The 72,089-nt window shown below is 37.8% G+C and overlaps 5 protein-coding genes and 1 long non-coding RNA gene across 8 annotated transcripts in view; 4 read left to right on the forward strand and 2 right to left on the reverse strand.

Annotated features, from left to right (window-relative positions):
* Positions 1–17,039: 17,039 nt before the first annotated feature.
* LOC107766198 (uncharacterized) lies at positions 17,040–28,767 on the forward strand. Of its 2 annotated transcripts, none has more exons than XM_075229518.1 (12): positions 17,040–18,697; positions 18,796–19,144; positions 19,799–19,883; positions 20,007–20,063; positions 20,842–20,901; positions 20,989–21,207; positions 26,254–26,528; positions 26,641–27,904; positions 27,992–28,233; positions 28,330–28,472; positions 28,586–28,648; positions 28,733–28,767. In XM_075229518.1, the coding sequence occupies exons 1-9, from the start codon at positions 17,497–17,499 to the stop codon at positions 28,028–28,030; spliced, it is 3,549 nt and encodes a 1,182-aa protein (XP_075085619.1). In that variant the 5' UTR covers positions 17,040–17,496; the 3' UTR covers positions 28,031–28,233; positions 28,330–28,472; positions 28,586–28,648; positions 28,733–28,767. The 2 variants fall into 2 exon arrangements, with proteins under 2 accessions (XP_075085619.1, XP_016440433.1); XM_016584947.2 differs by having other exon boundaries at positions 26,641–27,814.
* Positions 28,048–30,036, forward strand: LOC142168898 (protein argonaute 1B-like). Its single transcript, XM_075230070.1, has 7 exons — positions 28,048–28,233; positions 28,330–28,472; positions 28,733–28,796; positions 28,921–29,077; positions 29,169–29,230; positions 29,313–29,520; positions 29,692–30,036. Exons 1-6 carry the CDS (start codon positions 28,048–28,050, stop codon positions 29,421–29,423), a joined length of 723 nt encoding a protein of 240 aa, XP_075086171.1. The 3' UTR covers positions 29,424–29,520; positions 29,692–30,036.
* Positions 30,037–33,219: 3,183 nt separating this feature from the next.
* LOC107766200 (uncharacterized) lies at positions 33,220–37,640 on the forward strand. Its single transcript, XM_075230071.1, has 5 exons — positions 33,220–33,490; positions 33,582–33,796; positions 33,901–34,049; positions 34,857–34,974; positions 37,155–37,640. The coding sequence occupies exons 1-5, from the start codon at positions 33,220–33,222 to the stop codon at positions 37,638–37,640; spliced, it is 1,239 nt and encodes a 412-aa protein (XP_075086172.1).
* Positions 37,641–53,807: 16,167 nt separating this feature from the next.
* LOC107766202 (uncharacterized) lies at positions 53,808–56,725 on the forward strand. Its single transcript, XM_016584950.2, has one exon. The coding sequence runs from the start codon at positions 54,614–54,616 to the stop codon at positions 56,486–56,488; it is 1,875 nt and encodes a 624-aa protein (XP_016440436.1). The 5' UTR covers positions 53,808–54,613; the 3' UTR covers positions 56,489–56,725.
* A 3,224-nt stretch (positions 56,726–59,949) lies between these two features.
* The window catches only part of LOC107766197 (UPF0613 protein PB24D3.06c), a 14,823-nt gene continuing 2,683 nt past the window's right edge, over positions 59,950–72,089 (reverse strand). The window contains exons 1-9 of one of the 2 annotated variants that reach the window (XM_016584944.2): positions 66,098–66,271; positions 65,330–65,406; positions 64,462–64,567; positions 62,629–62,721; positions 62,437–62,502; positions 61,623–61,768; positions 60,852–60,960; positions 60,538–60,602; positions 59,950–60,431 (exon numbers count right to left, since the gene is read on the reverse strand). In XM_016584944.2, the coding sequence (XP_016440430.2) occupies positions 60,284–60,431; positions 60,538–60,602; positions 60,852–60,960; positions 61,623–61,768; positions 62,437–62,502; positions 62,629–62,721; positions 64,462–64,567; positions 65,330–65,406; positions 66,098–66,130 (843 nt within the window). In that variant the 5' untranslated portion in view covers positions 66,131–66,271 and the 3' untranslated portion in view covers positions 59,950–60,283. Of the gene's footprint in view, positions 60,432–60,537; positions 60,603–60,851; positions 60,961–61,622; positions 61,769–62,436; positions 62,503–62,628; positions 62,722–64,461; positions 64,568–65,329; positions 65,407–66,097; positions 66,272–72,089 lie in introns of those variants that run through there. The other variant, XM_016584943.2, reaches the window with a different exon arrangement.
* LOC142169133 (uncharacterized) lies at positions 69,574–71,200 on the reverse strand. Its single transcript, XR_012698874.1, has 2 exons — positions 70,875–71,200; positions 69,574–70,409 (listed from the first exon to the last, which is right to left on the reverse strand). It is a non-coding gene; the product is annotated as an uncharacterized LOC142169133 (long non-coding RNA).

A 72,089-nucleotide genomic window follows, 5' to 3' on the forward strand; every position in this document is an offset into this window, starting at 1 on the left:
GAGCCCTCCGTGGCAGCTACTACCAGGGGTAGAGGTCGAGGCCGAGGTCGAGCTAGAGGCCGAGGCAGAGGAGAGCTTAACCTAGAGCTCGAGCAGCAGCACCCGTAGTGGAGCCTCAGATTGATCATGAAGAGGAGGTCTCAGCTCATACCGCACTTGTCGAAGTAGCTCAGGTCTCGGAGGGATTCATAGCCACTCTAGTGTTTCAGGACACTCTAGTCCGTTTGGTGGGCCTTATGGAGAGTGTGGCCCAGACTGCTGCATTTTCGGTGACACCAGCCGTCTCTTAGGCTGAGGAAGGATCATAGACTCCCGCTACTCACACCTCGGAGAAGGCGCCTCCCCTATATCATACTCCAGCAGCCATCCAGTTGGGGTAGTTTAGCCAGTTGTTGCGGCACAGGCCGGGGTGTAACGACCCGACCGATCATTTTGAGCAATTTCACTTCGCTCGGTAGTTTGAGGGCATGAGTAGCTCAGTATGATATATTATGACTTGTGTGAATCGTTGGTTTTGGTTTTCAGGTTATTCAGAAGTGATTTGGAAAAATGAATCTCATGTTTGAAGCTTTAAGTTGGAAGAGTTGACCAAGTTTGAATTTTGGGTATTTGACACTGGAATGGAATTTTGATGGTTCCGTTAGGTCCGGATGCTGATTTTGTACTCGGGCATATGCCCATATTTGCATTTGGATATTTCTAGAAGGTTTCAACGCTAATTGGCGAAAGTTGAAAATTCAAAGGTTGGAAAGTTCACAAGTTTGATCGAGAGTTGACTTTGATGATATCGAGTTCGGATTATGGTTCTGGGAATTTAAATAGCTTCGTTATGTCATTTGGGACTTGTGTGCAAAATTTGAGACCATTCCGAGTTGATTTGATATGTTTCGATGCGAGTTTTGAAAGTTGAAAGTTCAAAGTTCATTTAAGTTTGATTTGAGGTGCGATTCGTCGTTTCAATATTGTTATGCATGATTTGAGGCCTCAAGTAGGTCCATGTTATATTATGAGACTTGTTGGAATGTTTGGACGTGGTCCCAAGGGGCTCGGGTAAGTTTCATAGTGGAATCGGGGCATTTTTCCTTCATGTTTGATTGTTGCTGGTTTCTAGTGCCTCAACTGTCCTTCGCGATCGCGAAGATTGGTATGAGATCGCGGAAAGGAAATCTGGAGCTCGGCATTTTCTTCAACGTGGTCGCGACTGGATAGCCGCGTTCGCGTAGAGTTGGGATGGTTTTCATCGCGTTCGCGCAGTATTTGGGGCTGAGCTGGGCAGAGTGTTGGTTATCTCTTCGCGTTCGCGAGGTTGCTTCCGCGAATACGTAGCTCTATCAATTTTGTGTACCGCGTTCGTGAGTCTATTGATGCGATCGCGTAGAGCACTTTTCAGGAGCAATATTTTTCTTCTTCACAATCGCGATGGTACTTTCGCGATCGCGATTCATTGATTCGCCCAGTGATTATTAATACTCTAGTTTCGGGGGTTTCGACCATTTTATCATATTTGGAGAAATGGAGCTCGGATTGAAGCGATATTTGAAGTGATTTTCACCATATGGATTGAAGAAGGTGTACTCTACTTGGTTTTGGTTATATTTCGTGAATCTATCTTCGTTTTTGGTAGTTGAAATCTGAATTTTAAAGAGAAAAATTGGGGGGTTTTGTCTAAAGTTTCATAGAGTAAATTTTTGAGTTTTGAATATCGATTCGGAGTCGGATTTGAGTGAAACTAGTATGGTTGGACTCGTAATTGAAACTAGTATGGTTGGGTTTCGAGGTGCGGGCCCGTTTGACTTTTGGTTGACTTTGAGCTTTTGATTAAAGATTAGACCTTTATCATTTGGAATTATTTTCTTGGGCTTCATTTGATACATTTGAGTTGCTTTTGGCTAGTTTCGAGTCGTCCGGAGGTCGGTACGCGCAAGATGGCATTTTTGAGCATTATTTGGCTTGCTCTGTATTGGATTTGGCTTGTTCTAGGTAAGTAACACTTCTAAACTTGGTGCTGAGGTATGAAACCCCGAATTATGTGTTATGTGATTGATGCCGAGGTGACACGCATGCTAGGTGACGGGCGTATGGGCATGTACCGTGTGAATTGTGATTTAGTCGATTCCATGGAACTATATAGCTATCTTATCTGAACATTTTTACTGAACTCTATGTGTTAGAGCACTCGAGCTGTAATTTATGCTAGAAATAATGTCTAGGCTATATGCTTATCTTGTTGGGGCTCACTGAGATCGTTTCTGTTGTTGAGTTATTTGTTTACATTGCAATTACGTACTCAGTCATATGCATTTCTTTGCATATCATATTTCAGTCTCTGTTACCATTTATTGATGCATCACATCATATCATTTTGGGCTTATTTTTCATGACATTGTGAGCCCGAGAGACTGGAGAGATTGATGACTGAGTAAGGCTGAGGCCTTGATTGTGAGGATATTTATACTATAGCACATGAGTGGTCCATGCAGCACGTGAATTGTCCGTGCGGATCCAGATATTGATACTATAGCATATGAGTTGTCCGTGCGGATCCAGATATTGATACTATAGACGTGAGTTGTCCGTGCAACACGTGAGTTGTCGTGCAGATCTAGATGTTGATATTATAGCACGTAAGTTGTCCGTGTAGCACGTGAGTTGTCCGTACGGATCCAGATATTGATACTATGGCACGTGAGTTGTCCGTGCAGCACGTGAATTATCCGTGCGGATCAGGCTTTATTAATTCATGCCAGGATTTGGCTTATTATAGTGCTTGGGCTGGATTAGCCCCTCCGTAGTCTACACATCCATAGTGGGCGCAGTTGCTAGTAGTTATTATGTTTGGGCTGGATCTGCCATGTACAGTTGTGAGTAATTGAATGTGTCGAGTGATTAAGCGTGATGAGTGGAAAGTGTGAGATAGTGAGGTTGAGTACTCTAAGAGTGTGAGTACATGAGTTCATCACTGAGATGCATTACATTTCACATGTGTACTTGAGATATATGCATAGAGATGCATTTCCTTCTGCTACCCGGTTTTGGTGACATTCATGATTTCACCTATATATTGACATGTAGGTATAGAAATGTATTTTTTCTCATGCCATCTGAGATTTAAATATTTTTCTTGTTGTTGAAAGTCTTTGGGAAAAATCACAGTTTTCTGATATACTCATATTTTGGAGATTTCGGTAAAAGATTTGGGTTTTATTGTTATACTTAAAAAGCATGCCTATTTTTCCTTAACTGTGAATGAGCTGAGCATCATATCTTTGAGTTGTTTCTTATACTTCTTTTATTATATTATTATGAACTGTTGTTGGTTATTGGAGTTGGACCCTGACCCTTATCCCTGCTCGTCACTACTTTCAACCTAAGTTTAGGTTTGTTACTTTTTGAGTATATGGGGTCGGTTGTACTCATACTATACTTCTGCACCTTGCGTGCAGATGTTGGATGTTGATGTTGTTGCGCACGGCAGGAGCTGGATCAGAAGATGTACATGCGTTCCAGTTATGGCTATCACTAGTCCTTGGTAGCATTAGATTCGAGTTCAGTTCATTTACATTTCAAACATATGTTATAATTATTTCAATTCAATTTTTGTAAAGAAATCTAAATCTTAGACACTCATGATTTGTACTACCAGTCCTTGGGAAATTTTTTGTATAATAGTTCAGTTGTATTATCAGTCTTCTCTTTATAAATATCATTTGAACTGGTTTATTGTTAGTTGTCTTACCTAACTCGCTACCCACATCTGGAAAAATTGGCCTTAGCCTTCGTAGTCGCCGCTCGAAAGCTAAGGCCTTATTTCTAATGTCACCCGATAGCCATGGTGACCACTTTTCCCGTGCGGAATATTCTTCATAAGCCCAAACTCTCAGGTAGGATGGACAAATGGGCGGTTGAAATGAGCGAATTTGACATAGAATGTAAACCTAGGACTGCAATTAAGTCACAGGTTTTGGCCGACTTTGTGGCCGATTTCAGTCCAGGACTTTTACCTCTGGCTACCAAAGAAGCAGTAATGGTGTCGGAATCGACATCAGGAGTTTGAACCTTATTCACGGACGGAGCTTCCAATGTGAAAGGGTCCGGGCTCAGCATAGTATTAACCACGCCTTCGGGAGAACCCTAAGGCAGGCCATAAGAATTGTTCCTCTGACTAACAATGAAGCAGAGTATGAAGCTTTGATTGCAGGGCTCGAATTGGATCGGGCAGTGGACTCTGAGGTCATAAAAATCAAATGTGACTCCCAGTTGGTAGTAAATTAGGTCTATGGGATCTTCGAAGCTGAGGAACGTATGCAACAATACGTAATGAAGGTTCAGGCTCTGCTCGCTCAATTCCAGGAGTGGTCAATCACATATATCCCGAGGGAAGAAAATGCAGAAGTAGATGCACTAGCTAACCTAGGCTCGTCTATGAAAATGAAAGGATCGGACTCCGGTATAGTCGTACAGCTTATGCACTCGGTACTGGATGCAAATAGCTATTATGAGGTAAACACGACTAATTTGGTCTGGGAATGGAGAAAGAAAATTATTGACTACCTCGAACATGGGAAACTGCCTGAAGATCCTAAGGCATCTCGGGCACTGTGCTCTAAAGCAACTCGATATAGCTTCAAGGGGGGTCAACTATATAGATAATCTTTCCAAGGCCCGTTGGCCCGATGTTTGGGAGCCTCCAAAGCTAATTATGTATGCGAGAAGTCCACGAAGTGATCTGCGGAAATCACTCAGGCACAGATTCCTTAGTACTAAAATTAATAAGGGCACGATACTATTGGCCCCGGATGGAACATTAAGATTTGGGCAGGATACTAAAATTAAGATTTATTTTGATTTTAATTGACTATTTTTCTAAGTGGGTTGAAGCAGGTCCTTATCAGAAGATCGGCGAACATAAAGTGGTAGATTTCTTGTGGGAGAACATTATTTGCAGATTTGGGATACCAAAAGAGATAGCATGCGACAACGGACCACAATTTATAGGCCTAAAGGTCACAAAGTTCCTCGAAGACTTGAAAATCAAGAGGATCACATCATCACCCTATCATCCGAGCGCAAACGGCCAAGCAGAATCAATGAACAAGGTGCCAGGTGTACTATAGGCATACCGAACAACAACCAAATCAAGAAAGGGGGAGAATCCTTTTTCTCTTGTGTACGGAGCAGAAGCCCTGATCCTAGTGGAAGTAGGTGAACCTACCCTGAGGTATTTTTTGGCAAACAAAGAAGCAAACAATGAAGCAATGTTATTCAATTTGGAGATGCTCGATGAACGCAGGGACTTGGCGCATATAAGGATGGCAGCTCAAAAGCAGGCGAATAGAGAGATATTACAATCGAAGGGCCAACCTCTGATATTTCAAAGTAGGAGACTTGGTTTTAACGAAAGTAACTCAGAACACCCGGGAGCTTAATACAGGGAAGCTAGTTCCAACATGGGAATGCACCTACTTACCGGGTTTCAACTGTCACTGGCAAAGGATCATACAAGTTAGAGAATCAAGATGGAGAAAATTTTCCAAGCAACTGGAACGTGGCATACCTCAAGAGATACTATTGCTGATGAACATCACATGTACTGAAAGTATGTGCTGCACTCTTTTTCCCTTCATCCAGTTTTTGTCCCAATTGGGGTTTTCTGGCAAGGTTTTTAACGACGAAGCAACGAAAAGCAAACTATGAAGGATGCTTTATCAATAAGACCTTTAAATGACAAGGCACACAAACAAAGAACCACTATGGAGCAGTTAGATAGTCTTTTGCTCGATAGCAAAGTTTCTACCGAAAAGTTAAGTGTAACGACCCGGCCGGTCATTTCGAGAGTTGTAGTACCATTCCCCCATTTACTGCTCCATTTGTGTTTTATAGCTATTATATGACTTACCAGGTTAGTTGGTTCGGGTCCGGCGAGATTTTGGAATGAATTGAGATACTTAGTCTCATAATGGAAAGCTTAAGTTGGAAAAGGTTGATCGGATGTTGACTTATATGTAAATGACCTCGAATTTGAATTTTGATGGTTCTTTTAGCTCCGTTAAGTGATTTTGGATTTAGGAGCGTGTCCGGATTGTGATTTGGAGGTCCGTAGTAAAATTAGGCTTGAAATGGCGAAAGTTGTAATTTTTGAAAGTTTGACCGGGAGTGAACTTTTTGATATCGGGGTCGGATAGGCTTTACGGAAGTAGGAGTAGGTTCGTGGTGTCAATTGTGACTTGTGTGCAAAGTTTGAGGTCAATCGAACGTGATTTGATAAGTTTCGGCGTCATTTGTAGAATTTGGAAATTTCAAAGTTCATTAGGCTTGAATTATGGTGCGATTCAGGTTTTTGATGTTGTTTGAGGTAATTTAAAGGCTCGACTAAGTTTGTATGATATTTAAAACTTGTTGGTATGTTGGTTAAGGTCTCGGGGGGGGGCTCAGGTTTATTTCGGGTGCTTAACGGACCAAGGTTTGAAGTTGAAGAATTGATGAAGATTTGCAACTACTAGTGTAATCGAACTTGGGGATTGGAAACCGCAGATGCGAGCCCGCAGAAGCGGGAAGGGAGCTGCAGAAGCGGCCAGGAAGGAATTGGCAGAGGTCGCAAGTGCGAGATCCTTTCCGCACCTGCGAGGCTGCAGATGCGACGAAGAGGACGCAGAAGCGGAGTGTGAAGGAGTTGAGGGTTGTAGGTTGCTTCCGCAGAAGCGGATCATGTGCCACAGAAGCGCCTCCATAGGTGTGAGACCTAGAGCGCATGTGCGAGCCTAGCTGAGTTAAGTGACTTCCGCAGGTGCGGATTTGCACCGCAGAAGTGGATTTTGGGACTGTAGGTGCGGTTTGACTAGGCAGAACATATAAACATAAGGGTCCACTATTTTCTTCATTTTCTAATATTTTGAGCTCGGATTTTGGAGGCTTTTAGAGGATTTTCAAAGGAATTCTTGAGGTATATTCCTTGTGTTCATTTTTCTTCAATAATTATGTTTTTCCACTGATTTTTCACCTAGATTGTGTGTTTTTGAGGTGTAATTTGAGGGTTTGAGGCTAGGGATTTGGAGAGTGAATTTTGAGGATTTGAATGACCAATTGGTGTCGGATTTTGATAAATTTGGTATGACTAAACTCGTAAGTTAATGGGCTTTCGTATTTTGTAAGTTTTAATGGATTCCGAGACGTGGGCCCGGGGGGGCGGTTTTGAACCAATTTCGGATTTTGAGTTATAACTTCGTAATTTCTTGTAGAATTGATTCCTTTAGCCTGTATTGATTGTATTGTACTGCTTGTGGCTAGGTTCGGGTCATTTGGAGGCCGACTTACGAGGCAAAGGCGTATTGGAGTAGGGATTTGTTCGGATTGAGGTAAGTAACACTTCTAAACTTGGTTCTGAAGGTTCGAAACCCCAAACTTATGTGTTATAAGATTGGTATTAAGGTGACACACATGCCAAGTGACGGGCGTACACCATGAGAATTGTGACCTGGTCGATTCCATCGCACTGTCTAGTGGTTCTATCTTGTTGATATCTGTGTTTTCATCATGTGATAAAGTAATTGAGTTATCACTCATGCTAGATATAATGTTTTGGCTTTATGCCGGTACTGTTGGGACCCATAGTGGTCGTTTCTTGTTGTTGTCTTACTGATTTCATTGATATTTCATACTCAGTCATATTCATTCATTTCATATCATATCTCAGTCTCTGTTGTTATTTATTGATACATCATATCATTGTTTTTGGGCTAGTATCATGACACTGTGAGCCCGTGAGAGAGAGACTGGAGAGGTTGATGACTGAGTGAGGTCGAGGGCCTGATTATGAGTGGCATTTATAGGATCGGGCTGCACGCCGCAATGGTTATACTGATTTATGATAGCGCTTGGGCTGAAGGAGCCCCTCCGGAGTCTGCACACACCCCCAGTGAGCACGGTTGATTATATTGAGGGATGGATCTTCCCTGGACATAGATCTTGTCCAAAGCATTATATACCTATCTTCTCCACGGGCTGGATTGGCCCTACTCAGTACTGGGTGACTGATGGTCAATGATGTATATATTCCGGGATGGATCTTCCCTGGGCCGTATGGGCCATATACAGTACTGAGTGATTGAGCATTTGAGAGTGCGAGTACATGAGGCTGTCAGCATGGTGCATCACATACAGCATGTGCATTGGCATTGTAGAAGTATAGGAGTTATATTCTTCATATCATGCAGATTTAATCCATTTTTCTGTTTGAGATATCTATCGGACTTGAAAGCATGTTTACGTTTCTGCACTGTTATTTTCTATATTGAACTGTGTCGGTTGAGTTCGTCATTACTTTCAGTCCACAATTTGGATTTGCTACTTATTGAGTTGGTTGTACTCACGCTACACCCTGCACCTTGTGTGCAGATCCAGGTGCTTCCGGTTACGACGGCTGCTGAGTGAGGAGTCGAGATCTCAGAGACTATCGAGGTAGTTGCATGGCATTTGTAGGCCTTGACCCTCCTTTATTATCTTTATTTTTATTTCAGTTCTTATTCCTCAGACATTGTAGTAGGCTGTATCCTGGTATAGATGCTCATGTACGCGGTGACACCCCGATTTTTGGGAGAGATTTGTATTGCATTGTGGTTTTATTTCAGTTTTAAAGGGTTTTTCTTAAATATTAACTGCTTCCGTTAAATTTTTAAAGTTTTTATTTGGTTGAACTGGTTGAGTAGTTGGCTTGCCTAGTGCCACGATAGGCGCTATCACGATGGTTGGTTTTGGGTCATGACATTAAGTTTGCTGTCGAACAGAGATTACCCGACTGTTCACAAGTGCAAGACACTGGGGATTGTTAGATAATCTTTGGCTCGATAGCATAAATTCCTAAGGGGAAGCAAAATTTGTTATCGAACTGAAGATTATCTAGCAATTCACTAATGGAATCCTCGAAGGTGTAAAGCTACCAGTGTTCAAATTCGCATTCTTCGCATTCGAACACTTGGGGGAATGATATGAGGATACAGAAACAACGACTGCCACTTCGACCAGAATACGAAACCTGAAAACATAGTTATATCATCGAGACCGGGGACTGCACGGCCTACCCCGTAGAAATAAGTTGTACAAGTTATCCACAAGAAATAACAATTTCTTTTTAGCATAACATATGCTTATGTACTTTTAAAAATGGAAGGAATAACGTAAAGTCCTTTTGTTTCTATCTTATTTTTTGTCTGAACGATGAATTGATTTTATCATTTGAAAGTTAAACAAGTACTTCAAATGCTAGTGCCGTAATGAACAGGAGAGGTCCTCTTCAAGAGAACGTAAACATAAGAGGTCCCTCTCTTATGAAAACCCTCATGATAAAGGGTTGATTTCGGAAGCACTTGTGCCCGAAATCCAAATGCTTTTGGGGGAAAATACACCCAAAGCCTTGCACAATTAGATGCAAAACAGTAAAACCTGCGCAAATACCTAAACAAAAAAAAGACGCAAAGAGCAAACTTGCGCAAACATTTAAACGAAAGTACGCATAAGGGGAAACTTATATGATACTTGAGCGAAAAAGTATTTTTATTTACAATAAATGTGCCAAACAGCACAAGTACAAAATTTTGAAAAAGAAAGCAAAAACTAAGCTGCTGCATCTTCGGAACCCGGAGGAAGAGAAATATCTACGCCCCAGGGGAAGCAGGTGGATCCGCTGCAGGTTCGATATTTTGGCCTCCGGCATCATCGCCTTCCGATTCCTCTTCAGTTCCTGCGAACTCAGAACCAGAACAAAAAGAATCGGTAACATCAGGCTGATCTAGAAGACCTCTTTTTGCAGCTAACTCCAGCTCACGAGCCTTAGCGATTTTGGCATCAAAGTCAATGATACCTGTTTTGACCTCTTCCAAGTTTTTTCTCCCCATGCTGTACATAACATATGTTTTTTCAACAATGAGAGAAACCATTCGGCGCTGAAGTTATCCTTTGAGCTGGCCAACCTCAGTAGAGAGGTTGTCTCACGCAAATCTCATGGATCAGAGGCTGGCATCAAAATCACGGACATTGGAGATGTAAATTTTATTATGCTCTAATATTTTCTTATGTTTCTCCTCCAATCGGGCATGCTTTTCCTTGATAGCAGCAAGTTCTTTAGCCTTGGAGTTTAAGGCTGCCTCCAAGTTATTCAATCTTTCAGCAGAGGCAGCCTCACGATCGGATGCAGCAAGGGCGACTATATGGACTTCAGCCCATTTGGCCTTAGTTTCTTCAAATTGTGCCCTTAATGGGACAACCTCTTGGCTAAGGGTCACTAATTCTTGCTCACTCCACTGCAACCGAGCCTCCAATTCAGCAGCTTCAGCAGCTCGTGCTTCCAGTTTCGAGGGGCGAGCAGCAGTTTAATTTCGCTCGACCAAAAGTTGATCCCTCTTGGAGGTAAGTTCCTCCTTATCACGAATCAACCTTTGGAGGCCTTCGAAAGCAAGAAAGTTGGCTTACAAAACAAGAATGCAAATTCAAAATTTTGCCATAATACAAATCGAAGAAATAACAGAGAAAACAAAGACTATACCGACATTGCATTGTGCATGACATTGTTCAACAAACACTCTCCCGAGAGAGTTTGTATTTTTCCCAATCTTTCTCTGAAGCTAGGGGCTTCAGGTAGTTAGTAAGTTTCACCGACCAGGATAACATATTGCATCTGGTAGAGATCGAGAGAGTAACGCTCCTCCTCCTTTGAGGATCCTCTGAGGGGACAGCATAATTTTGCCCCAGGTTCCCATGAACCGGGGACTGGGAAAGAGAGACATCCTCCTCTCGGGCAGCTGCGACTGGCAGAAATGATGTAGCAGTTGCTAATGGCGATGGCAGAATTGGAGAAAGGGGAGATGAAGACGATGGCATTGAAGGATGAGAAGTGGTTGCGGAAAGCACAATGCTGGTCATTGGTTGCTCATCAACCGAAGACATCAGGGACCCGATACTTAGCCTCACAGTACCGGGCATGGTGACTGGGATTCGGAAGCAGGAGTTGGCATTTTCCACCATCTCATACTCCCCCCAGAGTGTTGAGGCATCATTTTCGGTTAGTGTAAGTAACTCAATAGATTGAGCAATTTGTTGAGTTGAGGAAGGTCGTCGTCTTCTATGTAGAGAAGCCCCCTCCTCGCTGGCTTCTCCATCATCGTTAATCATCAAGGTGTCTATGGACGGCTCGGGCGGGGGGCTCATCACCACAACTTCCGGAGATGATTCGGGAGTGGCACTCTTTGCCTTTTTATTCTTTCCCCGGCCGCGCAAGAACGTCTTCTTTTTGGTTGCTTGTTCTCCGGCCGGGGACTTCGAGAAGAAACACTTGCACCGGAAGCAAACCCGAAGACACCTATTTGCATAAAAGCCTCCTGCAATAGCCTCGCCGCATCAGCAGGATGAGCCAAAACATCCTCCTCGGGGATAACAACTGAGTCCTGGGGTAGACCTAAATTCAGCAGGATAAGGGTTAAACAACTTCTTTATACGAAAGGTAAAAACAAGATGAGTTCGACTTACCATGATTTTTGGCCTTCTACCCATATTTAAGGGCCATCTCTTTCCACGTGCGGTTCTCGGGCGTAGTAACGTCCAAAATTTTCTAGACCCACTGGTCCAAGCCTTCAACTCTAGGTGGTAGCCACCGAGTTGCTGAAATAAGCGAAAGAAGAAGGGTCAATAACAATATGGGACAATCTTTAACATAAGGAAAGACAAATGGAGAACTTATGAGTACGGTTCCATAATTCCGGAAAGCATGAAGCCGTGGCCAGAATGATGTCACTGATGGCGACTGCAGCGAACCGTTCAATCCACCCATGGTCGTTGTCATCATCCATGCTGGATAGTAGAGCATGGTGGCCACGCTTGCTGAAATTTATCATTCCCCCGCGGAAGATATTAGGGGAATAAAGGTTCATCAATCGAGCTAGGGTTAGCTCCTCTCCCGTCTCCTGGCACAGACGCCGAAGACAGGCGACAATCCTCCACACAGAAGGACATATTTGTGCCAGGCATACCTGGTAGCGGATGCAAAACTCCACGATGATGGAGTCAAGCTCTCCACTCAAAGAGAATGGTTCCAAATTGAAGGGATACGTATAAAAATACGCAAAGCCCTTCTTGGGTAAGGTTATCCGCTCTGCTAGGTCAAGAGCGATGTCACGACCCAATTTAGGATCATGACCGGCACTTAGGAGAAAGTGCCCCCAAGTAAGCCTCGTCGTTATTTTACAGAAAATCGAACAGAGTTTCCCTTGTTTTTGGACTATCCCAAAAATTTTACTGTCTCAAATCAACAACCAAACATCCTAATATCAATTCAAATGACAATGACTTTATTAATTAACCAAAATAAATATCTACCATTAATAGTCCACCCACTAACAACTAAAAATATTACTTTATCTCCAACTTTGATAAGAATGAGCGATACTCAACATAAGTCTATAATAACAAAAGAATACTTAAGACTATAAAAAGAATGACTATGGAGCGACTCTAAGAGTTCAAAGAAAAGACCATAACAATAAATAAAATTGCCGCCCACGCGAACAAGTGCGAGACTCACCAAGAACTATCAACACGTGCGCTCTAATTAACGAAATTCTCTCCTGCGTCAACTGTTGTCTATGTAAAAAAAATTAGCGGGGAATGAGTCGCTAGCTTGGTGAGTAATAACACTTAACCACAATCATTTTTATTGGGGATAAGTCAGAAATATGCTAGTATATTAAATAGAAAATATCATAAGAATGCCATTTCAGAAACAATAAATAATTTTCAGTCTCATCATATTTTTCTTGTAGTATAATACAATTAACAATTCAGTAATAAGCTCGGTAACCACTGTATAATATCAATATTCACATTTGGGAGGTTTCAATGAACGGATCATATAATCGATAAAACTGTGGACTTCTTCGCAAGAAGTCAAATATAACGGTAGTCCCTACTCGAGGGAAATCAGTAACGGTATGCTAGTTCTATCTTCCCACTAGCAAGGGCTGTAACGATAATCTATAATTACAAGGTGCACCGGGTCTAACGAACCCGCCGTTAGCTACAAGATCCTTCAATGTCTACTCCCGTTTATACTTGTCTCTGTAATCCGTATATACTCGTAGAAAATATTTTAAAACAATATAGGGCATTTCGGTTCTTATCAAATCATATAATTTTATTTCGATAATAGTAAATTCAAGTAACGGTAAAATAGATCTAGTGACAACGAAAATATTTAAAACAACGGTAATCATCTTAAATAACCATTTCGATATCATACCGAGTAAAAGACTTGTCCCACATATAACTCAAAATAATCGATAACATATTCATATTAAAAATTATGTGTAAATCATGCAAGTTATGAAAACATAAAATACGGTAAGATTACTACTCACAGTACTCGTGCCGAAATACCAAATGCTTCACCTCGAGCAATTCGTACAAATTTTTCCAATCAATCTATAATTACATAATATCGATCTCATGTTAATTTCCATGTTTAGGCCAATTCATAGCTAATTTAGAATACCCAAATCCTCAGAGTTTCTTATTTAGCTCTTAATTCACCGAATTATAATAACTCAACAAATCCCTCCTATTCTACTTGAAATATCAAGACCCATTTCAGTATCCCAACTCACTGCTACAGTTAACTTAAACCAATTCAAAATCTATTAAAGACAACTCATTCATATAATATACCCAGTTAATTCACTGAAAAGTCTCATGAATTTCTCAAAATTTCCTTAACTTTATCTTTTAAACTCTTAGTTCGATCCCAACCTCATATCTATTCAGTCCCATAAGGAATCATATAAATAAAATAATAGTGTTTTCTAAAGAAGGAAGAATACATATAATTACCTTATCATTGAGACGCAAGAATATGAAAAAAATCCAGTTGGGTGTGAGTTTTATTTTTCGGTACCAAGACTGCACCAACTTCTTCCTCCTTCTTTTCTCTTTTCTTTCGTCCTTTCCTTGCTCGTATTTTTTTTTTCGTTTTCCTGAAGCGTTTTTGCTTCGTTCCCCTTCCCCTAATCCCTTTTCAATTTGGCAGATAGGGGTTTTCAATGTGCTTCGGCCCTTTTTGCTTCAATTCCTTATCTTTTTCTTTTCCCTTTTTTTTGTTTTGTTTTGTTTTATTGGTTTTTTTTTTGTTGCTAAATATCTAATATGTCCTTATTTAAAATATTGGGGTCTTACAAGCGATAATGTCTAAATCTTGACAATTGCAGTCTTCCTTCACAACAGAAATATTGAAAGGACGGATGAAACAAGCGTATACGGTAACGGGCCACGTACGAGGGTGAGCAGAAGGATACTCCTATTCAAAGTTTTTAGTTGTGACAAGACTCTTTGGGATGATGGAGCTCACCGAAGGAGGAGCAGCATCATCAACTTTACCTTTGTTCTTTGAAGAACTATGGTTTCTGGAAGAATAGGCCATTTTTTATCAGAAAGAAAGGAAGGTTTTTTCTCAAGAAGAAGGTTAAAGAAAGGTTGAAGAACAAAGTACGAGTTGAGTAAAGAGAGTTTGAGAAAGTTTATAGAATTATGAAGTGTAAATGAAGAAGTTTGATGCGTATAAGTAAAGGAATAGGCGGCTAAAATCGTGGCCATAATTACCTCGATAACCGGAAAAAGTGATGTTGAATCGTGGGATGACGCGTGTTCGGGGCATTAAATGCAGAGAGACGTACGCCTAATCAACCGTCAAAAATATTTTAGAGTGTGTCAGAGAATTTTCCGCCAAGAAAGGTATCTCTACCAACTTCCCGACGACACAAAGTTATGCCATCGGAAAGCAGGGGGCTATCTGTATGGGATAAAATATGTTCATATTTAATGATCGCATGAGAAAGCGGCACGTGTAACCGAAGACAGAAGATAGCCAAACCCGAAGGCAATGATTTTCCTTGTCATCAGAGAGAATGATACTCATAAAGACAAAATAAATGCCGCCATCCGGTAGCATTCAATGCACAACATTAAGTGCATGATCCGTTATAGAGAATATGGCATTCACTGCCCACCGTTACATATTCTTTAATGGCCCTCATAATTGTCATTAAAAAGGAGCTTGATCTTAGGACCTTGTTCCCTAGGTATAACTATAAATAGTGAGTTCTTTCATCATTTTATAGACACGAATTTTCTGACAAGCATATACTATACTTCATCAAAAGCTCAAATAACATTTTACTTTCTTGCTTACTTGCAATGTTCTTATTGCTCTCGGTAGTTCTATGCCCGGAACTAAGATATGTGCCGTTTATCTCAATTTTAAGGCTAAGTCTTATATTTTTGTTTAATTCATCTGTTATTTTTGGATCAAATTAATTCACTTATCTATAAACTACATATGAATTCAACTGTACCGTTTTACAGGTAAACAAATATTATATATTGTATGTAGGATATTGTATAATACTTTATTATAACTTAAAAGGCAAACTATATTAAAATTATTTTATGTATTTTTGCAAGTAATTAATATCTGTATATTGTATAATTATACATAACATATATATTGTATATTATTATGTATTATATATACTGTATATTATTATTATTCTTATATAAAATATATAGTACATATAATAGCTATATATATATATATATATATATATATATATATATATATATATATAATATTTTGTATATTGTATACTAACATATAGTATTTGTATTATTAATAGTGTGTATAGATGATGAAAGGATGAAAGAATGGAGAAATTTTCATCCGTAAATTATGCAACGTATTACTATGGCCAAATACATAGACAACCCCTTAAAGTTTGTCCCAAATTCTATTTAAACACTCCAACTAAGACTTGTACCTATTGAACACTTTAACCCAGTAGAAGTGTACCTATTTAATACCTCTCATAATGTGTGAAAGTAAAACTAGGCGAGTAAATTGTACGTACATGACATAGCAAAATTAACGAATAAAAACAAGCCACATGGTTTTTTAATCTAAAAAAAATGCCTTAGGAAAAAATAAAAAACAAAAGAAAGAGAAAAGAACCCCACTGCTATTCCGCCCCCTCCCCGTGATGTCAATGTATTCCGCCTTCCGACCAAACAATCAATAGCTTCTCTTTCAATGGAAAAATTCAGAAGCTTGAATGGTTCCAATATTAACTCTATATTCTAATTAAGCTAAACAATCAATATTTTTGTGAAAAAAGAATCACATTTTCTAATTAAAAACTCCACCTTAACTCCATTGCCAACACCTCTTCGCCACCAATACCACCATTGCTTTTTTATTTCATATAATTACCTCCATTGTTGCATCAATATTGCCTTCATCTTCTCCGGTAATTAAACCATCTGAGCAAACCATGTAACCCATTAAGATCATTTCACTACCAAGATGTATTTTTACTGTGCTTTCACCTTAAACCATCGTCTCTTTCGGCCATCATACACCACCAAATACACTGCATCTTCACCACCATCTCTTGGGAGCATCATCGACAATTACCAGACAGTCAATTCAAGACCACCGTCCCTTTAACATCACCTTCACAAAACTAGGTCATCTTCAAAATTGTTGCAGTGCTCTCTATCGACGATGTCGCCGGCCACATCTGATGTGAGTGTTAGACAGAGAAAGGAGATGACGGATAAAAAAGAAAGGAAAAAAGGAAAAAAATATTAGTATCATATTTAAGTAGTTACGCGCTCAAAGTTTAGGTAAAAGTCACTTCTTTTGCCACATCAGCTGGTGGGTTCAATAGGCACACTTCTATTAGGGTTGAAGTATGTAATAGGTACAAGTCTTAGTTGGAGTGTCTAAATAGAATTTGAAACTAACTTTAAAGGGAGGTCTATGTATTTGGCCTATTTTTATGAGATAGTGACTTTTATAGTAATAATTAATAAACTGAAGAATTTTTATGAGCTAATTATGGGATATGTTTCAAAATAGAATTCTCCTTTTTTAGGAAATCTACCTTTTTTTTGGAGTTTATGTTTTAGACATTTGTCGTAGAATAAATATGTAGAATATGTTATTCTATTACAAGTTCCAGATTATGGAATATTTTTAGAATCCATAGGTAATTATGAAGGGTGTTTCATAGAATTAGAAAAGGCATTGTTCAAGAATTATCCACTATCTTCTTCGCTACTCTCCCCCAAACCAAAATTTGACTGTAATGGCTTTGAGAATTAATTTTCTATTCTAAATTGTGGTCCAAACCTAGATCCAAGTTTCTGAAATCGAGACAGAAGAAGCAATGGTGTACCTATTTTTCCCTTATTTATCTGCTATCCGCTGTCCATATAGAAAGCTTGCGTCTCTCTCTAAGGCGCAAGGCGCGGCTGGGCGAACGCCTAATCATTTGAGAGGTACGCCTGCGCTTTCCATTTCCGCCCCGTCCTAAGACTCGCCCCAATATCGCCTGCTTTATATTTTTGGGGCCTTAAATATTTGGGGGCCTAAGGCAAGAGCCCTAGAGCCGCCCTCTTGGTGAGGAAATGATGCAAAATAGAGCTTCTTCTGGAGCTTGTCCAGAAGACGTGAAGAAAATCTCTTCTTCTGAACCTGAAAGTGGAATTTCAAATAACAAGAGGACTGTATTCAGTGGAGGGGAAGAGGGCATTGAACATCTTTCAGTTGCAAATTCAAGGAGATCCATCATAGATATGGATAATGAAGATGCTATATGTAAGCGCACTAGAGCGAGGTACTCACTTGCTAGCCGTACACTTGATGAACTTGAGACATTTCTTCAAGAAACAGATGACGAGGATGATCTTCAGAATGCAAACGACTATCAAGAGTACAGGAGGTTTCTTGCAGCTGTTTTACTCATTGGAGATGGAAATTCTGGAAATGTACAAGAGAATGAAAATGTTGATGATGAAGATGAAGACAACGATGCAGATTTTGAGCTTGAAATTGAGGAGGCATTGGAGAGTGACATTGATGAACACGTGAAGGGTGATGTTGAAGAGGAGTACGAGGCTGTTAGTCGAAGACCTAAGACTAGGCAAACTAGGCGCCAAAGAGCTTCTCTTGAGAATAAGAAGAAGGTTTTAGGGCTGTCAAATAGGCCACTACGCTCTTTGTTACCATATCTGCCCATTTCTCCTTACTCTGGACATGGTGCAAAAAGCATGACGATGCCAAGATGTTCTCTAGCTTCACTCAGTCTGTCGCCTGCGAATGATGGCTTTATCAATGGATTTACAGCCCATCAGATAGGACAATTACATTGTTTGATACAAGAGCATGTTCAACTTCTTATTCAGGTTTTTGCGGTTTGTGTTCTTGAGCCGGCCAGACGGCACATTGCTTCTGATGTTCGGGAATTGATATCACAAATGCTTCATAAACGTGATGAAGTATTAGCAAGTAGGAGTGTGCCATATCCCAGTTTTTGCTTCTTCCCATATGTTCATCCCTCAGTGTCTGATGAACCTTCGAAGATTTCGCCTGCCCAAATCACCAACAAAATGTCTTTAGCACATGTTTCGCAGGGAGACTGCTCATCTAGACTTAACATGGTGCAGCCTTCTGATGGGATTTCCCCTTCAAGAGGAAGACATGATGCTTTTAATCAAGTGGGATGCCCTGTAGGCTCCTGGGTACCTTATATTAATGGTCCAATACTATCTGTTCTTGATGTGGCTCCGATCAAATTAGTCAAGGACTTCATGAATGACGTTTCTCATGGTATATCATGTTAGAACACTAAATTTCATTTAGTTTTCTTATGGTTGCTGAGTTTAGGATACTTTATTTACTTTATCACGGGTGATACTTATTGACAGCTATGCAAGATTACCAACACCGGCAAGTAGGAGGTATGGATGATATCTTCTCCGAGAAGGAACCCTTGTTTCCTGTGCAAAATATTCATTTTACTGCTGAACCTGATGTTCAGGCTTCCTTGTATTCAAATGTTGTGCCTCCTCCTTCATCAAGTTTTCGAACATCAAAGAAGACTATGGCTGCTGTATTAGTAGAAAAAGCTAAAAAACAGGCAGCTGCTCCTGTTCCAAAGGAGATTGCTAAGTTAGCCCAGCGCTTCTTTCCTTTGTTTAATCCTGCCTTGTATCCCCATAAGCCACCCCCTGCAGCGGTAGCAAACCGGGTGCTTTTTACTGATGCAGAGGATGAGTGAGTTTTATGTCTTCTTTTACCTTTCGTGCAGTAGCAGTATCAGGGTTCATATGAAATGAGTCGCTTTACTGAGTAGGTCGTGATTGTAAAATTGAGGCAACATTGACCTTGCTTTGGGGCATTTGATGCCTTCTTGCTTTTATTAGTTGGTATTCTCATCTTCTCCACAGTTGTCATTCCTGCTATGGTGATAGGTTGTGAACTAAAACCTTGCTATAGGAAGAACAGAGAAAGTAGTGAATTTAGTTAGGGTTTAGAGTTGCAAAGTTGGAATGTTAGAATTCACATCTTACAAAAATCTAATGGATTCTGAAATTTCCCCTAAATAAACGATCTCTTTTAGTACAATTTATTTATCATCATGATACAAAATTGGGTGTTATCCTAAAGCGAAAAGAATTTTGTTACATCTATTGTACGAAAACAATTGAATGAAGCTAATTACCTATATCTGTGAGAGCCTAAGCAGTTTTAGTCATTGTGATTTGGGTAAATAGCATGTATCATTCATCCTCCACTTCCTTAGGCAATTTCATCAATTCCCTACTAGGTTCTTAAGGTTTTAATATCATGGATGATCTTCATTTTTACCCATATTCGCTTTTGCCATTACTAATAAGTTTAGTTATATTACCTTGGCATCTGGTGCAGATTATTAGCATTGGGTTTGATGGAGTATAATACAGACTGGAGGGCAATTCAGCAGCGCTATCTTCCTTGCAAATCTAAGCATCAGGTGATTCTTATGTGCACTTCCAGTTGCAGAAACAGTGTTGTCAGTCATTTATCCTCTCGATTTCATTGTCTTCTTGGTATTTAGTTGTGCTTAACGTGAGGAAGTACTTGACCCTTTCTGCAGATTTTTGTCAGGCAGAAGAATCGCTCATCATCTAAAGCACCTGAAAATCTAATAAAGGTTTGTTATTGGTGTGCATACAACATTTATAAACAATCATAGTATTAACGCTATGGCCCCATTTTAACTGCCTCTTCCGAAAAGTGCCTGCTAAACCACTTTAGCAATCTATTCATTCTATCAGTTGGGACATGCTGAATGTTTAAGCTATCTCCTATCACCCCTTCAACTGTTCAAAGATTTTTTAAACTCTAAAATGACTTTCTCGATTCACCTAATAAAAGTACAACCTACAATCGCAATTCATCCATGAATCATGACCTTTTCTTGCAGTATTTTCCAAAATATCTGGTCCTTAATTTGTTTGGGGTGCGATGGGTGATGCTGAGCATAGTGAAGGAGGCGTTGCATAGTTGGTCTCACATGAGGGGGAAGAGAAGTCCAAAGGCTTGGAGGGTTGCCCCCTTAGCAATCATGTGGGTTATTTGGAAAGAGAGAAATAAGAGGCTTTTGAAGGGGCGGAACTTGAGTTTGTAAAATTGCAAAGTTGCTTTTTATTTCTAGTTTCTTTTTGGTGCACTCATGAGGTCCCCACTTGTATAGAGAACTGGGCTTGTTGAGAACCATATATTTGTGTAGGTTCTTTCTTTTTGGCATACGACTTGTATACGGGGTTTCCTCCAATTGTTAATAAAATTATTTACCTTATCAAAATATATATATATGTTGCTAGAGATGCCATTTATTTTGTTTTGAATGATAGGTTTTTGATCACAGTGTGTTTTATGATTGTTGTGGTCATTGATTGTGGTAAATAATGTTGTAATGAATCTTGTAGGCTGTTCGGAGGATAAAAAACTCTCCGTTGACAGCAGAAGAGGTTGCACGTATTGAAGAGGTAAGTTTACACCGCAACTTAAATTTCCATAGCACCACCATCTCCATTTATCGCTGCTTCACTATTTACATAGTCATGATCACGCAGGGTCTGAAGGTGTTCAAGCTTGACTGGATGTCAGTGTGGAAGTTTATTGTTCCTTATAGAGATCCTTCCTTGTTACCCCGGCAGTGGCGCATTGCTATTGGAACTCAGAAATCGTATAAATCTGATGCTAGTAAGAAGGCAAAACGCCGGTTATATGAAGAGAGAAGAAAAGCAAAAGCTGCTGCTTTGGAAACTTGGCATGTTTCTTCCGAAAAGGAGGTAAGGCTGTGTCTTTCAGTCAAACTATTATTCTGCATCCATTTTCCACGTTAGAAAGGTGTACTTCGTCAAATAAGTACCTAACTCGCCCATGCAGTATGTTCTTTCTCTTATTACCATATTAGTAAATGTCATCTTGCTAATTGCTAGTTATTACCACGAAATTGGAGCATGAAACTGGTAAAAATAGGGAAGTAGGTTTGTTTTGAAATATAGTCATGATGCCAAATCTGCTAAGAATCGTAGTTCTGTTTAGAAATTATAAGTTGGATTGATATTTATTGTCTGAATCTTGGTTAATTACTGTTTGCAGAAGTTCTTAATAAGATGGATTTTTCTTGCTCTAGCATGAACTATTTTATACACGGTTCCATCTTATATAGTATTAAACCTGATCATATAATGTGACTAATTGCACCAAATCTTTGTTTTACAATCCCTAGTTGAGTCTAATCTCAACTTTCCCTGAAAGGGATTTAGTTTACCGTTTGTAAATCTAAATTTTCTCTTTAGTAAGCTATGATTATCAAGTAGATTAGACTTGCTTGCAGTTACTATGGATTAGGCCAGTTGCTGCAGCTGGCTTAGACTTGCATTGGATGTGATTATTGGTTGCTCGGCTGGATTAGTCATGTTGAAATTCATCATTCTTGTGGCTATGGGCTGGGAACCGGAAGAATTAGATTGGACTAAGAGTGATCTAACTTATCTAATACTATGTAGAAATAATAAAAGATGTTATTGCTAAGATATTGTTTAATGCTTGTTTGACTAAAGCTAGGATTGTAATTGAAAATCTTTTTGCAAAAGAGATTACACAAGAGAAAAGCAAATTTCTGTAAGGATGAAGGTATCCTCTAACCGAATGTCTTTACGTTGAACTAGCGGAGGAGGAGAGAACATGATGGATTTGGGGTGTGGGCCAAGCAACATGGAGCTGAGGATGCAATTGTGTGGACAGTGGCTGACAGGAGGAGAAAGAAAAATAATAAGTGGGTTCTGCCGGTGGTTGGATGAGGAGGAAGAAAAATAAATTACGATTCTCAGAAAAATTGAAGAGAAAGTTATCAAAGTCTTCTATTGTATTATACTATTATGGTTCAATTACAGTTTCCCCAGCAGAGCCACTTACCTGTGGCCCCACTATGTTGCAGTGTTTTTGAGAGCGAGAAGCGCATAAAAGCGATAGGGGCTCGCCTCGCTTCAAAAACGAAGCGCAAAGCGAAGCGCACGCTTCATTGAAGTGAAACGCAATTCTTAAAAAACATAATGTAAACCTTGCAAAGACACAATATAAATAATCAAAGAGTTCAATTTATATATAAGAAAAAAACATAATCAAATAAACTGAAAATAATATATATATATATATATATAATAATTAACTTTATAAATTGAAATACACATACAAATTAATAAATAAAGGCTAAAATACTAAATAAAAAGAATAAAAGGAAAAATAAATCGTGCCTGCCCTAGCTGTGAGCAGACGCCTGGACGGGAACAAGAAGAAGAAAGAAGAAAGAAAAAAAGGAGAAGGAGAAGAAGAAGAAAGAAGAAAAAAAGAAGAAAAATTACCCGGAGGATTGGAGGAGGTCTCTGACGACTTGAACCCTAGCAGTACTCAGCAACAATTGATTTTGGGAAGAAGAGAGAAATGGTCTTCACTTTGGTCTTAGGGATCTGTTTTGTATAATAAAAAAACAGACCCAAACTTTTTCTTTTAAAAAAACTGACCTCTCTGAACAGAAGCGAGCGATTCTGCGCTTCTCGCTTCAAGGTCGCTTCGCGCTTTTTCGACTGAAGCGAGCGCTTCGTGTGGTCGAGTCGCCTCAGGCATGGAAAAGCGAGCAGCCATCGTTTTGCGTCGCTTCTCGCTTAAAGCGATCGCTTCGTCGCTTTTTAAAACACTGCTATGTTCTATTAGTGCTTATTGGTTGGATTTTAAAACATGTTCCCAATCAAATGCTAAAGTTGAACGTAGTCGAATAGAGATGGAAAAATGGATATATAATAAATAGAGTTTATACATAATGGATTATATATAGGTCTGGGGTAATCAGTAATAAATGGGAGGGATTTCATGCTTCTATCTAGAAGCCGTTTTGCGTTATATTTTAATATGACGTAACCATTTATCTCCTAATCGTCATGCTTTCATCATCTATGAATTTTCGGTAGCACCAGGCTGAGTGTGCAAAGTAGCATACGTAGAGAATAATAAAATGAAAGAAGATTGCGAGATAATTTGATCATGTCCTACATAGACTTCAAAATATATCATGGCGATTGAATCTCCTAAAAATGGACAAGGTAGGCTTGTAATCACATGAAGGGAAGTCTCAAAAGACGTAATGTCTTGAGACCAATGTGAATTAGCTAAGAACAAACACAATGGAAGGAAAAGATTCTTTTTCGGCATCAACTTTTGTGATTAAAGCTCAGTTGTTAGTTTTACACTTGCATTAGATCCGATGTTTGCCAGGAGTAGGAGTCTTTTTAGCTTAATTGGAAACTTGCATGGAATTTGGAAAACCTCTTGTTGTAAAGACCATTAGTTTACCTTAAAAAACAAAGTATTTTCCAGTTTTGGAATGGAATGGGTTAGAATAGATTGGAGTGGATACGGAGGATTCATATAGTCCCGTAATAGTTTTTGCTTGAGGTGCAGCTGACTGTTGATTGATTTATAGATCACTTAAACATTATGCCTCCTCTAAGTTGAATCCGTAGAATATATTGATTTATAGAAGTGTGTGACCATCTCATTTAAAGCTTAAGTTGTTAGGGAGATTACACTTTTATTTACATAATTATATTATGTCTTCAACATGCCTCCTCACATGCAGGCCAAGTGAAAATTCCTTCCTTTCATAGCCCAAGTGGAAATTCGTTTTGATAAAGGGTAGCAGTGAGATTCGAACCCCGAAGCTCTGTATGCTCCGATAATATTGAAGTGTGTGACCATCTCATCTAAAAGTTTAAGATAGTAGAGAGAGTACACCCTATTTATAGAAAAACATAAAGATAGAGCACATTTTTATTTACTTAATTATATTATGTCATCAACAGGATCTGGTCTGTTAGTGATTTTGTTGTACTTCGTAAAATATTCTAGCTAAGGTGAGAATACATGAACCTTGCAAGGCTACACATATAGCTGCTTTATATGTTGGTGTTGAAGAGTTGTCTATCATGTTGTAGACTTTTTTTTTTTGTTAAATCCGCCTTCAGCATATTGGAATGCAAACAAGAGCAAAGAGTGGACCTAAGTCTTGCTGACTAGATATCGGTCATACCCATTTACCTGGTTATGCATATGGATCATGTCACAACAACACCCCCCCCCCCCCCCCAAAGGTTAGGGATTCTTTAAATTTTTATTTTTGATGACGGTTGTGTTCAGGCCGATTGGCGCATACCTTGATTATTGCATCGAGTACCTCCATTCTCCCACCAATTATCTGGTACTCTGTCTACCAGATTTAGGCATTGGAAAAATTTCACCTAGCATTTTCTTGTCTCTGCTGAGTTTTGGACCCTGGTTTCGCATATTCTTCATTGACCACTAGACCACATCCTTAGATGCAAGGTTCGAGTCTTCATATATGAGGGAAAAGGAGAAGTCAGGATGTAGGGCCCTTTGCTATTTTGGCATGAAGGGAAGGAGGTTGGGCCTACAAAAAGGTACTCCACTCCTTGATTTGGTGGAACAGGTGCTTCGGGAGTAGAAAAGAGGTGTTCAGACATCTAATCATCAAAGTTGGAGGGAAGACTAGGAAGTATAAGTCCTGCAAATACTTGAAAAGTTGGCAGGCCCCAAAAAATGGCAATTATTTTCCTCTATACAAATACCTTCATTCTATTGCCAAACCAAAAAGAGGAGACGAAATTCTACAGTTTTCCCTTTTTTAGCCCTAGGAATCCTTCTCTTTTCGAGTTGGCTAATGAGCTCTTTCATATCTGCTCGTTTAAGGTGGAAATGTATGGGAGGTCAAAGGGAGGAATTCATAAGATGCACACATTTTAAGGTCAGTTACAGAAAAACAAGAATCTGGCCAGAAATTTAGCAATTTAACACGTCACTTAAGACTGGAATTTCCAGATCTTTTTAGTTTTATAGGTTGTCCTGAGTCAACGATTGCTCAAAACATGAACAGTAGAGTATAGGACACTAAATTTTGAAGAAATTGCCAAGATCAGGAGGCTCTCGCTATATAGTTTAACTAGGCTAACTCTAGATTGAAGATAAAGGAACAGTTTCTAGGGGGAAATGATTCTCTGTGATCGAAATTTGACAGTAAACATCTGTTCTCTGTGTAAGGTACTTATGACGCCCTATCCAGTTATGCAGACAGTAGAAGCTATTGGCGACGGAAACTGTCGCAAAACTAGAGGTCTTCCCGAAGTTTCATGTTTTGGTTGGATAGTAGTTTATGAGGCATGTCTAACTTAAGACAATTTAAGCAGAAGAGGCTAATAAAAAAAGAAGCCGAAGAGGCTTTATACTATATGCGGCAACTGTTACATGTGTTAGGAGGAGACTCAAATATAAATAATTTGTTTTTATATTGTGCTGTGGCTAATAAGTGTTAGTGTAGTGTTTGGAACATGAGACATCTTTTGTTCTATGGGTTATTTGGTGGGAGCAAACCACAAACATTTGAATGAAAACAAAAATTAGTACAATTTGAAATTTTCTTGTTTACATCTGTTGGATATCTGACGTAATTTTATTTCTACAGATGACATAGATGTTTTATGTGAGATTTAGAGGATCTCTAGTTTTAGAAAACTTCTAATTTTCTTAAAAGTCAAATTATTCATTAGTATTAAATAAAATGTCCCGAATAAAGCGGAATGGATAGTACAACCCCAACTAGTTTGTGATTGAGACATAGTTGATTCATTGAATGATGAACGGATTTTTGTTGGCTCCCTACGCTTTTGAGAAGGGTCTTTAACTTTAATGTTCCTTTTCTACATTCGTCCACTGGATGCAGTTGTATATAAACTATAATTCCCTTTCTCATGAAAAAAATGCAGGATAATGTTGCTGACTATGCTGTAACAGAAAATAGTGGTGCAGATAATTGTACAGAAGGAGATGAGGAAGCTTACGTTCATGAGGCCTTTTTGGCAGATTGGAGGCCTGCTGTATCCAGCATCCAAGTGAATCATTTTATGTCAGACCTGGCAGAGAAAATTCCTCCTGCTCAGCTATTGAGAGATGAGAGTTCTCCAGTTGCTGAAGAGATGAATAGCAGTCGTTCTGGAAATGGGCAATCGCACATCTCTAACGAGTTCCCTGCTTCTCTGAGGTACACATTGCATCTTACTCTTTTTCATCTCCTTTGTTTTTGTGTTTGTGTTCTCAAGATGGCAGACTTTCTACATTGTGATGACTCACTATGCTTCTTATCTGACTTGAAGGGCCTCAGAAACCGAGTCCTTTTCGCGGCCATACGAAGCCCGTAAATTTAACAATGGACAATTAGTCAAATTAGCTCCGGGCCTGCCTCCTGTTAATCTTCCACCATCTGTTCGAGTAATATCTCAGTCAGCTTTTAAAAGCTATCATGGTGGAACGTATCCAAGGGCTTTTGGTGGGGATATTTGTACGGGTGATACTGTGACAGACAACACAGTCCCAAAAATTGCAAGTGCTGCAAAGAATTATTTTGTGAAAGATGGACCGTTTAGCATTAGTGATGGGAGGAACACTATAAGTAATCAGAATCTACAGGAAACCAGTGTGTCAAAGGATAATAAGAATGTTACTGAAGGAAAAGATGATTCAGGTCTACGGATGCATCCTTTGCTCTTCCGGGCCCCTGAAGATGGCCCTTTGCCATATTATCAGTCTAACTCTAGTTTTAGTACATCCAGTTCGTTCAGTTTCTTTTCGGGTTGTCAACCTCAACTAAATCTTAGCCTCTTTCATCATCCACGCCAATTAGCCCATACTGTTAACTTTCTTGACAAGTCTTCTAAGCTCAGGGATAAAACTTCAATATCATCTGGTTTTGACTTTCATCCTCTTCTGCAAAGAAATGATGATGCAAGTTGTGACTTGGAAGCTGCATCCTCTGCTGCACCAACCTTATGTATCTCAGAGTCATCAAAAGGAAGGTGCATTCAAGTTCAGAATGCTGTCGATAGTAGTTCAAATGTTGCCTGTTCTATACCCTCTAGCCCTGTGGGAAAAAGCAATGAGGTTGACTTGGAGATGCACTTGAGTTTCACGTCCAGAAAGCAGAAAGCCATGGGAAGCAGAGGAGTGGCTGACCATTATATGGGAAGATCACCTACTAGTGCTTCAGATTCTGGAGATCAAAATCATCAAATCAATAGAACTCCAAATAGAACCACGCAACACCATGATTCAGGTGCTACCGCAATGATTTTATTCAGCGACCAAGAAAATGGAAATGACGTTGATTATATGGCAGACCAGTCTCTTGCAGAAATTGTGATGGAGCAGGAAGAGTTAAGTGACTCAGAGGAAGAAATACGAGAAGATGTAGAGTTTGAGTGCGAAGAGATGGAGGACTCAGAAGGAGAGGAGATATTTGAATCCGAGGAGATAATTTATGATAAAAATGAGGTATCTCTTAAAAATAACTCTGTTAAACTGCTTAGGGGATTTCTAGGACTCAGAAGGAGAGGAGACATTTGCACCTTTCTTCTCTTTATGGTACAAGCCTAGAATGGTGAAATTCATATGGTGCTTTTGCAAACTCCTGGAATATGCTACAGCTGAAATATTTGCTTCTTTTCCTAGGTGAAACTGAACTTAAAATTGTCTCACAATGCTGCTTGACAAAATATGTATTTAAGATGAGCAAGCAGTATTTAGCCAATGTACCCCTGAAGATAAATGTGAAGGTTGGAGGAAGAAATACTGTGCTGGTTGATGTGCTCTCTAGACGAATTCCCCTTGTCAGCGACCGCCCAACTATCATTTTTGGTGCAGATGTCACCCATCCCCACCCTGGGGAGGATTCTAGCCCGTCAATTGCTGCGGTAATTGCTGTAGACTACATTCTTTTGGTTTCATTAATACACTCCCTTCATCTATATATCTGAAGCAAAGAAGTGCTAACTTTTCATATCTTTCAGGTGGCTGCTTCTCAAGATTGGCCTGAGATTACGAAGTATGCTGGTTTGGTTTCTGCTCAAGCGCCTAGGCAAGAGCTTATACAAGATCTGTACAAGACCTGGCAAGATCCAGTTAGAGGACCTGTGACTAGTGGCATGATAAAGTATTCCGCCTTTTTCTTTCCTCATTTTCAGAGAACATGTCTTGATTTTCAAGTTTCTAGCTAATGGACATAATTTTGCTTCTGACTGACAGTCTATCTCATTTATAACTCAGGGAATTGCTTATTTCCTTCCGTTGAGCAACTGCACAGAAGCCTCAGAGAATTATATTCTACAGGTATTGTTGAATAACGCTCTATACCTGCATTATAGAAATTTCTGTTCCTTTTTTGTCTGAAATGAATTATCCTTTTCCCTTCAGAGATGGTGTTAGTGAAGGACAATTTTATCAAGTTCTTCTTTTTGAACTTGATGCAATCCGCAAGGTATTTTCCCTTCTGTTATCCTTACTCTGCCTCATTATTATAAACTCTGGATTTCTCTCTATCTTTTGGACCATGAAGATGGGTAGAAAACATGCTTACCCTTTTTATTTGTTAGAAGGTATGAATTGACTTGAACCCAATTCAGGCATGTGCATCTTTAGAACCCAACTATCAGCCCCCAGTTACATTTGTTGTGGTTCAGAAACGTCATCATACAAGGTTGTTTGCCAATAACCACCACGACAGAAATGCAGTTGATCGGAGTGGGAACATTTTGCCTGGTGAGTATTAGTCTCTGTATCTCTAGTGATTCTATACTAGCTTAGCTGCAAATGGTTCTAAAACCTTTTTATAATGTAATTGTGTTTGTAGATTCAAAGATGTGCCACCCTACTGAATTTGATTTCTATCTCTGTAGCCATGCCGGCATTCAGGTAATAAGATTGGTATTCTATAAACATATGATAGTCATGTACTAAGGACTGTTGTAAGTTACTGGATTTTGTGATACTGCAGGGTACTAGCCGCTCAGCTCATTATCATGTTCTGTGGGATGAGAACAATTTTACTGCTGACGCCCTGCAGTCTTTGACTAACAATCTCTGCTATACGTATGCTTACTTTTGAGCTGCCATAGTTCTTGAAATTTTCCAGCATTCTAATTCTGGTGGCTTAATTGTTATTAATTTCAGATATGCTAGGTGTACTCGTTCTGTCTCCATTGGTATGTTCGCTGCACTTGTTAGTGGCTTTTCTTCAGCATCTAATTTTATTTCCCAGTCTCAACCCCCCTCCCCCTTTATCCTTTTTTTGTTTGGAATTTCTCCACGTATAGCCTGTTCTTCGTAGCATGTTACTAACTTAAGTTCATTGATGCTGTTTGCATTTCCACCAGCCTATTATGCACATTTGGCAGCTTTCCGTGCTCGCTTTTACATGGAGCCAGAGACATCTGACAGTGGATCAGTCACAAGCGCAGCTGCTTCAAACAGAGGAGGTGTAGGAGCTATGGGAAGAAGCATGCAAGCACCAGGTGCTGGTGCTGCTGTAAGGCCCCTTCCTGCTCTCAAGGAGAATGTCAAGAGGGTTATGTTTTATTGTTAGAGAAGTTCCTCGCTAAACCGGCTATATGATGTGGATATTGGTTGACTTGCTAGGAGTCATGATTGCCACTAAAATGGCAAGATGTTTTTCTTTTGAAAACTACAACTTTTATTTATCACACCTTGGCTTGGCTTTACCTTGATGTGTGTGATATCTGGCTATTGTTTTGAAGTCTTGCACATATTTGAGTTTGGGTCATGAAATTTCAATTGTGTAAGGCGTGTCAGTTTAGTAAGTCATTTGTACATGATGTTTGTGGTTGTTCTTGAGGAGTTCGCCTAGTGTCGTGGTATGCCTATTTTATTTGATCCTTGCTTGTGGTATGCTCCTGCGCTCCCGGCTTAGATGCCTATTCGGAGACTGCAAGTTTTACAGAAAATAGTCAATACAGTTACTTACTATTATGATAAAGAGATGGGCAAGTGTCTGAGTAGACTTGGGGATTTCTTAGGCCCAAAGCAGCGAATCTAATAAAATGGAACGATCCAGCAACCCTGTTTCTGTGAACGTACCTTGGCTTGTTGATTGAACTGATCTATGTAGATGGTATTGCCGTCAGCAATGAATAACTAACTTGTACACGAAACAGCTACTGTTTTGAAGTCTTTCCCAGTCAATTCTATTATCAGATAGCATTAATAGGCTGAGATGGAGCTTATATCCCAAGAGTAGTTGCCTTTTAGACGGTGTGACCTAATCGTGTGTTTCGACTCTATTATCATACCTTCATCTGCTGCACTAAGAAATTGACAAGTGCGGTGAATTTTCTACACGAGGAAATTTCAACTGGAATGCCTTAGTATTATTGTGTTTGCACCATATTGAAAAGCTTGGAGTTGAGATTAACGTGACAGGAAAAAAAAGCGCCATAAGGGCAAGTTACATATTTAGTCACTCGGCCTAAAATAATTATATCTGCTAGTCAAATACACAAAAAATATGTATATTGTACATTAATATATATTTTTTCGGACTATTGTTTTTGGAAGTGGCTATACTTTATAGTTTTCTCTTCGAGGAGTTATCGTGCTACAAATTTGGAAAAAAAAAAAATTATGACCAAGTCTGCCTTAATTATGTGTGAGTAAATAATTGTGACAAGTCGACCGATCCATAATGAAAACAACAATAGATAGATAGGAGTCCAAAGTCTTAAAACTAGCTAGCGCAATCCAAACTCAAACTTACTTACAAGTTGAATTATGACAATAAATCGACAATGTTTGTGTAAATATTTTGTAGGCCATTGCGCCCGAAGTCACGAAAGGGGAATGACAATATATAGCTACATGAGGAATGACAATTTATAATGCATTCACGTTGTAGCGCATAACTAGCTAATATATATATAAAAATGGTACGCATTAGGAACATACATTCGTTCTTGTACAGACTGAAAAAATAAAATAAAAAAAAGGAGCAGGCGGGGCATGTATTCACATAATGGCACGTTTATTAGTAATCTGATAAAATTGCTTTCTGTTTTCCTTTTTATTTTCTAATAATTCAAAATTTTGAAGTCAATTGCAAAGGAAGAAAACTATGAAGGATAGTGGAATTAGATTAGTGCGCTTTCAACAATTCAAAACTCAAATAATTTAACCCCTAACCTAAAGTTTGACTTTACTTACTGTAATATAAGTGAAAACGTCACCACAAATCACAAAAATGTGTCCCATAATTGAAATTCGAAAATGGGATGGAACGTGGTCAAAGAGGGAAAAGACTAGAGCGCTTTCACAAGGGAAAATGATCTCAAAACTCAAATAGTCAACCTCTACGTTTGACTTTAACGTAAATACGTAATATAAGTGAAAAGATCTCTATACAAAATCTGTTTCGCTCAATTGAAATTTCTGTGTGAATAAGACCATTACAGCTCAACTTTTTCCCTACACTTGCTGGACTCAGCTGGAGGCTGTGGCATGGTTTTCTTACTAGAGATCGTTATTTTATTTTGGGTGATTTTCGTATGTGGGTCGGAGATAGTTATTTTACTTTTTACCATATTACTTCTGCGTATCATGGAATATCAATTGACATTAATAGTACTAAGTTGTCATGATAATTAATGGCAATGATAATTTTGAGGATGCTAAATTAATTAGAAAGATTGAACTATTTCATAGAATTTCTATCTTTAAAATGCCTTGTGTTAATTTAGAAGGGATATTTGATTCGGACGTGAGATAAATTTTGTGAAAACCTTTTTTCGACAAGCACCCCTCACAACCAACAAAGTAAAAGTTCAATAAACAAATTAATAAAGACGAAATTGAATGTCAATTGCCATTTGGCAATGGCACTATTGGCATATGGAGAGCTGACTGTGTATGTGCAGCCGTCCAACTCATATTCAGTTGTACAAGAGTTAGTTGTAACTTATAGTTAGTTGGTTATTAGTGCACGTGTTAGTCGGTTAGGTGACACATGTATATAATAAAATGATAGATATCATTTTTCTTCTCTGAAAACACTCCTTGTCTCTCTAGAAACTTCCGCCATTGACACACAATCGAGCTTCTCTACTGTGAAGCGAATTTCTACATGGTATCAGAGCGGGAGATGCTGGAATCTCGCGCGATCTAACCTCTGATTTGATTTGTTTTATGCTTTTTTTGTTCTCATTAATTTCAAAGCTTGTTCTCTCCAACAATGGGCAACAAATCCTCATCAACGATAGAAACTGTAATCGACCACCCTCATCCTCTGTATATTGGTCCGTCAGACACTCTAGTTCAGTAATAGTTCCTGTTAAGCTCATAGGAACAGAAAATTTTGGTCTATGGAGTAGGTCAATGCGGATTGCACTTATGGGGAAGAAGAAGTTATGGTTTGTCACTGAAAAGTGTAAGAGGGACTCGTACACATGCGATTTGCTGGAGCAATGGAAAACCTGTAATGCGATTGTCCTTTCATGGGTAATGAACAATGTTTCGGCAGAACTCCTTGGTGGAATTGTTTATGCATCAGATGCTCATCTAATTTGGGAAGGCACGTCAGAGAGATTTGACAAAGTCAACTGAGTACAAATTTTACAATTACACGGGGAAATTGCGACCGTTTCATAGGGCACTAACTCTGTTTCATTGTATTTTTTGCGCTTGAAGGAACTTTGGCCTGAGTATAATGTATTAGTGCCTTTTTCTAACTGTGACTGTCCAAAATCAAGGGATCATGTGGCCTCAATGATTCCTATGATCAAACAAGGAGACAGATCCTTATGAAAACTAATGCACCTAGTCTCAATCAAGCTTATGCGATGATAATTCAAGATGTAATCCAATAATCTGTTGGAGCTACTGTTCTATCAGATAAGATGGATCCTATAGCTATGCAAGCTGGAAGAGGCCAAGGATTTAAAGAAAAGAAACAATTTCTTCAATGTGAACATTGTGGGATGAATGGTCACACAAAAGAGAACTACTATAAAATCATCGGTTATCCCATGGACTTCAAGCCTAAGAAGAAATTTCGAGCAGGAAACTTGGATGGCTGGAGAAGAGAACCTCTTGAAGCAGTCAACAATGTGGAAGGATCTCCCTCATTGCAACGAGCTAGAACTAGTCAGGGAACATCTGAATACAAAGGTCACTATTTTTTTTATTTTGGAATTATTGAACAAAGAACCAGGAGAGAACCAGACCAATTGTATAAAGGAGAATCATGCAAACTTTGCAGGTATTGTTACTTGCTTGATGTATGAGCACACACCAAATGAATGGATCATAGATTCATGTGCTACTCATCATATTGCTGCTAGCTTAAAAATGTTACAAGGTTATGATGATGTAGGCACATCTAGGAATGATAAAGTGTATCTACCAACAGGGGAAGTAGCTGATATCACTCACGTTGGTGATGTGAACTTGTTTGACAAAGATGTTGTTCAGAATGTTTATATGTACCTAATGTTAGGTTCAATCTACTGTCAATATCAAAGCTGAATAAAGAGCTCTCTTGTGCTGCAACATTTTTTCATGATTTCTATGTATTCCAGGATCTTTACAGTGGCAGGGTAAAGGGGATTGGTAGAGAGAGAGGAGGCTTATACATTCTTAAGGAGAACTCAAATGCTGACAGAATTGCTAGAATAAGAGCTGCTGCAATAAGCAATTATAGTGAAGAAGACAATATGTGGCACATGAGGTTGGGTCACCCATATGTTATAACTATGAAGCATATAGCAGACTAAGGAATAAAGTTAGTAGTGCTGTACAAATAATTGTCATGTATGCCCATTGGCAATGCAGTCTAGATTACAATTTCTAATCAGTAGCTCTAGAGCTGATTTGCTGTTCAATCTTGTACATCTAGACCTTTTGGAGACCCTATAAAATGCCTACTTTTGACAGAAAGCATTGCTTCTTAACTGTTGTGGATGACAATACTAGATACACATGGATTTATCTTCTGCAATTAAAGTCTGAAGTTATAGTTGTTTTGAACCAATTTTTGGCCATGGTTAAAATTAGTTTGGAACTATGATTAAGGTGATAAGATCAAACAATGGAATGACCTTTTTTTAACTCTCAATGTAATACATTGTTACATGATTTTGGGATAATATATCAGAGTAGTTGCTCATATACTCCACAACAAAAAAGAGTTGTGTAAAGGAAGTGCATGCATATCCTAGATGTGGCAAGGGCCATAAGGTTTCAGGCAAGTATTCCCATAAGATACTGGGGTCTATGTGTACAAGCAGCAGTCTATTTGATAAAAAAGGATACTTTCTAGAGTCTTGGATGGTAAGGTTCCCTATGAGATGTTGTATCAGTAGAAACCAACTCTTGGACACATCAGAGTTTTAGGTTGTTTGTGTTATGCTACAAGGTTGGTCAAAGGAGACAAGTTTGCACAAAGGGCCACTGCAACAGTACTTCTTGGTTTCTCAGAAAGTCAAAAGGGCTACATACTACTGGATTTGTCTTCTAATCCGTTTTTTATATGTAGGGATGTGGTGTTCAAAGAGACAATCTTTCCTTTCAAACACAAGGATTCTGCAAAGATGGTATCTCCAAGTGATCTACCAGGGCATCTATATGCTGATGAGCCCCTGATACTTATGGAGGCAACACACATAACAGTTATGCAACAAGTTCAAATACCTGCACCTGCAGAGACATAGAAACATCTGTCACACCTCCTTTTTCCGAAGGGGGATAAGGGAGTTTTTTCAATTTAAGTGACATTGTTCGAAATGAGATTATTTATTTATTCAGAGTCGACACTTGAAATAAGTTATGGTGTCCCAAGTCATCGGTTTATTTTAAATCCCAAATCGAGGAAATTTGACTCTATTTATGATCTGCGAACACAGAAGATCGGGTAAGGAATTCTGTTAACCCGGGAGAAGGTGTGAGGCACTCCCGAATTCCGTGATTTTAGCACAGTCGCTCAACTATTATTAATCGACCTAATTATCTGATTTAATATATTTTTAAAACCTATTATGCATTTTTAACCTTTTAAACCGCTTTTAGTATTTATGGAATTATTTCTGAAACAAGTCACGATGTCGTACACTTGTCATTTTGGTACACATTGCAAACCGCGCCACGTAAAACGCACCCACGATTTACAACATGTTTATTTTTATTATTATTTGAAGTTATGGTCGAGTCACGTGAAACGCACACTCGAATTGGGATTATGTATCGTGATCATGCCACGGGAACTGCACCCATAGCCACAATGATTTATTAATCGCGCCTAAAGCAAGTTACGATGTTCAAAATTGCTCTTCCTACTTTGAGATTGCATGTGAGGACATCAAGAATTATGGATAAGGTTTATGAAATGAGTGCAGATTCATTTATCCTACGTTGTGTTATCATACAAAGATTGATGACACTATCACAGCAAATATTTTAGTATGAGAAATCAGCAAAAAAAAAAACAATTGAATTGGTCTGTTTGATCTTTTGGATAGGATCACTAAATACATTATGGCATTGAATTTATTGAAGAAGCACCACAATTGAAATCATATTACATTGTGAACCATTTGGTGAACACGTATTCACTGGGATGGCAGGGCCAATTAACCTTAAGCCCATTTGACTCTGTAACTTCAAAGTTCTGTAGTCAAACTTGCCGTAACTGGTACATACGGAAATCAAACATTTTGCAACAATTTCAATTCCATATCTTATATTTAGACTTTGAAGTTATATATGAACAATTGAAAATTTTGAACTATGACTAAGTGTACAGAGATGTGCTAATTCTATATAACCATTCTGCAAACAACCCAGATTCATATAGTTTTCGATCAATTTATAAACATACAAACCGAACCAAGAAAGCAGTCTTCAGATGCATAAGAACAATAAATTTTCGAGCTCGATAGAATCTATTCGACATATTCTGGCATAAATCAACAAATCAACTTTATAGATCAATGTAATTGCAAGATTTTGTGTGTACATCAAATGCAAGATAAAACAGAGAAACAATGCCAAATAAAGGCAAAGAGAAGAAGAAGAACACTCAGCACACAGGGACAGCAACAATCAACAACTTCTTATACCCCACAGCTCGAGAATCCCAGAAACATACGCAGCGACAACTCACAGCTTTGATTTTAATTCCAGGAACAGCTTGAGAATCACAAAAATATGCAGCAACGTTGCTGGCTCTTGCTTTTTTAAGATGTGGGGAGAGGGGATCCGATTCTATGTTGAAGATGGTGAGGGTGAGATAGTAGTCCTTTTTCTTCAGAGCTGCTGGGATTTTTCTTTTATGTGGGGAGGGGGCGCCACTGCTAAGTGTTGGGCGTCAAAGACAATCAGGGGAAGGGTCTATTATGGGTGTCTTAAAGAGAGGGGGTTCGTTCTCTTCTTTTTTTTTTAGGTTTTTGGTAAAATGGGTATTTTAAAGAGAGGGGGGATCCGGTTGGGCCAGGCGGGTCATGAAAATTGGGCTTCTAAAGGGATGGGCTTGACTAAACCAATTTGTATGGCTAAACTATTATATATATTTTACTCACTAATTGACTAATGACCTAATTAATTAACTAGCCTAAGAATGTATTTTTTGGTTTTTAGATATTTAAATAATGCATTTAACAATGCAATTAAATCCTAAAAATGCAATTTAAAAACTAAAATGCTATGAAATTAAGATTTGAATATTTTTATAATTTTTATGATTTACGATATTCCTAATATGCATAAACAATGCGAATAAATGCAAAACAAATAAAGAAAAACTTCTAAAATTCATAAAACAATTAAAATTATTTTTTAGATTATTTTTAGGAGTAATTTCATATGTGGGGCAAAAATCAGGTACTCACAACATCCATTTACTGAAGTTGAGCATGAACAAGGTGATGTAAATGAGGAATTGAGGCATGAGCAGGGTGCTGGAGATGAGGAATTGGAGCAGAATCAGGATCAAGTTCCTACAGCAGATACTTGCATTCTTGTTATTGATGAAAGAAGAAAAATAACTAGAGAATTCAAACAACTTATTTGGATGAATGATTATATTACACATCCTCCAAAAGCACACAGCCTATACCCCATATCGGACTATCTATCATATGCAAACACCTCAGTGAAATATCAGTGTTATCTTGCTAAGTTTTCATCACTTGTTGAACCACAAACCTTCAAGAAAGCTGTTAAAGATACTAGATGGATTGAAGCGATAAAGCAGGAAATCAAGGCACTAGAAGAAAATAACACATGGGAAGTAGTTGATCTACCTACTGAAAAGACTACTAAATGATCAAAATGGATGTACAAATTCAAGTTCAAGGCAAATGAAGAAGTAGAGAGATTAAAGGTAAGGATAGTAGAAAAAGGGTACAGTCAAAGAGAAGGGTTAGATTATCAGGAGACCTTCTCACCTGTGACAAAAATGGTCATAGTGAGGTCTGTTATAGCACTGGCAGCTTCAAAAGGTTGGGAGTTGTTCCAGATGGATGTGTATAATACCTTTTTGCAGAGAGACTTGTATGAAGAAGTCTATATGAAAATGCCAGAGGGATTTGAAAGCCAGGGGGAGAGGAAAGTGTGCAAACTTATCAAGTCATTATATGGCCTTAAACAACCCTCTAGGCAGTGGAACATTAAGTTGACTGAGGCTTTGACAAATGCAGGCTTTGTTCAGAGCAGTCATGACTACTCTCTATTCACCATGAATAAATGTGGAGACATTGTGATTATCTTGGTTTACGTGGATGATTTGCTCATAACAGGGAGCAGTTGTCAGTTGGTAGACACAACCAAGCAGATTCTGCAACAGAAATTTTAAAGTGATGGATCTAGGGGAATTAAAATATTTTTTTGGGGATAGAGGTCATGAAGTCCAAAGCTATTGCCCTACTGAATAAGGGGAAATATGTCTTAGAATTGATCTCAGAGATGGGAGTAAGTAGAGAAAAACCTGCAGCTATACCTTTGGAAACAAACAAGAAGCTCACAACTCTAGAGTATGATGAAGCAATAAAGACAGAGAATGACAAACCACTGGCAGATGTAAGTGCTTATCGGAGGCTAATGGGAAAGTTGTTGTACCTGACAATAACAAGGCCTGACATTAGCTACTCTGTTCAGACCTTAAGCCAATTTATGTAATGCCCAAAGCTCTCGCACTGGGAAGCTGCTATCAGAGTAGTAAGGTATCTGAAAGGAGACCAGGGCAAGGCGTTCTTTTGAGATCAGAACCAACTCGTGAACTGAATTGTTGGTATGACTCTGATTGGGCAGCGCGTCCTAACACTAGAAGGTCAGTGACTGGATATATGATTAAGTTTGGTAATTCTTTGATATTATGGAAGTCTAAGAAACAACAGACTATCTCCAGGAGCTCTGCAGAAGCTGAATATAAGAGCATGGCATCTGGTATGAAAGAAATCATTTGGTTGCTGGGTCTGCTTCAAGAGCTAGGAGTGCCAATTTTACAACCTGTGACAGTCCTCAGTGCTAACAAGGCTGCACTACAAATCGCAGCGAATCCTATTTTTCACGAACGTACGAAGCATATAGAAATCGATTGTCATTTCATTAGAGAAAAGATCAAACTTAGAATCATCAAAAGTCATTTCGTAAGTACTAATGATCAACAAGCAGATCTCTTAACTAAAGTCGTGGGTAGTTCTCAATATGTATATTTGATGGGCAAGCTGGGAATGTTCAACATGTTACACCCTCCAGCTTGAGGGGAAGTATTGGCATATGGAGAGCTGACTGTGTATGTGTAGCCGTCAGCTCATATTCAGCTGTACAAAAGTTAATTTTAACTTAGAGTTAGTTAGTTATTAGTGCACATGTTAGTTGGTTAGGCGACACATGTATATAAATATACAGGTACTCATTAATAAAATGATAGATATCATTTTTTTTCTCTGAAAATATTCTCTCCTTGTTTCTCTAGAAATTTCCATTGATACACAATCTAGCTTCTCTAATGTGAAGCGAGTTTCTACAGGCACCATGATTTATAAGTGCTAAATCCAAATTTAACAACTTTGTGTAATAGAAAAGCGGTTTCCAAGTAATGATTGCAATTTGAAAATGCATTGACCATAGTAAAAAAGAAGAGGATATTTTCTTCTTTGCTTTGGTGCTTTTAAGCAAACAATATGTCAATTTGATTGTGATATCTGTACATTCATGAAATCTTCCGTGCTTTTACAAATTTACTTTCCAGAGATCCAAATAGGGAATATTTCTTTTATAAAAGTGAGTCTATTATTTTTACTTATGATTGATGACATGCCTTTATTCAGAATAATACAAGATGACCAAATGATGTTTTTGTATAAATATCATTTAACGTACTAATTGATTTACCTGTTCATTTATCAATTTATTTGTGTATAATAAGATGAATGAAATAAATATAATGAAAGTCTAATCTTTCCATCATTTGACCTAGGTGATGACATTTTGTGCAAAATAACAGTATATTACTTTATAATGTGGTAAAAACTATCACTCGACTCACATGCCTAAGAAAGCTACAAATTTTGGGTGGGTTACTGACACGAGCCAAAATCACTCCTTAAGAGTCGTGATGACACCTAATCTCTGAGACTAGGTAATCCAACATTTACTGAATTAATAATAGATTTTAACCAATCAACTATTAAATATGAACCAGATATTTCTATACAAAGCTAACAACCCAAATTCGATGTACAATATTCCAAAATCGGTAGAACAAGTCATAAGCTCTACTGAGTTCGCTAGAAAATCTCTAAGTACAACTGTTTCGGAATAGAAATAAACAGTACAAAGTAAAACTTCAGAAGGTGACTCTGAGACCTGCGAACGCCAAGACAGGTATACCTTGAAGTCTCCACAACAGTACTCGATCAACTATCTAATGACCAACACGCCCCGAGGTACCTGGATCCGCACAAAAATATGCAGCAAGTGCAGTATGGGAATACCACAACGATTCACAGTAAGTATCAAGACTAACCTCGGTGGAGTAGTGGCAAAAAACGGTCATGACACCTACTAGACATAATAACATATACAAGTATGAATATAAAACTAACAGAGAACAATATCAATACAAGGCTAACTATGGCGAGAATAGTATTACCATACTTGAAATAAAAACTATGAAGCAATAATTAGAAACAAGGAGCAAGCACGTAATAACGCCATAAAGTAAGTACAATATAGTTAAATTCTAGTGAAACCAAGTAAGAAAAATAAGTAACAACCCAATAAAATAACCTCTTCCATATAAGGTTTATACAAGAATTACCCCGAGGTACCACACATCATAATCATAAATCACTGGTCCCAAATTACGAACCCTAATAACTTGGCATCTTGTGCCCATATTATTAATTACAACCGCACGGACAACTCACGTGTTGTACGGATAACTCACGTTCCAATACAATTAATACTCATATCTGCACGGACAACTCACGTGCTAACAGTAACAATATCACATATCCGCATGGACAACTCACATGCCAATATTAACAATATCTCATATCTGCACAGAAGACTCACGTGCAAATAATACAACTCACGCACAGAAGGAAAGTATACAAGAATACATGTAAATGATCAATAAACATCAAGGTTCATATTCTTGGACTGATATAAGTGACAGACTACGATGTATGCTTGTGCAAGTGTACTATCACAACTCGAGTTAACAAGTAAGATTAGAGACAACGAATGGTAGATTGGAAACAACACAACAAAGTAATATGTATGACTCACACAAGGAAGGCACACCACCATACAAATATCATCAATAACAATGCCCCCAGGTCATCACTAATTATCCCCGACGTAGCCCCCTTGTCTCGCCGCGTGCGTAACAATAAAGTAAATGCCCTCCTTGTCTCACCATACACGTATAATAATTATCCCACCGTGTCTCGCCACATGAGCAAACCCAACATATATAGCCCGCCTTGTCATGCCGCGTGTTCAAATATCAATAATAATAATAGCACAGACAACCCACGTGTAAACACCCCGATAATCCTTTCAACAATACCATATGTGCCAAAATATAACAATATAATATAACAACCCGCACTACATGTGCTCATACACCACAATATTTTCACAACAATAATTTCAATACCACAACTACATATAGCCCACGACTAAGGGTGGTAAGTGGGGCGGTCCAGGCCCGGGACCGCGGGCCAAACGGGCTAAACGGGTCATGACCATTTGGCCCGGTTTTAGTGGGCCTGGGCTTGTCTCGTGGGTCGGTCCTATGATTTGGCCCGCCAGGCCCGGGACCATTTAGCCCGCCAGGGACTGGGACCGGACCTAAATTTTTTTTTTAAAAAAAATATAGCCGTTGGGCTGTCAAAAATAGCCGTTGGCTATTTATAAAATAGTCATTTAACCCCCCTCCCCACCCCCCAACTTTGTTTTAATCCCAAACTTTTTATAATTATACTTTTTCCCTATTTTCAACTATAAATACCCCCTCATTCTGTCATTTTTTCTTACAAAATTATCAATCTATCACAATCTCTCTCTAATTTTCTTCTATAATTGCTACTATTGCTTACTTTATTGTTACAATTTGTGAAACAATTGTGAAGTTGGTGAATTAAAATCTTCAACGATAATCAATTTTCAACAAGTTGTTCGTCAATTCAGTAAACTCGTTCCAACTCTTAAGTTTTAATATTATAATTTTGTTTGTTTTATTTATTTTCTATTACTTTATTAATTAAGATGGCTTCCTTTAAAAAAACGTTTTGGTAAAAATAAGGGAAAATCCAAGAGTGACGAATCTAGTGCTCAATCTGTTCCTCCTTCACTACTCCGGGTTCCCCGAATCAAATTTCATATCCATCATACACCTGCTATTCTTGATAGCAATAATATTTTATTACAATTTACTGAAAGTCAATTTTGCCATAATATTAGAGCTGGTGAATAATTAGACCATGAATTAATGAATGCTCTTTATTCTAATCCAACTATTGATGAAAATGATGACGAGAAAATAGATTTTGATGAAACTCAACCGGATGATGATACACCAACTAGTCCTGCTCCTGATGTTAACCCAACTAGTGATAACCCTGCTAATCCAAATGATGCCCCATCTGATACTCCTGTTACTTCCCCTACTTTTTCTAGACAACCTAGCAAACGGACGGAAACATCTCCCGTTTGGCCATTTTTTACTAAACTAATTCCAGAAAATAAGGATAAGTGTAAAACTTGTGGCACGGAGTTACTTTTTTAATATTTTAGATCACGGGGGGGACAGAAACTTTGGCTAGACACATAATGAAACACCCTCAAGATAGAGATATTTTCGTCTGAAAGCTTTGGCCGAGGGGAAAAGTTTACCTGTTTGCTACAAATAGAGTGAGATATATTGCTACAAATAAATTTTTTGGGCAATATTATCCTACTATTTCTAACTGTTTAGTTTATATTTTAGAATTTACAAATTTGTTTGCTCATTTTTCAGAGGGTGGAGAAATTTATAAACTTGCTATTGATTCTATGAGGAAAAAGTATAATTTTTTTTTTCCTATTCCCCCTATTTATGGTGTTTCTGCTTTGTTAAATCCTTGTATGAAATTAGGAGGTCCTCATTTTTGGTATGAAACTATTTATAATGGTTTAGCACTTGAAGATGAGGAATTGTCTCAACTTCCGGAAGCAATAGCCTCAATTAGAATAAATGCTCAAACTATTTTTAATACTTATCAAGTTGCATTAAATCATGCTAGACCAAATGTTCCAACTCCTTTTTCTTCTGATTCTTAATCATCTAAAGAACTGTGGGAGTAAGAGCACTTAGTGCTTGGGCGGGGTTTAGGGGTTCTCAAGGTTCTAGTAGTAGTGATTTTTCACAGATGTTGTGGAGCTAATTCGAGCTATTTGGAGCTTTGAAGTCTGAGTAGAAGCCCAATCAATTAAGCCGGGATCACGTTCGGGGGTCGAAAACTAAGTCTGGATGTCAAAAATTTGAAAAACTCATTTCTGGCCATAATTTGCACTACCGCCCCGCGGGGCGCTAGTACAAAAAGTGGCCAAAAATCATATTTTGGCATGTTCTGGAATTTCTACATGCGCGCATCATGGGGCGGCGCGGCATGCAGTGCGGTAGCCCAAAAATATTAGAGTGACTTCCCAATTCTGCTAAAAAGAGTAATTTCATCCGGGGATTATTGGGGGATGGCTTAAATACACGAAAAAATACCATTTTCGGGACTTTTGATATAATTTCGACCTAAGGAGGCTAGGGAGGAGTTGGAAGAACACACGCACAAGAATTTCATCATTCTTTCCTCACTCAAGATCCGTGTTTGGATTGAATTTATGTTTTTCTATACTTTAGTTATATTTGTGAAGAACTTCTCCATGTCTATGGAGTAGATCCTTTTGGGTTTTGATGAATTTGGTATATTGATGATTGTTTGTGGATTATAACTTTATTTTTATGTATTTGAATCATTTTTGAAAGATTTAATTGTTGCATCTATATTCACTTGTTCTTGTAATCGAAAGAGGTATAACTTGTGATATTTTTGCATTATATTATTGGTTGAGTTCATAGATTCTTCTAAATAATCGAAATAGACTAGTTGAATCATTGATTAAATCTAGTTAAGAGAATAATCGAAAGAGGTTTTCCTGAAGACCGATCCACTAAGCATTCTTGCATATCTTCACAGTGCTTAAATTGGTTCATCTTGTGAGGTTAAGACTTAATCGAGAGAAGAGTTTTTGCTGAACGTTTGAACTAATAATAGAGTGAATTCGAGAGACTCACATGAATATTGGAAGTGAGTTATTTAGAGTTAGATCCCGAACAATTATCTTGCACTTATTTTGTCAAAACCCTATCCTCTTCCACTAATAACCTTAATTGCTTATTCCTTGTTTCAATAGTCACTGGTTAATAGATTTCATATTCTTAGTTAAAATTTTATTATTAATCATATAAATCTCAATTGTTGATCCTCCTGGATATCAATCAAGCTAGAAACTACGAGAATACTATTTAAATTCAATCCCCATGGACACGATATTATACTATACTATATTTGACTAGCGAGCACAATTTAAGTGTGTATTTTGCGCTCGTCAAGAACATGTAACATAGACTTCAAATAAGGATAAGCAACTATTGGAGAGATAACATCTAACAATAACTTCAAATAAGGATAGTCAACTACGGAGGAGATAACATGTAAAAATAACTTCAAATATGGATAATCAACTACGGAAGAGATAACGTGTAACTATATCTTCAAATAAAAATAACTCAACTATGAAAGAGATAACATGGAAATAAAGAGGCAACAATTACAATTAAAGTATGTATGACTAAATTTGGCAACAAAAGATAGAACATAAACCAACAATTTCAAATAAGGCATATAAGAGTGAATTTAACGATGGGAGACATAACATGATAGAAAAACTTCAATTTACTGTGCATAGGAACCTTAAGAGTCTAAACCGGTCAAATTTCCATATATAAGGCAGTCTACACACTCATTACCTCGAGTACACTCCTTTAAATAGTGCAAACAAACCAATCCCTACGGGGTAGTTTTTCCACACAAAGTTAGGCAAGATACTTACCTCAAAAAACCCTCAATCAATACTCTAAAATAGCTTTTCCTTTACAATTCACCTCCGCTCGGTTCAAATCTAACAAAAAACGACATAATAATATCAAATAATGCAAGAGAAATCAATTTCAATAAATAAAGCTATGACCTTTGCAAAATTTCTCAAAAGTCAACCCCGAACGTGCCCAGTCAAAACTCGGGTCCAAGGGTAGATTCCGACTACCCATAACCCCATGAGTCTATATATGTGTTTTGTTTCAAAATTCGAGTCCAATTTGGCTCTCAAAACTCAAATTCTCATTTTTCAAAACATAGACAAAGTTTCTCAAAATTTCACTTTGATTCTTACAAATTTGATGTTAAATCTTATATAAAATCATGTCAAATAGTTAAAAATTGATCAAAATCACTTACCCAATGATTGTAGAAGAAAATCTCTCTTCAAAATCGCCTCCTACCGATTCTAGGGTTCAAAGAGATGAAAATGAGACTAAAATCCCGTCCTTCAGCTTTTATGTCCAGTCGCAGATGTCGCTTATATCCAGTCGCTTATGTCCAGTCGTAAATGCGACCTGGGGTTCGCACACGTGAACCCCACAAATACGAGTAAATGATCGTAAAAGCGAAGAGCCTAAAACCCCTGCTGTCATCGCAAATGGGACGATTTATTCGCAATCGCGAACTACGACCACATCGCAAAAGCGACCTATTGATCGCAATTGCGATCACTGCCTAGCCTAGATCCCCATCGCAAAAGCGAACAAAATGTTCGCAAATGCGAACCTAGCAGACCCCAGCAAATCTCGTAAATGCGATCCATATCTTGCAATGCGAGACCTTAAGCACCTGTGCAAAACCAGCAAAACTTGAATTCTATCAAACACTCCGAAACTCACCCGAGCTCTCAGGGCTCCAACAAAACATCAACACAAGTCTAAAAACATAACATGAACTCGCACGTATGATCAAACCATTAAAATAACATCCGAAACCATGAATCGGGCCTCCAAAACACATGAAATCAACATGAAACTCAAGAACTTCTAAAAACACAACTGTGCGTCCGATTCCTATCAAATCAACTCGGAATGAAACCAAATTTTGCGGACATGTTCCAAATGAAAAAATGAACCTATTCCAAGTCCCGAAATAGAAATCCAAATATTATAGCTATGAAGTCAACCTATGGTCAAACTTCTAAACCTCAAGTTGCCAACTTTTGGCAAAACAACATAAATCAACCTACGTACCTCCGAATTCGATTCCGGACATACGCTCAAGTCCAAAATCATGATACGAACCTATCAGAGCCATCAAAATACCGTTTCGGAGTCGTTTGCACCAAAGTCAAACCTCGATCAACATATTCAACTTAATCTTCTAAAGTGAGAATCAATTATTTAAATACATCCCGAAACATCCGAAAATCAAATCTGACCATGCACACAAGTCATAATACACAATATGAAGTCACTCAAGACCTCGAACCACTTAACAAAACCTCAAGGCTCAAAATGACCGATTGAGTCGTTACATTCTCCCCCTCTTAAACAAACTTTCGTCCTCGAACGTGCCAAGAGTCTTTCTCAAGTCATCAAATCATGGTATAAACTCACCATACACATACCCATGATCCTACGTCACCCCAATCCATATAGGCCCGACAACATCATCTCAATCGAAGATTATTCCTTCTACTCATGCCGATAAGCCTTAGAATCAATTTCCACATCCACTAAGTGCCCTAACACCACACACACTTTGTAATATCCTCAACTAGATGCAATAGCTCATGCATACATCCACAAGATATAACCACGTGACATAACACATCACTCATATGCCCAGAGCAACAACTCTGACTATAATAGCTGTCCATTACCAAGTCCGGTACCGGCAAACAGACTCATATAGACTAGAACCTTGTTCCGGACCTTCAAAACATTGACAATGAAGAAAGAAACATGTGGAACTCATAACTACTCACCCGATCACAATCCACATCGAATGCCACCCGAGCACACACATCACAATCCAAACCCAACAAGCATAACTCGAACACGACTGAATATGAGAAGAGGAACACATGAAATAACTATCAAAAAACCCAACATGCATGACTCCATGACGATATCGGACTACGGATCCATTCCTCTAGGAAGAAGCAAGACACACACAACGACCACAATGAATTTCACCCTAACATAACCCCACCGCGGTGCGTAGCCCTGTACAATCACGCCTATCCACAAAGAACACCAGGTCCCCATCCTCCACTCGGAACCACGAGTACGATAAACATCTCAACAACTAAAACACTCTACTAACTCAATCCCGTAAAATCAAAACCACAACATGACGCAAACTTCTCATACCCGTAGAACGCCCAAATCAAAAGTCGTGGCCAAAACACCAAGAAATCACATCAAAACCTACCATATTAACTAACAGAAAATTCACCCAAGCCTCATGACCCTCAATAGCAACCAAACCAAAATGATAGACACGGGCTATCACAATAGGATTCCCCAACTAGTGTGAACACATGAACATAATATAAGAATCACAAAACATAACCATATCTGAAGCATGGTAGGATGAATCGTACCAATAAATGGGCCCGAAATAATATCTATAATCAACCAAAATCATACCTGTAATGACATCATCTGGTGCACCAGCGACTGCCCAACCAGGAAGAGCATAACAATGGGCCCGACCTTCCCCTCTAGGACGACCTCTACCCACCTGACCTCTACTCCTAGCTGGAGGTGTAAGTATAGCAGCAACTGGAGTGGAACTTATAGCTTGAATACCCCGCTGTGATACATATATCCGGATTCTGGGAAAATCTCTCACCATGTGATTGGTATCCCCACACTCAAAGCAACCTCTCCGCTAACATGGTTATGGAAGCTGCCCGGTATGGGTACTCTAGGACCCATGGATATCTGAAGTACCACGTGAAGCCTGAAGTGCAAACTGAACTGGCTGACCCACAAAACCTCTACCATAACGCAGCATGCCTCCAAAATAGGGATTGGTAGATCCTCCCGGTCCACGAGGCCTCTTAGCCTCCCTGTCCTATCTCTCCTGGCCCCGCATAACCTCTAATCTGTGAGCGATCTCTACCACTTGCTGAAATGGAACATCCATCTCCAACTCCCGAGCCATGCTGAATCGGATACCATAACTGATCCCCTCAATGAACCTGCAGACTCTCTCTCTAACTGTAGAAACCAAAGCAGGTGCGTGACGGGACAACTCACTAAATTTGATGGCGTACTATGATACTGTCATAGTGCCCTGACGCAGCTGCTCGAACTCTGTGTGCCACGCATCCCGGAGGGTCTGGGGATAAACTCCCTCAAAAACATCACTGAAAACTGAGTCTAAGTGGGTGGCGTTTCATCCTGGTCTACCCTCCTCATAAGACTTCCACCACTGATATGCTACTCCAGACAGTTGAAACATAGTGAAAGCAACTCCGTTCGTCTCCACAATACCCATGGTGTGGAGAATACGATGGCGCTTCTCGAGAAAACCCTGCGCATCCTAGGTAGCTAAGCCACTGTAAGTAGGGGATGATACTTCTTGAATCTCTCAAACCTCTTATGCTCCTCCTCTGATACCCCTGGCCTGACCTCAGGCTGAACCGGAATAATAAGTTGTGCTGACATAACACCCGTTTCTTTGGAGTACGGGCGGCGGGAGTCTGAGTTCCTTCCCCGATCTGTGAAGTAGCTGGGGCAGCTAGAATCAATCCCGCCTGAGCCAATGTACCAAACATGCTCAGGAACTGCACTAAAGTCTCCTGAAGTCCATGGGTAGTAACAGGCGCCTCCAGTTCCTGTCGCCCAACCGGACTCACTCGAGCCCTCGGGGCTCGAAACCAAACATCAACATAAGTCTAAAAATATAACATGACCTCGCTCGCGTGATCAAACCATTAAAATAATATCCGAAACCATGAATCGGACCTCCAAAACAGATGAAATCAACATGAAACTCAATAACTTTTAAAAACACAATTGCGCGTTAGATTCCTATCAAATCAACTCGGAATGACGCCAAACTTTGCGGAAAGGTTCCAAATGACAAAAAGAACCTATTTCAAGTCCCAAAACATAAATCTAAACACGATAGCTATGAAGTCAACCTGCAGTCAAACTTCTAAACCTCAAGTTGATAACTTTCGGCAAAACAACACAAATCAACCTACGGACCTACGAATTCAATTTCGGGTGTATGCCCAAGTCTAAAATCATGATACGACCCTATCAGAACCATTAAAATACCGTTCCGAGATCGTTTTCATAAAAGTCAAACCTCAGTCAACATATTCAACTTAAACTTCTAAAGTGAGAATCAATTATCCAAATACATTCCGAAACATCTGAAAATCAAATCCGACCATGCACACAAGTCATATTACACAATATGAAGCCACTCAAGACCTCGAACCACTTCACGGAACCTCAAGGCTCAAAACGGCCAGTCGGGTCGTTACAGTTATAAGGTTCAATAACCCCTATGCTAATGGTCGATTAAAAATATTGACAATGGATGTTTCCTAAATCTGATTCTATGGGCAATTGATGGTGTGAACGTGGGTGATTTCAAGAAAAATTTTGAGCTCCCAACATATTTTACTGGAGTTTCACTTGTCAAAAATTTAAACTCCTAACACTATTTACTAGAATTGTTTCACTTGAAGTGGACTCCAAAAAGCTATTATTTCACTTCAAATCATTCACAAAAATTCAAAAATAGCTTTAAATTGTATTCATGTCCAATCATAACTCTAATTTCAAATGCTATTTTCATTTAATTTCTTTTTTACTTTTTTCTGAAATTTCACAATTCTTATATCCAAACGCCCACCTAAAATTATATAGAAGGAAGTTGGCATGAAAGACTTGCAAATCCTTGGAATCAATGCAGACTTAGCTAAGATAAGATATGATGAAAGAAAAAAATCTATATAGGTAATACATATTAGTTAAGATTAAGTTATTATTATTATTATTATTATTATTATTATTATTATTATTATTATTATTATTGTTATTATTATTATTATTATTATTATTATTATTATTATTATTATTATTATTATTATTTTGTTGTACTTTTGTTTGGGACTGAACCACAATTATTATTATTGTTGATGTTACTTGTTAACATAATACTTGTAGCTATATGAAAATAAAAGGAATTGAATGAAGACTTTGCATTACTATTTGTTAGAGGTAATCTGTAAATATGTTAGAATTTAATAAAAAGTTTTCGTCAATAGACTTAAGTAGACATTTTCGGTCAAATTGTTTATGTAGTATGAGTCTACGGGTACGCAAGTTTTGTCGGAGTTTACCTTAACCATGCATGATGCCTTATTGACTGTTGCAGTAAAGCGTTAGAGGTTGTTTGATACAATAGCGGGATAAACAAGAATTTCTTATGGGGTGAGATATCTTATAAGATTAGCTATTCCATCTTTTATATAGGATAACTAAGTAAAAGTTAGTAAAAAGCCACTATTTAGGTCGGCTATTAGAATTTAGTCGTATTTTGAATTATCATTGCAAAGTAGCCACTTATTAATGCGAAAATATAAGTTTGGACAAAAATACCCTATCAAAAATACGAAACAACTACAGGAACGATTACTGGACTTTGAATATTTATAAGTTCAAAATCCAGTAATTATTCTTGGAGTTTGAATGACCTAAAATGGTAACTAACAATTGTTGAAGTATAATGTAAATTCAAAAATCATGAATTGTTCCTGAATTTTATCCTAGTAAAGGTTTAAAACTAGTAATTGTTTCCTGGAATTGTATTTAAAGGTTAAAAATTACTGAAGTATAATGTGAATTCAAAAGGCATGAATCGTTCCTGATTTTGTTTTTTAATTTGCACTAGTGAAGGTTCAAAAATCAGGAATCATTCATGGAGTTTGAATTTTATACTAGTAAAGGTTCAAAATTGCTGAATTTTGAAAATTCCAGTATAGTTTACTGGGGTTCCACTAGTTAAATCTTCAAACTCCAATATCAGTTGTTGAAGTTGTGTTCTGTATTTTAGTTGGGGATAGGGGAGGGACAAAAAATGTCAATTTAATCGGATCAACGGTTATTTTATCATTACAATATAAAAAGTGGCCAAACCCTAATAGCAGGGTTGAAAAGTAGCTACGCTGACTAATTAAGTCAATAACTAATCCCATAATTTATCCCTGGACCTATAACCAAATATGAGATAAATACAACCCCAAATTATATCGTGGATTATTATCCTTAATTATCCCTTGTACCAAACAATCCCTTAGTTCTTGAATAAATATATACTAAAATTTCAATGCTAACAAAAGTAAATTGGAAAATAACTACTATTAGAAAAAGCTAAATAATGTTATGAAAATATATATTGTAGATGTCTATTTATTACTCCGCTGTAGATAATTTTTCTGAAAAAGATTATCCATTTAGTACTCTTTTGAAGTTTATCTACAAGCAGCTGATGCAGGCAGGTTGCAAGTAACTCAATGAAATGACTTGCAGCAACTTCTTATTAAACAGGCAGGTTGCGAGTAACTCATGCAGACAACTTACAATCAGCTCAAGAAAAGTCACGCAGCTGCTTCATGAAAAGCCTTGCAATTGCTTCCTGAAAAGCCTAACACCTACTTTCTTTCTTCTATAAATAGAAGAGATCTCAGTTCATTATGTACATCAGTTTGAAATTGAATAATATATCGATCTCTTTCTATACTTGTCTTTGATTTATTTACTTCACAGTGTTTATTTTATAACCAATAACTCTTTTTTTAAATATTTTTTCTTCTTCAAAATTATAAGCACTTAAGCCCATAGTTATATACGTCCGTTAGTGTAAGCATGTTTCATATCACCTGATCACCTTTATTCATTATAGCAGGTAATCTATCTTATTTTTGAGATTTAAAATACTATTGGGATCAAAATAATCAAGTGTCACGCGGAAGCTAGTAAAAGAAAAATATACCAAAAGAGACACAAACATTTAACGTAGTTTGATCAATTGACCTACATCCATAAGCGAAAATGAGCAATCTACTATACAAAAGAGAGTACAAAATTATCGAGCGAAAAACCTCACAAAGAGGCAAACAAAAGTGGCACGCCAACACTTGTCCCGAAAATTCTCCCCCCAAACAAGATTCTTAAACCCCATATGGCTACAAATGTTGCTGAATGAGAAGGAAAAATCCTTCATTTGTAGAAGTCAAATCTTTTACTCCAAAAAAAAAAGACATGCAAAATATGGAAGAATTATATTTTTTTTTTCGTAAAAGAAAAAATCAATTATGGTAAATATGTTGCCCTTCTTTCAAAATATAGAAAAATCAAATATATTAAGAAAATAAGGACAAACACCTAACAATTCTCACCCTTGGCCTGAATTTTCTGACAAAATGAACTTGATCCACCTTCTTCATATAACCTTAATAAGTCGCATCTCCAAATTTTCACCACAATATTTGACTCAACGTGAGTAGCACCCCAGTCAAATTGATGAGACAAAAATCATGATTACCGTAAAATGGGTCGTGACTAAAATTAAACTCGTCTAGATGAACTTGTCTCGAATCTTATTTTGATACCACTTGTTAGGATCGAAATAATCAGTTGTCATGTGGAAGATGGTAAATCAAACCTTGAACGACGATAAAACAAACAACAAAAAAGAAATAAACCAAAAGAGACACACACATTTAACGTGGTTCGATCAATTAACCTACGTCCACATGCGAAGATAAGCAATCTACTACTTCCTCTGTTTCAATTTAGATGACATACTTTCTTTATTAGTCCGTTCCAAAAAGAATGACATATTTCTACAATTGAAAATAATTCAACTTTAAACTCTTCATTTTACCCATTTTACCCTTAATGAGAAGATTTTATAACTACACAAATGTCATGGCCCCATAAAGCTTTTACCCCTTAAACTTTTAAGACCACAAGTTTCAAAAGTCTTTTTTTTTTCTTAAACTCCATGCAGAGTCAAACTAGCTCATCTAAATTGAAACGGAGGGAGTAAAAAGAGTACAAAATTATCAAGAGAATAACCTTATAAAGAGGCAAACATATGTGGCACGCTAACACATGTCCAGAAATTTCCCCCCTAAACAAGACCCATTTGGCTACATTGTAAATGCTGCGAATGAGAAGGAATGATATTTCAGTTATAAAAGTCAAAACATTTTCCTCCAAGAAAAAAGGACAAGCAAAATATGAAAGAATTGTATTTTCCTTTTCGTAAAAGGAAAAATCAATTATGGTAAATACATTGTTCTTTCTTCAAAAATCAGGACAAACACACAAATTCTCTCTCGATACGTTCCTCAAAAAATCCGATTCAGGCGGATTCTTCTCCCAACTAACGAAGAAATCTTGGCGGAATCTTCCGTAGGAACCGTATGTCGGAACATGCCTAGAAAAAAAGGTAAGGTCTCGCTTTCCTTTGCCATCAAGTGTACGGCATCTGCCGTGCTTAGGCAAACACCTAACAAATACTCCATCTGTTCCAGTTTATGTGAACCTATTTCCTTTTTTGTCCGTTCCAAAAAGAATGACCCTTTCTAAATTTGATAACAATTTAGCTTAAACTTATAATTCTATCCTTACTGAAAAGCTTTTATAATCATACAAATACTCCGAGCCCCTTTTTGACTTATTTAGGACCACAGATTCTAAAAGTCTTCATTTTTCTTAAACTACGTGCCCAGTGAAACAGATTTACATAAATTGAAACGGAGGGGTAGTTATTTTTTACACCCTAATAGCTCCCACTTTAGTTTAACTTTTCCCCACTCTCCTCCCATGTGCAGAGCAGAGGGAGACGAAAGTTCTGTTGAGAATATAAGCCATCAGCCATGGGCAGAAGATCATTCAAGTAGTACTGCACCGACAAAAATGGTATCGTTGCTTGTATTAAACACAGCATAAGTCGTTAGCTGAAGCTACCATTGATTTTCAAGTTAATTTCCTTTCTCATAAGAAGAATCTGCTGCTGCTGCCTCCCAGTCACAGACAAATTTTGCCTTACACGCCACTCCATCAACTCTTTGCGTTTACATTATTTGATTAGACAATTCGATAAATGGTTACTGCAACCGACGATTATACTCCAGTTATGTCATTTTAGTAAATTTTTGTATTAGTTAGGTTAAAATCTCTCTTTTCTAAAAACGAGTATTATTTTATAGTTATGAATGATTACATGCCTTTATTGTACACGATGATTTAACGTACTAATTGATTTACCTTTTCATTCATCAATTTATTTGTGCATAGTACGATGAATGAAATAAATATAATGAATGTCTTATGTTTCAATCACTTGATCTAGACAATAATTATTATTTTGTGCAAAACAATATAGTTACTTGTAATGTCAATGTGGTCAAAACTAATGAATCTCACTATGCACTATCACGTGATCTAGACTATGATATTTTGTGCAAATTAATATACTGTTACTTGTAATGGGGTAATACTAATAACTTCCACGTTGCATTCTTTGTTAACTTTGTATCACCTCTACGAACTTGGACAAGTTTGAAATGTGCATGTACAGTTAGTTATGTGTAAGCATTGTCAATATGTTTTCTGCTGAGATGCATGGGAAAGCTGCAAATACTGGGTGGGTTATGAGGTCAAATAACCCCAAGGTTCAATGGTGGTTTAAGATACTGACAATGGCTCTTTTACTTAGATTCTTGATTGTATGGTCATTTTATGGTGTGAACGTGGGTAATTTTCAGAGAGATCTTGTTCTGTTGAAGGTGAATAATAGTTCAGGAAAGTTTAGTCCTACCTTTAAAGATTTCAGCTTTACCAATATTTCTCTCAGACTGCATTCTGTAAATACTCACCAGAATCTAAACCAAGATTTAGCCCGAAAGAATCTGGCTCCTAAAGTCGAACCTCAACTGATTAATTTGACTGAGAATCAAGGTAATGCCCCTGATTTCAGTCTTGAAATGGTGACAAATGTGTCACATAAGGAACTAGAATTGGTAGAGGTTTCAAGGCCGAGAGTTCATAGGTGGATTTCTGCTGAATTAGAGGCAAACTATTCATCAAATCTTCTTACTAATTGGTTGGCTCCTGGAGGTGAGCCATGTAGGGAATCAAGAACAGTGGATGTAAAGATTCCAGCTTTGGATGGTCGCGAAAACGTTGAATTGTCAGCAGGGGATATTCATGAGTTTGTTTTCCATGCATTGGATTATTCTGGGAAACCCCATTGTTTGGGTGGTGATTATTTTGAGACTGATCTTGCTGGTGAAACATGGAAGTCTAGGCCTCCCCTTAAAGATTTAGGCAATGGTACTTACCACTTTTCCCTGCAAGTCCATCCTGATTTTGCTGGGGATTACAATCTTATGGTTATTCTACTATTTCGACATTATGAAGGCTTGACGTTTTCGCCTGAAAGATTTGCATATGACAAGGTTCTCCGCGTAATCCCAGTCAAGTTCTCCAAATCCTCTGTTGAATTACCTGAAATATCTCAATGCAAGAAGTCAGATCTTGTTAGAGATGTGTGGTCTGGTCGATGGACTCGTCATGCTAAGAATAATAGCTGCTCAATTAGCAATGACGGGCGATACAGATGTCAAGAACCAAATTTCCCATGCCAAAAACCATGGTGTGATGGACCATTGGGGTTGTTGGAGAGCAATGGTTGGGTATATTCAACACATTGTTCATTCAAGATGTTCTCAAGTGAAGTAGCCTGGAATTGTTTGACTGGTCGCTGGATTTTCTGGTGGGGCGATTCAAATCACTGTGACACAGTGAGAAACATCCTTAATTTCATTTTAGATGTGAATGATAAGAAGGATGTCCCAAGAAGAGTTGATATGAACATTAGCAACCCGAGGAATCCATCAAAAACTGTTCGATTTACTAACATTTACAATGGACATCCTAACGAGACAGGCAAGTATCGAGGCTTGAATTCGTTGACAGATGCTGACTATAGAGAACTTTTGAAAGGGTACTTTTCTGGAAATGTTGTTCCAGACACTATAATCATGAATTCGGGCTTACATGATGGAGTGTATTGGCCAAATATTAGGCATTTCATTAAAGGCGCCGACTATGCTGCATCATTCTGGGCTGAGGTATTTAATGGGGTAAGGCAGAGAGGGTTGACGCCACCAGAGGTCATATATAGGACCACGGTTACCACTGGCGGATATGCTAGAAGATTGGCATTCAATCCAAATAAAATGGAGGCGTTCAATGGGGTAGTCCTGGATAAGTTGAGGGCATATGGTCTAGTTGATCGTGTCATTGATGATTTTGACATGACTTATCCGTGGCATTACGATAACCGATGCAATGACGGGGTGCATTATGGCCGTGCTCCTGCCAAGCTGAAGTGGAGGGATGGCCAGATTGGACACCAGTACTTTGTGGACCTTATGCTTGGTCATGTACTGCTTAATGCATTATGTGCAGGATAAGCAGCGCATTGTCTCTGCTTTTGGCTGGCAATTTGCATATACCAATCTGAAGATGCAGGTAACTTCAAGCATTTGGATGGTGAAAGAAGTTTGGTGATATCTCAGTGATATTCTGGAAATATCTATCTGTATTTTACTGTTATTATGTTTTCTGAAGCTGATTTGCTTCCACATTGTAAGTCATATAATATTGTAAGTCATATATTATTTTAAGTCATATACTAGTGCCAATGCTAAAGGTTGTATAGTGGAATACTAAAGAATAGTGTGGTGTAATTCATTTTTTGAACTTCTTGTAGAGTTCTGGTCCATTTGCTAGGACTATTGTAGATCTAAAGAAATACTATTACCATTTACTTCATTGATTATATTTATTCCTTTATTCCCCTATGGAGTTCATATACTTTTGAGTTTTGATGGGTATTTGTTCATAATTTTGTGCAAATCGTGTCCTTTTTGTGCGGATGTGAAATCCCTGGACAGTTAGTTCTTTAAAGGCTTCAGGTACAACTAACTTTTTTTTGACCCTGCGAGTGCACAGGAAAAGTAGTTTGATGTTTTTGGCAAAATAATTAGATATTAGTAAGTATAATTTTGATTAGGGAAAAGGGTCAAATATACACCTCTACTTTGATATATTGTTCACATCTACCCTCCGTTATACTATCCGGACATATTTACCCTTATCGATAAATAAAACTTTTTAAAAACATCCTTCATCCAACGGAAATCCACTAGATTAATAAAATAATTATTTAAAAAAATTATTAACCCATAACCCGTTAAACCTATCATATAAACTACGGAACCTAGATTTCTAAGACGTCTTAACACATTTTATTCATTTGGAGAGAGACCGAGAATGATGGTGGCAGTAAGATTAGTAAGAACTTATATTTTTGGTTCTTAGTTGTTCATGGTGGCATTAGGATGTTATGTTATCACTTTCGATTTTATTTTTTGTGGTTATAATATGGCATCACTTTGTCTAATATAATGCACACTGGACAGCTGGTTTTTATGTCGGTAACAACTAATATATACTTTAACAATACTTTTGTTTGGTTAATACATGAAGTTAGTGTACTTAGATTGTTAAGTTACTTTTCAGCTTGTTGGTGTACTTTCATTCCCGATGAATTTTTTAGATTGTAGCTTGATATTAAATTGAATCTCCTCTAATTATTTTCTAATATTTATTCATTATAAGTTCAATTGTTACTAAGAATTATGAGTATCCCATCCCATAATATGGAATCTGATTTTGATTCTTAAGACGTGATTTGACAATAATTACTCGTTGCCTAAATGCTTAAATCAGAATAAGAAAATCACGGTCCTTGAATACTCATCAACAAAGGCTCACTGTTGAAGGAAGAAATACCTCGGTAACTGCCTCAAGACTTCAGAAATGTCTACCTAATAAGATGCTATAAATATTCAAGTCATGGTGGAAAGAAAATCATGGTGAATACTCGGTACAGTTCGATATGGTGAAAAAAACAAAGAGAGAAGCTAGCAAAAAAAAATTGAAAAAGGTAGAATATAATAAACATACAATAAGGATATTAAAAAATTGGGACTCAATATATAAATGAATATATAGTTATCGGTATTTTTATGTCTTTCACTTTTTGAGTTCAATAAGTGACTTTGAAGGAGATGACTAATCTATGAGGAAGAAGTGCAGTAAATAAAAGGCATTTAACAAGTTATTAATGGATTTAAAAAAACAGATTTTTTTTTAATTTGGTATCTTTCTGTTAGATGAAGGGTATTTTTAAAAAATTTAGTTAACGATAGGGGTAGATGTGGCCCGATAGTACAAATGAGGATAGATATAAACAATATACTAAAGTAAATGAATATATTTGACCCTTTTGATTATAATAATCATTGCAAGTAAATTACATTATATTATGTCAAAAGCTAGAAGAAAACCATCATGTATGAAAAAGCAAGGGAGCCTTTTCAGAGAGTGAAAATCATTTTGGGAAATAAATAAATAAATCAAAATCCCAATTATTTTATCTTATGTTTGATTAAAAATTGTGATTTCGATACAAGAACTCTTGGAAATAGTTATACCACAATATTGATATAGTTTTATACCACACTTAATATGGAATAACAATCCCACTGTTAGCTAATTCAGGGATAAAACAACCACATGACAATGATGTGAAATACCAAAATTCTTCTCCAAAATGTCAATCTCCAAAATTCTTCTCTCCAAAGCTTTTCTCTCTGAGAAAAGACAAGTGATAAGCATTCTTCAACATCCAACCTGAGGTTGTGGGTTTCATCAAGGGAGTAAAATGGTAAAATTTTTATGTGGCACCCAGTTTTGTCCCACCCAATGAATTTGTACCTACTTTTAAAAAAAAAATTTAACTGATATTCAATTTTTAGATAACTTCAGATACATACACTTTTCTCTTCTTTATTGTTGTTTTCTTCTTCTTTGTGCTTTGAGTTTCTTCTTCTTTCTTAGTTTCAAAATGAGTTTGTTAAACTTGTTGTTTTGACAATTTGATGACTAGGATTTTTTCTTTACGATATTTGGAAGTTATGTTTCAAATTTGAGCTCTTTTGGAGCAGATTTGAGCATTGAGTCGTGTATTGGGTTGTTAAAATTCGAAGAACAAGTTTATGCTTCAGAATTTAAGATTCGAAATCTGAAGTTGCATTCAATAGATTGAACCACTAAAGATTCGAATTTCTGAAGTTGCATTTGAACGATAAAAGAACTTCTGATTTGATTTCTGAAGTTGCATTGAAGAGATTGAACTATTTCAGATTCGAATTTCTGAAGTTGCATTTGAAAGATAGAAGAACTTCATATCTAATTTCTGAAGTAGCATTGAAGAGATTGAACTACTTCAGATCCGAACGAGTACACTTTACAAAATTTTGTGCAATATGCGGATAACTTCAATGGTGACCCCAAAAGTGGGTATATGATAATACCCACCAAAATGTGGGGAACTACTAGGGAGGGGTTAAGAAGCTCTTCTTTTATTTTACTCTAAGGTCAAAGTTAAATATAAAATAAAAATTTATCCAAGCTTATCTAGTGTAAAGAACCTAATACATATTTTATATTGTACAATGTACACCATATATTCAAGTTTTACTCCGATAAACAACATCTACCAAAAAAAAAAACGTTCACTAAATAATCCTATTTTATTATTTAATTATCGTAGTATAATCCTCGCATTGTCGAAGGCATATCGGAAACAACCTCTCTATCTTCTCAAGGTAGGGGTAAAGTCTGCGTGCTCACTACCCTCCCCAAATCCTACTTGGATTTGTTGGTATTGTTGTTGTAATCCTAGTATAACTAGTTCATAAGCCAAACGATCCCTTAAAAACTATCCCTTTACACGGAAGGTATCCAAGCTAGAAACTAGACACAACAAATAGTAAACTACCAATCAAATGTACATGTCAAATAATTAAAGTACAATTGTGCTCTCTTTCCAGAATAAATATACAAGACAGAACAACCTTTTACCATGAAATATTCAAATCTAAGAATCCAGCATTATCTCCAATAGAAGGATAAATATTCAATCTCCATTGCTAATTTCCAATCTTGCGAAAAATCAATTCCAAAATTCATGACAAAGAATGGAAAAAAATGATACGTTCTTCTAGACTACCATTCACTAGGTAAAGACAATATTATACTTTTCCTCATTCTGAAGTGTACATGTAACTGGTAGGATACATAGAAATAAAGAATGTAAAGGCAAAATATAATTCATTGAAGTTGCAGGATCAACCCGTTTAGTTCCATGGATCATCCCACCCGCTCGGACCTTCTCGCTTGACGAAGCTCATTATGGCTTCAACAGCTTCAGCAACTCTGTTAGATAGAGAATGGTTCCCATGTTCAATTTCAACTTTTTCAGCACCACCCATTGCTCTACACAATCTGCACCAAGTTCAAAATGCATAGGCAACTATGGTCAAGTAACCGTGAGGACAAATGTATAAGAACAAGAACACACAAAAAGGTCTGCAAAAGGTTTTGTGCTTGCCTATCAACCAACGCTTTCTTATCAACATAATCTGGAACGTACTCGTCACCCATGGAAAATATAACCTGCAGAGAATAGGTGAGAATCAGAACCTGCCATTTTGTCCTTGTAAACAGATTAAAACTTCTAGGCCTATGTGGAAAATGTCAAAAGGGACATTTTATCCAGGAAATTCACCATGTCTGTTTCTTTCTTTTGCCATGTAACACGCTTAAAAAGTAACAAAAATTGCTCGGACCTAAACTAAAGTCTTTCTACAGAGTAAACTAAAAGGAAAATTAGCTTTTGAAAATTGAAGGGACTTTGTTCTCAACCTGACAAGGAGTGTTAGACATGTGCCCAAGTCTTTGCTTCAGCTGGTCATCACTAAAGTCAGAACTGAACAAGTCGTCCTCGCCATTGTATGCGCAAAGTGAGTGATATCTGTCAAAAACATCATTATTAGGAAGGCAACCATGTGTAGAAAAGAGTAAGCAAAGACTTGAGATTCCAAACAAGAAATCCAACTTCTTGTTCAGACCTCTATCATATCTATGATGGCCTTCTTTTCTGATATCGTATATGCCAGAGAATCCACTTATGCCTCAGTGGAAGAACTCCGCTAAAAGTTTCTGAAGGACCTCTTCATTGTGAGGCATTTTCCACGTCATCCTCAATATCTTGCCTTATTATAAAATTCCAGTTGAACGAATAGAAGGGAAAGGTGTCTTTATTGCAATTAATTCACGGTTTTTATTTGATAATTATTGTTCATTATCATAACTTCGTAATTGTAATAAACTAACTTGGAGCGTGCTTTTTAATGCATATAATTGACCTTTTTTTTTCTTTTTTTCTTTTTTTCTTTTCAACTATGCTGTGACTATGCTTTTCCTGAGCCTAAGGTCTATCGGAAACCAACTCTCTACCTCCACAAGGTAGGGATAAGGTCTCCGTACATACTACCCTCCCCCGTGGGATTACACTGGATTTTTCGTAGTTGTTGTAGTTGACCTCCTTTGAATTAAGATTCAGTAGAAACCATGATCATGAAGTGGTAGAGTGCAGTATACGGGAAAGTAACTGGACTACACCATCGTCCTTACCTAAAGGCAGTAATTGGGGCATCTGGATTTGCCTCCCTTGGCATTAACTCTGATTCACGGCCTTCACTTATCATGTTTGAGGCCAAATCAATCATAGAAGCAGTATCAGGAAGAGTGGCTTTGTATTCTCGATCGCTAACTGGAGCCTGAAAAGCCAAAAGAACATTATGGTTGATGCTGAAAGCAGCACAATACCCAGATTACATAAAGTTGGCCGCATAATAGTAGCTATGAGAACACAGATACTATTCCAAACGCTGTCTCCATATTCACCACGCTTAAGACTGATCTCTCAAGATAAGATTACACTGCCAGCTTGATTCTCTCTCAGAAGAAAAGCACCTGAACTCTCATAATTGAATGTCAGTTAAACGCCAGTAACTGACCGCAACAATTATATTTTCCTCCTTCCCGTCTCACCATTATATTTTCATCACCCCCCCCCCCCCCCCACGCACACACACAACAGAAACTGCAAAACTCAAACAGCATATGACTTTGAAGACCGCCTTAACTCCATTCGAACTAAATGTAGGTCATTCACCAGTAACTGCAAGAGTCACATATCAGGTATGAAGTAATAAAGATATCTAAGAGGCAAAATCTTGTCCGTTTTACAAATTTCTCCTCACTAAAGAAAGACGGAGATTTGGATAAACCATTAGAGCTCAAAGGACCATATCCATTGCATGTGCTATCATGAGCATTGAGGTACAGTAAGTTAGCACATTCAGCTAAAATGGTAGGAAGCATGTACTGAACTTATTTGTATCAAAAGAGGCAACTTAAACTACAATTTTTAAGCAGGTATTACCTGCAATATGGCTGCACGTACTGCTCTGGAGCATGCAGCATTTGTGCGCATGTAATACACTATATCCTGTATACAAATGGAGAAAGTCAGTTTCCTCTATCCTCATGTTTCGTGCATAATGATATTACATGCTTTTTTTACTGGAGTAGCATCAAATGTTCGATTTGTCCATTCAATGAAATAAATACCTACCTGACAGCCAGTGCTGTGCCCAAGTAGTACCACACCTTCAGAATCTTCCTTGTTTATCAAGTAACTTATCAACCGATCAAGCTCCGTTGCGTCCTTTAGAAATTCACGGAGGTAGAAGGAAGTTAAGCTCACAAACACAAGCAAAAAGAGGAATAGCTCTAAACAAGCAGATCCAAAGGTTTATGCTCCCAAAACAGGAAACATTATTGAGTGTGGTAAATATATAAACGCAATATTTTGAATGCACAAGTGTTAGGACGTCAAACATAGACATAAGAACATGCTCTTTTGAAAACCAAAATGAAGACTAAAATAGGAAAATAATCATTAATACAAAAGCAGATCTGGGACACGACAATTTCACAAGAAATGAGGCTTGACATTTGTGTAAAACATATAGGGGCATGCAAGGTTTAACGTTTTATAGGTATATATATGACACCATAAATTGGTACAAAATCATTATTTTTTATGACGATGGTGTTCGGGCCAGCTTGTACAACTCGACTATTCCACCAGGTACCTGCTACCTCCCACCAGCACAGGTACTAGGTAACTCCGCTTACCGAGGTTTAGGAAGATAGAAAGAAATCACCTAGTGATTTTTGCCTCCGATGGGATTTGAACCTGAAACCTCGTGGTTCTCTTCCCACTTCATTGACCAATAGGCCACAACCTTGGGTGCTTGGTATAGAATCATATGTAAGCCTTGTGCTGTTGTAGATCATTCTTCCTTCTTTCCTTTTTTTTTTTTTTTGGTGGTGGGGAATGGGATAGAGGTTTGTTCTCATACCATTTATCCCAACCTTGTGTTCCCCCTCTTCCAAGAGGGCCTAATTTATAATTTATGATCTATTGTTCAAAAAATTGCCACTGACCAACATGCTGAATTTAATCATTTGAAGGAGAATAACATCTTTTGGTCAAGTTCCATGCACTTCTGAATGAGAGTATATAGAAGAACTGGCAGCAACCTTTCCAGTTATATGACAAGTATAGGAAAGTGAGGGTGATAGCCATGTTAAAGCACTAATTTAGATGAAGATGGAGCTGTATGGGGGTTTAAACAATCCAACAGGAATATCCAATTAGTGTTCCTCAAACCTTAACAACTACAAACACCATTCCAACATTTTCAATTCATTAAAAACTTCAGCGAGTAAAGATCCCAAAGCAACTGCCTTAAAATCATTTGAAGCAAATCTTAGCTTAAGTTCCATGTCCGAGAGATATAGGAGTTATTATGTGATCTATTCCTTTTTCTCAAACACAATTTCTCTTTGATTTCCAGCCTTGCAAACAGAGTAAATTGTCTCTAGTCCAGCTCCTTCTATATCCTTTTGACCTTAAAACTGTGTCAAGCCCTTACCCATCATAAATCCTTTATGATTAAGGAACTTCAAACAAGTTTCGGTATCAAAACTTCTGAAAAACAAACCACGAGCAAATTTGCACTGAATTATGATGTCTTCCGGCTGTACAAGACATCCTTGAAATTGCACAAACTTAAGTTTTTCTGGAACAGGATTGCACAATTTAAGCTTTTCCTTCTTTAAAAGTCTTTATTGTTTTCAGGGGAAGGCATATATAAGAACATGTTTCTATGGACCTGCGTAAATGCAAGATGCTTTGTTCACCGGGCTGCCCTTTATTTTTCTTCTTTCTATGGCCTAAATGAGTTGAGAGAGATTGTAACATTTACCTTTCACAGTACATGATCAATGATGGAATAACCTAATAAGCATGTCAAGAATCTACATATCAGATCTAGTACTCTACATATCAATGAGAACAGTTTGAATATACGTGGAAAGAGGAGGAAGAAATTTTTACTTGTCTCAAGCTTGACGTTCCATATCCACTATAAGATGATGAAAGTAGAAACTGAACCAATGACCATTTTTCTTTATCCAAAGCAATAGCCAGAGGCTCCAAGTAACTGCAATAATGGAGATCATCAATTTTAATAACCACAAAAGACAAAAGAAGTAGGAAGGGCTATCAAGAGTATATTTGATGATTTTGCTGCTTGACGTGGGAGAGCTTTGTGGATTTAACGTCATTAACTTTCATTCTCTTTATTTTTGGTTCCTTTATCTTCTTTTTTGTGTGCGCGTTCAGCCTTGTAGAAAGGACTCCAACTCTTGTTCGAACCAATATAAGCATACAGATAAAATAATTTGTTATGTGTATTGCAGAACGGTCACTATTAACTATAACTCAGAAACCTCCCCCCCCCCCCCCCAAAAAAAAAAAAAAAAAAAAAAGAAGACAAAGGCAGAACCACATTAGAAAAGGAAAAGTCAAAAGGACCAAGGGCAAGTAGCAGCAGATTTAAATACAGTTTTGGGGAATAGGTTGCAGAAAAAGAATTTCAAGGTAATTATCTTTAACTTTAGAATGTTATCGCTGAGGACCTCAGTCCAATAAATTCATGATTATGGAAAATGCAAAATCTTCGATAAGACATTTGAATTGAGCCAAGTCAAATAAGGGACAGTTCGAAAAGAAAATCATTTTTTCTTTCTTTGATAAGCCAGTTCGAAAAGAAAGATCTTCAATATATTTTGAACACCCTTAATCCAGACCATGAACAAAAAAGTGAAAAAAGAAAACAAAACATGGAGAAGGGAATGAGAAAAGAGGAAGAGAGGGTAGATGGGTGAGAGGGATGTTTAAACCAATATAACAAGATACTTACTCAGTAGCTAAAAATCCATCCGTTAGTCCACCTATGAAAATGACCTGTTGTTTATAATCACCCGTTTTAAAAGCAACCTGCAAGAAATTGAAGGCATCATGTTAGAGAATTGAGTACATAAGAGTAAATGGCATTGGAAGTCCTTGAAGTTTTTGATTCTATAATTACTTGCTTAAATTGAAAATTTTTCCCTCTGTTCCCTACACATTGTCTTTTAGCAAGCTGCCAAGCTTTAGGTGGAGAAGGGGAATGATCAGAATGTTTCTCCACTGTGCATTCTTCAATTTGACAGGCAATAGAAGGACAGAAACCTCTAACTTATTGAGAAAAGGGATTCGAGGAGAAAAATAGCAACATAAGGCAGTTTGGTTCTGTATTTTGTGTTTGATTGTTTTAGGTTTAATTCTTGATTGGTCATAATCTTCCCTCGAGTTATGATCTGTGTCCCTATATAAAAAACATGTTCCAGTCAAGATAATGTTTGATGGAAATAACACTCCACTGGCTAGAAGGACCAGTTATGAGCACAAATAAATGTTGAAGGATTAACGTGAGCAAATCCAGACTGCTTTAGAGACAGTGATTGAAAAAGCGAGAGCTTCGTCGCGACCCATCACTTTTCTGACCCTGAAGCGAATCGATTTACAAAAGCGAGCGCTTCAATACGAAGCGAAGCGAAAAAAGCGATCACTTCATTTAAATGGGTCAATTTTAAATTTAAAAAAAAGATTGGGTCTTTTTTTTATTATACAAAACATAGACCCCAACCAAAAGCGAAGACATTTCTTCTTCTTCTTCCATCGAGCATCGACTGCTGCTGCTGCTGCTAGGGTTTGCTGCTCCAGCCTCCAGGTCATTTTTCTTCCTTCTTCTTTTCTTCTCTCTTCTTCCCGTCGAGGCGTCGACTGCTGCTCACTGCTTGGGCAGGCAGCAGTCTTTTTTTTCTTATTATTTAGCCTTTATTTATTAATTTTTGTGTGTATTTCAGTTTCTAAACTTAATTATTACGTTTTGAAACTGATTTCAGTATATTAAACTTAATTATTATATTGTTTTCAGTTTTTTTCCTTTTTCTTTGAAATGTTACTGATTTGAGTTATTAAATTTAATAAGGTGTTGCTGATTCCAGTTATAATATATATGTTATATTTCATTATGTTTGATTTTCTTATATCTTAATAGGGATTTAAAATGTCTCAAAGTTTGAAAGAGAAAGACCCAGCTTGGTGATAAAGTTAATGAGAAGAATAGTACAAATGTTATATGCAAGTTTTGTAACAAGATTACCACGGGGAGAATTTATCGCTTTAAATTCCATCTTATTGGTGGCGATAGTGTTACACCCCATGTTTTCGTACATGAAAGTATGCCATAAGTGAATTGATGAAAGCTCGGGAATGAGATGTTACATCCCGCATTTTCGGACGTTAAGGTTTCGTCGTAAAGTTAATCGACGCAAGCTCGGGAATGAGATTATTTTGAGGTTACAAGTATTATAATATTTCAAACAAGGCATAAGTAAATTCGTAAAGGTGAGAGGGTAAGCAAATCGAAGAAAATAAATTTCGTCGAAGTTTGACATTTTGGGATAAAATATGGCCCGAGCTAAAATACCCGGTATTTATGGACTAGTACCATACAAAGTACCACATGGCCATGATAGTGAGGTGTATAAGGTATGCTAAAAATGAGCAATATTTTAAGTAATTTGGGATAATTCTTAATCATGTGGATAATTGGTTAATTATTGATTAGTGGGAGATTAACTAGTTAATTAAGGATTAGTGAGTAATTAATTAAGACTTTGGGGATAAGGCTTAAGGGTCCTAAACGTGGCAGCCACCCCCTTAACAATAATATGACTCTTAAAAAGGTCTTGCAAGATGTCAAAATTTTGAAGATGTGGTTAATCACCACTTGAAGTGGGCCCACATTCCATTCAAGCTCACTTTAAGATTTGAGACCATTTGGCTTCATTTTAGTCTCTTAAAAATTCCAGGAGATGCAAACTAATTGTTCTTTCCATAAGGAACTTGCAGTAGACCATAATTGAAAAAAATCATAGTACTTTCATACCCCAGTACCAAATTACCACGGTGGAGCAATTAGTAGGCGTTGGATTTATGTTACTATTGTGAAATTTTGCAATATTAAGGGAGTACGGTGTAATCTTTCTCAAGAGAATCGACTCAGGAATGTTAAGGCTATCCCTTATTTCTTTTGGCATGATCCATACGACACAAATGAAACGAGAAAATGCACAATTTCCATACATGACTCTATTCATAAAAATATTAGAGATGCTTATGTTCTTGATTCCCCACGTGTCATATTATTTTATCATCTGTTCATGGGTCTCAGAAAATACGTAAGTTGATAAAGTTTATTTCATGATATTAATCAAAGGCAAAATGGTCTTATAACACTCCGAAAGATTTTATTGACGTACTTCTCGTGCATTGCATTCATTTACATTGACCCATGACCAGATGGCGTTATATACGCGTATATATGTATATTATATGTATATGGGATATGGGAAAAGGTTACACGTTATATACGCACCACCACCTGATCAGCTGGTATACGTTGATGATTTTGCCCACAATGGCCAAGATGATATGATGGGATGCCCTCAGAGGCCTGATGATGTTATGAAACATGTACCTATGCATGACATGACATTCATACGCATATGCATGACACTAAGTATTTCATGATTTACCGAGTTATCCAGACTTACAGGTTGAGTCATTTACTCTATATTTCTTCCATGTCTGTTATGTACTTATTAATGTGCCTTACATACTCGGTACATTATTTGTACTGACGTCCCTTTTGCCTGGGAACGCTGCGTTTCATGCTCGCAGGTCCCGATAGACAGGTCGAGAGTCCTCCAAGTAGGCTATCAGCTCAGCGAAAAATGTTGGTGCGCTCCATTTGCTCCGGAGTTACTTATTTGGTCAGTATAATTAGGACATGTATTGATTGGTATGGCGGGGCTCAGTCCCGACCTTTATGATACTTATGTACTCTTAGAGGCTTGTAGACAGATGTCATGTATACGAATACTTGTATGGCCTTGTCGGTCTATGTTTAGAGTTTATAAATGATCATGTTGGCCTATTAGGCCAGTATGTCACGTGTATATGATGATGTAATAAGAAAGATACGTTACGTTGGTACTTGGTTGAGTAAGGTACCGGGTGCCCATCGGTTTGGGTCGTGACAGATAGAAATGTCACAAGTTGTCCGAAATGCCCGCCGAAGGTGAGGGAGGAAATAAAGAATTTTGATGAGAAGAAAGAGCTAAAACATCAAATGAGTCATTAACTATTTGTGACCAATCTTGATGATGATATGGAAGAAGGTGACGCTGCTAATTTGTCACTTCCAACAAAACGGGAAAGAGATGCAATCTCTTCAAGCAATGGATCAATGGGTACGAGTAGGACTAAAAGTCCTATAGATTGTTATTTCCCAAAGAAGCCAGAAGCAAAGAGCGGTGGAAAAGATTTGCAAGAAATTGCCAAGGACATTTTAAGGGATCGTGCAATTAAAGCTTTTGCACGATGGGTCTATAATGCAGGGCTACCATTCAATTGTGTCAACTATACTGGCACTTTTGGAGACTTTATTGAGGCCGTTGGTCAATATGAACCTGGAATGAAGCCCCTCACTTATCATGAAATCATAGGTCCTTATCTAAATAAGGAAGAAAATGAGACCAATAAAATTATGGAGAAACATAAAGTTGTATGGAACAAGTATGGATGCTCCATTATGATGGATAAGTGGACGACAGGAACTGGAAAAATGATTATTAATGTGTCGGTAAATTCTCCCAAGGGAAGTTTGTTTCTTGAGTCTATTGATGCTAGCGACGCGTCCACTGACCACAATAAAATGTTCACCTTGTTTCAGAACATCATTGAAAAGATTGATCCAAGCAATGTTGTTCAAGTGGTCACTGATAATGCGAGTAAAAATATTAAAGCGGGTGGTATGGAAACTGGGCAAAGAAAGCAGGAGGGAAAGAAGCTGCACGCAAGATGTCTTCACAAAGAAAATACGCTCCTTGCACCATACCACCCGCTTTAATATTTTCACTCGCATTATCAGTGACCACTTGAACAACATGGCTTGTGCCAATCTTTTCAATGATGTTCTGAAACAAGGCAAACATTTTGATGTGGTCAGTGGACGCGTCGCTAGCATCAATAGACTCAAGAAACAAACTTCCCTTGGGAAAATTTACCAACACATTAATAATCATTTTTCCAGTTCTTGCCGTCCACTTATCCATCATAATGGAGCATCCATACTTATTCCATACAACTTTATGTTCCTCTACAATTTTATTGGTCTCCTTTTCTTCCTTATTTAGATAAGGACCTACGATTTCATGATAAGTGGGGGGCTTCATTCCAGGTCCATATTGACCAACGACCTCAATAAAGTCTCCAAAAGTGTCAGTATAGTTGACACAATTGAAGGGGAGCCCTGCATCATAGACCCATCGTGCAAAAGCTTTAACTACGTGATCCCTTAAAATGTTCTTGGCAATTTTTGTAAGTCTTTTCCACCGCTCTTTGCTTCTGGCTTCTTTGGGAAATAACAATCTATAGGACCTTTAGTCCTACTCATACCCGTCAATCCATGGCTTAAAGAGATTGCATCTATTCGCCGTTTTGTTTGAAGTGACAAATTAACAGCTTCACCTTCTTTCCATATCATCATCATCATCATCAAGATTGGTCACAAATGGTTGATGACTCGTTTGATATTTTAGTTCTTTTACCCTCCCCAGATCCCACGTGTGGGATTGCACTGGGTTTGTTGTTGTTGTTGTTGTTCTCAACAAAATTCTTTATTTCCTCCCTCACCTCCGGCGGGCATTTCGGACAACTTTTGACGTTTTTATCGCCACCAATAAGATGGAATTTAAAGCGATAAATTTCCCCCTTGTAATCTTGTTGCAGAACTTGCATATAACATTTGTATTATTCTTCTCATTAACTTTATCGCCATATCGCCAAGCCGGGTCTTTCTCTTTCGAACTTTAGAACATTTTTAATCCCTATTAAGATATAAGAAAAACAAACATAATGAACAAACTGAAAATATATATATAAGAACAAACTGAATATATATATATATATATATATATATATATATATATATATAAAACTGAAATCAGCAACACCTTAATTAAATTAAATTTAATAACTGAAATCAGTAACATTTCAAAGAAAAAGAAAAAAACTGAAAATAATAAAATAATAATTAAGTTTAATATACTAAAATCAGCAAAGCAACAACATTTCAAAATATAATAATTAAGTTTATAAACTGAAATACACACAAATTAATAAATAAAGGCTATATAAGAAGAATAAAAGGAAAGAAAGGAAAAAAAGACTGTTGCTTGCTCTAGCAGTGAGCAGCAGTCGACGCCTCGACCGGAAGAAGAAGAAAGAAGAGAGAAAAAAAGGAGAAGAAGAAGAAAGAAGAAAGAAGAAAAAAAAGAAGGAAGAAAAATTACATGGAGGCTGGAGCAGCGAACCCTAGCAGCAGCAGTCGATACTCGATGGAAGAAGAAGCAGAAATGTCTTCACTTTGGGTTGGAGTCTATGTTTTGTATAATAAAAAAAGACCCAATCTTTTTTTAAAAAGCAATTGACCCATTTGAATAAACCGATCGCTTTTTTCGCTTCGCTTTTCTACGTCGCTTCTTGCTTCAAGTATTGAAGCGCTCGCTTTTGTAAATCGATTCGCTTCAGGGTCAGAAAAGCAATGGGTCGTCGCCTCGCGCCGCCTCTCGCTTAAAGCGACGAAGCGCTCGCTTTTTCAAACACTGAGTAGAACCAGTTCAACAACCAATATTGACAATAACAAGATAGAAATTTATGACCTGATTGTAAGAACCTTTCTCTATGCATGGATGTGCAAGCAAAAAGGTAAATAGCAAAAAACCCATCATCTGTAGAAGTAACTCAAGATGTCTTCACAAAGCAAATACAGTCATGAAGAGACACTCGTGCACAAATGTCAGATTTAGACACTTAGCTCAATTGTCGAATGATCATGAAGAGACACTCGTGCACAAATGTCAGATTTAGACACTTCTTAGCTCAATTGTCGAATGATGTTCAAGTAAACAACTTCTGTTATTAAATTTTCAGCTTAACACACTGTTCGTTCACTTTTCTTTATGGGCCCACAATTAACATGCAATGTTTCTGGTCTTTATGCCCGTGGGTATCATCTGTTTTGATCGAATGGGTCTCACTAGTTTGACTACTAAAAAGCGCATCGGAAGATAAGAATTTTCTTTTCGTTTCTTCTCCTTGTTCACATCTGATGTAGGACACATTCAGTCTCTATCCTACAAGGATACTCTTCTTCAAACTGGAGTTATACTTTTCTCCTAATAATACGCCTCACTTGGAGATCATCAAACTCCCCCCGACAACACTCCCCTCACTCTCTCTCTCTCTCCCTTTCTCTCTTTGCAACACATTGCAATTCTTTTTTTTGTTATATGTCATTGCAACTCTACCACTTGTTGGCCCGAAGTTTTTGTTTCTAAACGGCAACTACCATTAACATATCCACAAGATGTTGTAGAAATATGAATGCGAAGATGGATGTGCAGCCATAAAACATTAAACAAAAGAATAAATAATCACATAACGAATACAAGTAGCACATGTAAAGGATAAAATGAGAGAAGGTTGTCCGAGATAGTTAGGCCATG

The sequence above is a fragment of the Nicotiana tabacum genome, chromosome 14 (assembly GCF_000715075.1).
Source record: "Nicotiana tabacum cultivar K326 chromosome 14, ASM71507v2, whole genome shotgun sequence".
NCBI lineage: Eukaryota > Viridiplantae > Streptophyta > Magnoliopsida > Solanales > Solanaceae > Nicotiana > Nicotiana tabacum.

Excerpts from the sequence above, each read along its gene's own strand:
- LOC142168898 (XM_075230070.1), top strand. The coding sequence starts at position 28,048 with ATGAGCAAGCAGTATTTAGCCAATGTACCCCTGAAGATAAATGTGAAG. Across the intron at positions 28,473-28,732 it reads GTGACTAGTGGCATGATAAA|AGATGGTGTTAGTGAAGGAC; the intron begins GTATTCCGCCTT and ends TTTTCCCTTCAG. Across the intron at positions 29,078-29,168 it reads GAGTGGGAACATTTTGCCTG|ATTCAAAGATGTGCCACCCT; the intron begins GTGAGTATTAGT and ends TTGTGTTTGTAG.
- LOC107766200 (XM_075230071.1), top strand. The coding sequence starts at position 33,220 with ATGGATCCTATAGCTATGCAAGCTGGAAGAGGCCAAGGATTTAAAGAA. Across the intron at positions 33,797-33,900 it reads ACAAAGATGTTGTTCAGAAT|GATCTTTACAGTGGCAGGGT; the intron begins GTTTATATGTAC and ends TATGTATTCCAG. Across the intron at positions 34,050-34,856 it reads GACAATATGTGGCACATGAG|GGATGTGGTGTTCAAAGAGA; the intron begins GTTGGGTCACCC and ends TTTTATATGTAG.
- LOC107766198 (XM_075229518.1), top strand. The coding sequence starts at position 17,497 with ATGATGCAAAATAGAGCTTCTTCTGGAGCTTGTCCAGAAGACGTGAAG. Across the intron at positions 18,698-18,795 it reads CATGAATGACGTTTCTCATG|CTATGCAAGATTACCAACAC; the intron begins GTATATCATGTT and ends ACTTATTGACAG. Across the intron at positions 19,145-19,798 it reads TTTACTGATGCAGAGGATGA|ATTATTAGCATTGGGTTTGA; the intron begins GTGAGTTTTATG and ends CATCTGGTGCAG.
- LOC107766202 (XM_016584950.2), top strand. The coding sequence starts at position 54,614 with ATGTTTTCTGCTGAGATGCATGGGAAAGCTGCAAATACTGGGTGGGTT.